The sequence below is a fragment of the Impatiens glandulifera genome, chromosome 1 (genome assembly GCF_907164915.1).
Source record: "Impatiens glandulifera chromosome 1, dImpGla2.1, whole genome shotgun sequence".
Taxonomy (NCBI): Eukaryota; Viridiplantae; Streptophyta; class Magnoliopsida; order Ericales; family Balsaminaceae; genus Impatiens; species Impatiens glandulifera.
Genome location: NC_061862.1, coordinates 145,890,379 through 145,951,505, shown reverse-complemented (window position 1 = coordinate 145,951,505; position 61,127 = coordinate 145,890,379). Strand labels below are relative to the sequence as shown.

At 29.9% G+C, this 61,127-nt stretch overlaps 5 protein-coding genes and 1 non-coding gene across 6 annotated transcripts; 1 reads left to right on the top strand and 5 right to left on the bottom strand.

Moving 5' to 3' along the window:
- The first annotated feature begins 10,083 nt into the window (after window positions 1-10,083).
- On the top strand, window positions 10,084-11,514 carry LOC124920034 (protein BRASSINAZOLE-RESISTANT 1-like). The gene is made up of 2 exons (XM_047460422.1): window positions 10,084-10,443; window positions 10,626-11,514. The coding sequence occupies exons 1-2, from the start codon at window positions 10,174-10,176 to the stop codon at window positions 11,328-11,330; spliced, it is 975 nt and encodes a 324-aa protein (XP_047316378.1). The 5' UTR covers window positions 10,084-10,173; the 3' UTR covers window positions 11,331-11,514.
- Window positions 11,515-13,580: 2,066 nt separating this feature from the next.
- On the bottom strand, window positions 13,581-17,512 carry LOC124920033 (protein DA1-like). Its single transcript, XM_047460421.1, has 11 exons — window positions 17,300-17,512; window positions 17,130-17,214; window positions 16,870-17,005; window positions 16,263-16,383; window positions 16,085-16,168; window positions 15,180-15,299; window positions 14,672-14,884; window positions 14,521-14,583; window positions 14,327-14,445; window positions 14,189-14,247; window positions 13,581-14,121 (listed from the first exon to the last, which is right to left on the bottom strand). The coding sequence occupies exons 1-11, from the start codon at window positions 17,414-17,416 to the stop codon at window positions 13,829-13,831; spliced, it is 1,410 nt and encodes a 469-aa protein (XP_047316377.1). The 5' UTR covers window positions 17,417-17,512; the 3' UTR covers window positions 13,581-13,828.
- An 11,011-nt stretch (window positions 17,513-28,523) lies between these two features.
- On the bottom strand, window positions 28,524-29,661 carry LOC124911486 (60S acidic ribosomal protein P2B-like). Its single transcript, XM_047451985.1, has 4 exons — window positions 29,575-29,661; window positions 29,379-29,475; window positions 28,824-29,047; window positions 28,524-28,732 (listed from the first exon to the last, which is right to left on the bottom strand). The coding sequence occupies exons 2-4, from the start codon at window positions 29,464-29,466 to the stop codon at window positions 28,706-28,708; spliced, it is 339 nt and encodes a 112-aa protein (XP_047307941.1). The 5' UTR covers window positions 29,467-29,475; window positions 29,575-29,661; the 3' UTR covers window positions 28,524-28,705.
- LOC124923249 lies at window positions 29,131-29,216 on the bottom strand. Its single transcript, XR_007098249.1, has one exon. It is a non-coding gene; the product is annotated as a small nucleolar RNA SNOR75 (small nucleolar RNA).
- Window positions 29,662-30,631: 970 nt separating the features above from the next.
- On the bottom strand, window positions 30,632-32,390 carry LOC124911470. The gene is made up of 5 exons (XM_047451960.1): window positions 32,221-32,390; window positions 32,086-32,140; window positions 31,575-31,946; window positions 31,148-31,488; window positions 30,632-31,070 (listed from the first exon to the last, which is right to left on the bottom strand). Exons 1-5 carry the CDS (start codon window positions 32,317-32,319, stop codon window positions 30,852-30,854), a joined length of 1,086 nt encoding a protein of 361 aa, XP_047307916.1. The 5' UTR covers window positions 32,320-32,390; the 3' UTR covers window positions 30,632-30,851.
- Window positions 32,391-36,832: 4,442 nt separating this feature from the next.
- On the bottom strand, window positions 36,833-38,005 carry LOC124909629 (uncharacterized mitochondrial protein AtMg00810-like). The gene has a single exon (XM_047450294.1). It carries the CDS (start codon window positions 38,003-38,005, stop codon window positions 36,833-36,835), a length of 1,173 nt encoding a protein of 390 aa, XP_047306250.1.
- Between the last annotated feature and the right edge of the window lie 23,122 nt (window positions 38,006-61,127).

Here is a 61,127-nt window from a genome sequence, read left to right as displayed (position 1 = left end):
AGCATGTGGCCGAAAAAATCAAGGGATTTGATCGCGTGTGGAGGAAGCTAGAGCTTTTGGAAGATCGCACGTCGGCGAGGTCGCGTTTCTGGCAAGGTCTTCGTCCCAACAAAGAAAACGGCTAGAACGACGTCGTTTCGGCTAACGACGCTTTGCATTTCGTTGGCGGTCAGCGGTTTGACTGACGGGGTTAGTTAGTCACGTTAGTTGATCCAATGTAGGCGCGCGCGCGTGGCTCCGCTACATCTGACTACGTGGGAGCGTCTAGGGTGTTGGATGAGATCTGGGCACTCATCTGATGTTCCAGAATCCTACTACAAAGATTAAAAATAATTCCAACTATACAAGATTATTAGATTTTATTTTTATTTAAAATATTATTAAAAATCGAATTTTAATCAATTTCTTCACCAAAAATTTCAAATTTTTTTTTTCTAGAATCATAATTTATTTATTTTTTGGTATTTTTGGGAATTTTAGGGTATTTTATTTAATTGTTTTAAGTCATCAATTAAACAAAAATCATGATTAAATCACAATTAAATATTTTTAACATCTTCGTTGGTCTAATTTAGTTAAAATAAATATAATAATTTATCCTCAAGTTATTTTTGGAATTTTGAATAAGTTCCTAACTTAAGGTTTAATTACCACAATAATTAACCCTTAATTAAGTTTTAATTTCTTATTTAAGTTATTTTGAATTTAAAAATTCAAAATATTATTTTAGTATTATTAAAAATAATTATATTATTTGAAAATAGGGTAAGTCAAATTTTCATGTTTACACCACTCACAAACCAAAACAAGAAGCAAATATAAATGGTATAAGCTTCCAAAACCAAATTGGGTGGTTTTTTTATTGCGTACAGTCTAATAAACGGATCAAAGATCCATCCCCACAATGAATATGGACTACTTGTGAAAACTTTTTCACATAGAATAAATCTCACTCGAAATGCTACACCCCGCTCGATAATTAGACATTTTGTTGAACCAACCAAACTGATCTTGACCGTATTTATATAAGATCATTGATGCCCAAAGACTAAACTCGATAAAAGAGCCTTATTAAAGGAAACAAAATCTCAAATATTCAGACCTCATTGATCTTTAAAATATTTAGCATTATCCCAACTAATAAGATGACAAAACAATGAGTTAAGAGATCCCCATATAAATACACATGATTCTTTCCATTTTCACCGCCACACACTTGGGATAATGAATAAATACATCATATATGTGGACATAGATGACAACACAATCTTAGTGAGGATTAGTCGATCCCCTTTCCAAATTATTTTGTTTTTTCTATTTAGACAGTTTACATTCTATTTTAGTGATAATCGAATCCCAAGAGACTTTGGATAGTATTTTAGCACCCATTCACATACCAAAATAGGTTTACAGAAGAACACAAATTCTAAACCCCAAAACATTTGTCAATCTCATCATTTTTCTATTCGAAACAAAATCTGAGAAAAAGATGTTTTACTTATTAAGATTAACTCGAATACCTAAATAGACAATAAATAACCATAAAATATCCTAAATATGTTTAAATTTATATATGTAGTCTGAACAATGTAGAGCATGTCATCAACGAAAAACAATGTGATATGGAATTATATATTCTTGTCACACTACTCACTCAACAGATGAGTCCCCATTTTTTGTGAAGACCATTATTTTTTAGAGGACTTGCATAACAATGACAAATAAGAAAAGAGTGAATGAATCACCTTGTTTGATCTCTCGGGAGTTCTCGAAAAATTCTAGAGAACTCTAATTTACAATGATAAAAAACTTAATCGCCGAAAGACAAAATCTAATATAGTCAATCTATTTCACACGCATTCACATTATCTTCATTACATCAAATAAAAACTCACAACTTACGTGATCATAAGATATTTGGATGTCTTACTTGACAAAAGTACATTTGTCGCCTTTTAAATTAACTAAGTTTATGCACTCATTGACTATTAATACCGTATCATAGATTTGATGGATTTTTTTGAACGTCATTGATTACTATATATGATTGTCTCTAACACCTATCGTAACTTGTTGACCAAACATTTTGAGACAACCTTATAGAAAGACAAAACGAGACTAGTAGACATAATTTCTTCACGTCAATAGTCTTGAAGCTTTACGAATGAGACATATCAAGGTAGAGTTTCAGCTCTTGTAAAATGATGATAAATGATAAAAATTTCTTCCATAATTCCAGTCTTAAGAAAAGGACACGTCTTTTAAAAAATCAAAGTAAATTCATTGCATCCTAACGCTTTATCACTTTCGCACCCTTTAATGGTCTCTTCAACCTCCTCCATCAAAAATCATGTCTCCAACATATTTTTTTGCACTGTACTAATTGAATCAAAAGTGATACCATTTAATTTATGTATGATCTTATATGGTTCCCAAAACAAACAACTTGATAATACTCATAGAGATTTTTGATTCACTATCATTAACTTTCCCCTCTATCGAGATCAAATTAATCACATTATTTTTTTCTTGTACGTTAGAGATCCTATAGAAAAATTCGTACTCTTAACCATGTAGCTCTACTATACCGACGTGTTCTAGTTTGTTCCTCATTACACATAGCGAACAACTTACTAACAATGTGAATCTGAAAAATTACCTCATCCATAGAGAGTTTGTGAATCTTCTCATCCCTGTAATAACATTAATTCCATTACTTAAGTCATTGATTTTAGCACAAAATATAGTACGTGTTGGGTGTTGCAACAGCAAAACTATGGATCTTCTTCAAAATCAAACTTGTAACAAATCAGTTTCCAAATTGTCTATGACAACAAACAGATTACAAAGACTGAAATAACACAAACTAATAAACGACAACACAATATACGTGGTACGGTCAAAATCGACCTACGTCCACGAGAGGGATAAGTTTAACTAAATTAAAGAAATGTCAATAGTAGAAACTTACATGTCCTGCTCTAAAATGAAAGAAGTGATTACACTAGGATTGATTGGACTACTCCAAAATTAAAAGCCCCCCAATCTTTCTCTCTGGATTAGCCAAAGAACAAGAAGAAAAAGGAAACCATAAAATCCTAGATTTGTAATTCACTCTCTCTCAACCTTATTGTGTTATGAGAAAAATACCCCCAAAAAAATATTTATACTCTAACCCGTTTTCATAACAGAATACTCTGACCCGTTTACTCGGAATTTAAAACCCGCCCGCAATGGCAAGGAACACCTCAACAATTTTCCCCCTTCTGAGCCATGGGAGAATGTTGCTATAAACATTCATTATCGTGACGCTCCTACAAGAACTATTCCGGCTTTGGCACAACATATCTCATGTTTGCCTCTTGGAAGCCCTTTCTCATCATATTTGACCCATTTTCATATGTATGCACTTTCTCCAAGTATAACTCCTTCTTCTCGAGCACTTCACGAATCTAATGGTACCTTCTTTGAATGTGTTTTGAACGTGAATGAAAACTTGGATTCTTGTTCACATGTATAGCACTTTGTGAGTCACTAAACAGCACAAACTTGCCTTGTGTAATGCCTATTTCTTTCAACAATTCTTTCATCCATCTCATTTCCTTACAACATTCAGTAATGGCAATATATTCAGCTTCTATAGTAGACAAAGCAACACATTTCTGTAGACAGGACTGTCATGATACAGCTCCTCCTCCAAAGGTAAATAAATACCCTGAAGTTGATCTCATAGTGTCAATATCACCACTCATATCTGAATCAGAAAACCCTTCAACATGTGCCTTTTTAGTACCATAACACAAAGCGTATTTGGAGGTCCCTCAAATATATCTTATTAGCCACTTTCTAGTGTGTCTTACCAGGATTTGAAAGGAAACGACTAAGTACTCCAACCGCATGAGCTATATCCGGTCTTGTACAGGCCATTGCATACATCAGACTGCCTATTGCTGGAGCATATGGAACACTGCACATTTCTTGTCTTTCCTCTTCATCCTTGGGAGACATTGTCTTGTTTATTTTCAAGTGTGTAGCTAATGGACAAGCAACTGACCTTGCCTTGTCCATACAGAATCGTTTTAAAATCTTCTCAATATATCTATCTTGAGAGAACCATAGCCTTTTCTTCACCCGATCACGAATGACCTGCATTCCAAGAATTTGTCTTGTTTGACCCAAGTCTTTCATCTCAAAAGACTTAGTCAAATCCTTTTTCAACTTGGAAATCTTGAGCTTGTCTCTCTCAACAATCAGCATGTCATCAACATATTGGAGAAGTATAATAAAATCATTATAAGCAAACTTTTGCACAAAGACACGGTGATCTGTAGACGTCTTCATGTACCCATGGATGATCATGAACGACTCAAACTTAAGATATCACTGCCTTGGTGTTTGCTTCAAACCGTACAGACTTTTGACAAATTTGCACACCTTTCTTTCCTCACCTTTCTTATTGTAACCTTCAGGTTGCTCCATATAAACATCTTCATCCAAATAACCATGGAGAAATACAGTCTTGACATCAAGCTGTTCAACCTCAATATCCATACAAGCAGCTAGACTTAACACCACCCGGATAAAAGTCATCTTCACTACCGGTGAGAAAATCTCATCATAATCGATTCCATGCCTCTGGCCAAAACCTTTGACAACCAGCCTAGCCTTGTATCATGTCTTGCTATCATCACCTTCTTGCTTGATCTTGTACACCCATTTATTTTGTAATACTTTTCTGTTCTCTAGTCTTTCAACTAGATCATATGTGTCATTTTTCAGCAATGACTTCATCTCTTCATCCATGGCAGCTAGCCATTCTTTCTTATGAGCATCCTCAAAAGCCTCCTTATAGCATATAGGCTCCCCACAATCAGTTAGAAGGACATACTCTGTAGCAGGACATCCTCAAAAACCTCTTAAGTATCTCTGTTTGTTGATTCTGTTGATTCCATCTTCTTGTTGAACTTCAAAATCAGCCTCAACATTATCACCAAGATTAGTTTAAGTATCAGTATCATTTCCATGGCCTACATCTTGACCTTGAGGAACATCATCATCACTATCTGAGTCTGAAGCTACATGTGGCCTTGTCTCTTCAACATCATGAGACAACTCAAGACTAGAAAGGTCACGTATGTATGCATCAAGCTTTTCACCATCTTCAAAATTCTCAATAGTCTGATCTTAAAGAAATACCACATCTCGGCTTCTTAAAACCTTCTTATCAATTGGGTCATAACACTTGTATCCTCACTTTTCATCACCATACCCCAAAAATATGCATTGTCTGGTTTTTGCATCTAGCTTAGACCTCTCATCTTTTGGAACATGCACAAAATCTCTACAACCAAAAACACGTAAATAGTCATAATTAACATTTTTACCTGACCAGACGCTTTCTGCACACTTATTATTCAATGGCTTGGAGGGAGAACGATTGATCACATACACTGCAGTGCTCATGGCTTCAGCCCAGAAATGCTTAGCCAACTTGGCATGAGAGAGCATACTCCTCATCCGTTCTAACATTGTTCTGTTCATCCTCTCTGCCACACCATTTTGTTGTGGAGTCTTGGGTACAGTCTGTTTATGTTGAATACCTTTCTCTTTGCAATAATCATCAAATGAGCCTATGTACTCTCCCCCGTTATCTGACCGCACCCTCATCAGTTTTCTTCTTGTCTCTCTTTCAACCAGCTTGTGAAAGACCTCAAACTTTTCTGCAACCTCATCCTTGGACTTTATAGCATATGCCCAAACCTTCCTAGATGCATCATCTATGAAGGTTACAAAATAGGAAGCACCACCTATGGATTTAATCTTCATAGGACCACAAACATCTGTATGGACCAGTTCAAGGACATTCTTTTTCAGTTCCACTTTCGACTTACAGAAGGAGACTCTGTTCTGCTTACCCTTCAAGCAATGCTCACAATTTTCAAGATGAACATCCTTGAGATTCAACAACTCATTCCTCTTGATCAAAACATTCAGCCCCTTTTCACTAATGTGACCTAGTCTCTTGTGCCACAACTTAGAGGATGACTCCATCACAATAGAATATGCTGCATCATAGACAATTTTCAAATTTGTCTTGTATAAGGAATAACATTTCTTACCTCGTGCAACAATCAATGAACCCTTGCTTAGCTTCCATGCTCCACCACTGAAAACATTATGGTAGCCTTCATCATCGAGCTTACTTGCTGAAATCAAATTCTTTCTCAAATTAGGAAGATGTCTTACATCTCTCAATGTCAGGAAACAACCCATTTTTGTCTCGATTCTAACATCACCAAGACCAACTATCTTGGACACACCACTGTTACCCATGCGAACCTCACCATAATCACCAGCTTTGTAGAACTGGAAGTAACCTTTGTGTGGAGTAATATGGAATGAGGCACATGTGTCAACAATCCATGATGTTTCATTTGAAGATGTGCTAAGACAAGAGTCTTGACAGTTATAAGCATATGTTAGTTCACCATCTGAAGCTTAAGCAGATGTATCTACACTCCGTTCTTTCTTTTCTCTAGGCTTCACTGTACCCTTCGCTTTATCATTTTTAAATTTCCAGCACTCGTTTTTCCAGTGACCCATTTTACCACAGTAATGGCAAGCACCATCCTTCTTTGGAGCTCTAGACTTGCTTCTAGACTTTCCCCTGCTCGAACCACTTCTATTATCCTTTGATCTTCCTCTATCAGCCACCAACATATCAGACTTAGAGGGTTTATCCCCCTTTCGATTCTCCTCATCAAGTAAGGAACTGGTGACAAATGTCATGTTAACTTTACCATTTGGTGTTGAGTTGTTGAGAGTGATAATAAGTGTCTCCCAACTTGCAGGAAAAGATCCAAGGACTAAAAGTGCTTGCACCTCATCATCAAAGTTTATCTTCATACTACTCAACTGATTCAAAATATTTTGAAATTCATTCAAGTGCTCAGCAATTGATTTATTATCAATGTACTTCAGATTCACCAGCATTCGTACCAGTGTTGCTTTATTCCATGCTGACCTCCCAGCATAGAGAGCTTCAAGTTTGCTCCACACACTATACGACGTAGTCTCGTTCTCAACATGGTGCACAACATTTACACCAACCCAAGAACGAATAAAGCTGCAGGCCTTTCTATCTGTCTTTTTCCAATCATCCTCTTTTGTAGTCTCAGGTCTAACACCCTCATTTTCAATTGCTTCATTCAAATCATCTAAAACTAACAGATCACTAATCATCAGTTTCCATTTCCTGTAGTTTGTACCATTCAGACTCACCATATCAGGTCTAGATTTCCCCATTAATACTGCCTTAACAACTGACAAAAATCCCAGCAAAGAAACCAGTTGATCTTCTCTTTGAATTTCGCCATGTAACTAGTAGAGCACTATGCCCTGCTCTAATGTTAAAACAGATAACCAATCAATACTACTTTGATACCATTGTTGGGTTTTGCAACAGCAAAATTATGGATCTTCTTCGAAATCAAACATGTAACAAATCAGTTTCCAAATCGTCTATGAAGACAAATAGATTACAAAGACTGAAATAACACAAACTAATAAACGACAACACAATATACGTGGTTCGGTCAAAATCGACATACGTCCACGGGAGGGATAAGTTTCACTAAATCAAATAAATGTCAATAGTAGAAACTTACATGCCCTGCTCTCAAATGAAAGAAGTGATTACACTAGGAATGATTAGACTACTCCACAATCAAAAGCTCCCCCAATCTTTCTCTCTGGATCAGCCAAAGAACAAGAAGAAAAAGGAAACCAGAAAACCCTAGATCTGTAATTCACTCTCTCTCAACCTTACTGTGTTATGAGAAAAATACCCAAAAAAAAAGTATTTATACTCTAATCCGTTTTCATAACAGAAAACCTTGACCCGTTTACCCAGAATTTAAAACCCGCCCGCAATGGCAATGAACACCTCAATAGTACGATCCTATACGATTCAGCTTTTGAGAAACTTACGCAGATCCTTAAGTTCATAAAGAGGTTACTCGATAGAGAATCAACCGATGTCTAGCTCACCCACAATAATTACACACACGGTATAAAGTCTTTAATGATCAACCATTTATTTTCAAATCTAAATGGTCAACATGTTCTCACCATCACTTGACGTTTCTATCATGACCGGTTAGTGATCTAAACAATTCAATGGAAGAATCTTTAGAAATATATTAGAAACCCTCAAAAAAATTGATTAAACTAATTAGAAATATATCGATACGGGAATGAACGTGACCCAATTTATCATACATCTCTTAAAGGTAAATTGATACCTTCCAAAGACAAGTCGATAAGTTGAAGGTCTTCAATTGTCTTTGAGAACTCGTGCATTAGACTATTAAACATATTGACCCATTTTCTTTCAGGCGTGGATCTAACTTTGTTCATGTCGCCTGTAAAAATAATTGATAACTCATCAAGACTAGTCACGTTCTTCCTCTCATTAAAGAACTATGGCCTTGTTTGGATCTAGGTTATTTAAAAAAATAATGATTTGTGAATTTTGAGGAGGTGTAATTTTTTTGGTAAAAAACTTAAAGGATATTAATATATAATAAAAAAATAAAAAAATAATAATTTAAAATAAAGGATATTTTAGTATTTTGTCTAATGAATTGAGTGATATTATAAAGGAGAGGGGAGTGAAATAATATTTTTTTGGATTTTGATTATTGAAATAACTCAAACCCAATAAGGCCTGTGTTTTAAATTGTAATAGAAGCGGCCCATTAATCGCAGATTACCTAATGGAAATTATTTTCCCAATTTCTTAATTGAACATTAACCGAGTATCTACCCAAACTAACAATTATTTTCTCATTCATGTCTTCATTCCATGTCACAAGAATTTCACCTAAAGCTCCTATATAATTAAGAGTTTCCTAATCACATAACTGTCAATTACATAGATATTTTATGATCAACTAATTCATCTTCCGAATTTTAGTCTCACTAAAACAATATATGACATAACAAATGGTTTCCATTAGTGTCTTAATGACGCATCTCCTCACATCATTATTTATCTCATAGACAATCCAAGCAATAATCTTTCTAATCATTGATAAAATCTAGTCGAAATAGCCTTTCTCAGTTTCGAGTCACGATTTCCTTCTTGCATATAACTTTGTGGTAGATCATTTAGTTCCTTCAACTGATAGCGTTTGTAACTTTTGATGAAGAAGAACTTGTATGGAAGTATATAGTAGGGGTGGAATCTAGTGCACATTGAACCACACTTTAGTCTTTAATTCAAAGACCTCCATCATGAGAGATTTGTTTTTATTCATCGTCATATTAGATGTCAAGAATTTTATTTTGATGTTCTCATTGACATTATAATCTAGAGTTCAGAAATCACTAATTCCTCATCAGATATATCGTGAATGAAAACTAGTCATACAAGAACATTAATTTAAGGATAAAGTATTCTAATACGGTTTAACTTAGATTATATATTTTATGGGTAAATAAAATTTATTTTTTACCTCGTTAATTGTTTCTTCTTCTGTCAACAGATCTAAAATAGGACTAAAATAGGACGGGAGTTGATGAAATCAGTTCTTTACTTACTCTCCATTTTTTAACATTCGAGGTCATGTCCCATTCCGAGATGTAAAGACGAATATTCAATCTCAGCTTCATGAAAATCTCTTAACTCATTTAATCTCATTTTTAGTGTACTAAATCTCCTTCACTACCATACCATAATAGTGTAATTTCTATATTATGATATTTTTCAAATAATAATGAGTTAATTTGATATGAATTATATTAAATTCTTGAAAGCAATTAATTTAATTCTAACAACTTATATCCATCATTTAATGAAATTAACACCATTAATCCACATAATAAATGTCATTTAACATAGAAACATTTACCCAAACAATTAATTTCTCACTTTGTAAACAAATATTAAAATAGTAAAAAAAAACACTAAAAACAAGATGAATTTAATAACAAAAAAACAAGAGTAAGTAAATCACCATTTGAGCAATCCCCGATAAAGAGAGAGTTCTTGAGAACGACTGAAGAGAGCTCTGTACTTTCTCTCCCGGTCCCATCGAAGAAGAAAGCTATAGAGAGAGTTTGAGTGTTTATGCATCAGTGAGAGAAAGAGAAAGAGAGAGATTAGAGAGGATGTGGGAAGGAGGATCTTCGGCTGTTTCACCAGCCGGAGACGATGCAGCAGCAGCGGCCGGAGGTAGGAGAAAACCGTCGTGGAGGGAGAGAGAGAACAATAAGCGGAGAGAAAGGAGGAGGAGAGCAGTAGCCGCCAAGATATTCACCGGTCTTAGAGCTCAGGGAAATTACGATCTCCCAAAACACTGCGATAACAATGAAGTCTTGAAAGCTCTTTGTGTTGAAGCTGGTTGGATTGTTGAACCAGATGGTACAACTTATCGCAAGGTTTTGTTTCTTCTTTAGCTAATTTCTTCTGTTCTTAACTACATTTGAACTTGAATCTATGAATTGACCTAGATCTGTAGATTTAGACAGTCAATTGTTGTTTACTTGCATCATTTTCTTCAGATTTCGTTTCTAAGTTAGAGTTATTGTTGTTTTTTTCCATTGATCTTTGTTCTTTACAGGGATGTAAGCCGAACCCATGTGAGATCGGAGGAACTTCAACCAATATTACTCCATCTTCTTCTCAAAACCCTAGTCCTAAATCTTCATACTTTCCAAGCCCAATCCCATCTTACCAACCAAGTCCATCATCCTCTTCATTCCACATTGATCCCTATCAATCTTCTAACATGTTTGCATTTCTGCGTAATTCCATTCCTTCATCTCTTCCTCCACTTCGAATCTCAAACAGTGCTCCTGTTACTCCACCTGTTTCATCTCCAACTTCAATGGCTAAGCAGAAAGTTAACTGGGAAGTAACTGCTAATAACCATCCTTCTGTGGCCTCACTCAATTACCCATTTTTTGCTGCTTCAGCCCCTGCTAGTCCAATCAGACGCAAGAGAATGGCTCCAGCTACTATACCCGAATGCGATGAATCAGATACTTCTACAGCTGATTCTAGTCAATGGATGAACTTTCAGACATTTGCACCTGTAATGGTCCCAAATTCACCAACTTTTAATCTTGTAAGACCTGTTGTTGTTGTTGGTCAGCAAAGTTCTGCAGATGCAGGGTTGATGGATCAAAAGGGTAAGAGCAAGGAGATTGAGTTTGAAAGAATTCAAGTGAAGCCTTGGGAAGGCGAGAAAATTCATGAGATGGGAATCGACGATCTTGAACTCACTCTTGGAAGTGGGAAGACACGAGGTTCGCCCGCCTACTAGTTGTCCCTGAATTGTTTGTTTTGCAAGTAGAAATGGCAAAACAATTGGTTTGGAAAATTGACTGCTTTGTTGAATTGCAAATCTTTAGAACAGTTTGATTATTTATTATGTGTAAGCTAAATTTATTTGATGTTTGGATTTGGGTAATTAATTGAAAGAGTCTTTTTTTTTCCCTTGGGTTGGAGATATTTTTTCCTCCTGACCCCATTTGTGTTGAAAAAAAACTAGTTTTCTGATTCATTGTGTCTTTTTCAAATTGAAAAATTGTGTGTTTTGTTGATGAACTTGCACTAAATTATCAATTGGTTTATAAAATGTAGATTAAAGGAGGGATGATAAAATTTGAACTATTTTTATTGATTGTTTAATAATTTCACTACCATTATTATTTTAATTTAGTTACTATTATATATTATTATAACAATTAATTAATAATTATATTTTAAATAATTAATAAGATTTTAGTTTAACATATATAAATGAATTATACTGTATATTTTTTGTGTGCATTTATTTTAGTTAGTTTAAATGTTATTTATTATTTGTATAAAAATAAAATGTATAAATAAATACTATTATATATTATATAATTAGATTATAGGAATAATAATTTTATAATTTGTTTGCTAAAATAATTTCTTTGTGATTTTTGTTTGAAAAAATTTTGAGAGTAAAAGATTTTATCTAAATTCTTAGTTTTTTGATTTAGCGTAGAATTCATATGGATCATATGAATGCAAAAATGTTGTATTATGGTAAATCGTATTTTTTTCGAAAATATTGAAACGATTACTCACTTATTTTTGCATTATCGAGAAATAGTTAGTTTTTATGGAGTGCTATTTATATTCACTAGATGAAATTCGAGTTTTTAGGTAATTGCTAAGAAATTTGGATTGATGCAACAGACCTACATATTTAGTTACAATCCTAATTATTTTCAGGTAGACTACTTGGTTAAAGATAAATTATCAAACTTTTAATAATCATAATCGTCTAATTCGTATCATTCATAATATTATTATTGCATTTTCTGAGATTCGTTTCGAATAGTCGGTGGAGTCAGTTCGTTCGATAGTCTTTTAGGTAACGTGACTGTATTATATTTCTTCTTCTTTTATTTTTTATTTTTTTTATGTCATTATTTGTCGATATGCTTAAACAATTTAATCATTTAAAAATATGAATTATATTATATTCAAGTTATATAATAATAATAATAATAATAATAATAATAATAATAATAATAATAATAATAATAATAATAATAAGACTCTCTACCTCACCCACTCAAATATTTATGTAAATCACGTAGGAAATTTGACGAAATTATCTTAGGGCGAGTGATCAGCGCATAATTTTAAATGCGCTGGTGACCACTTCATATTTTTTTGACGAAATTGTCCCTGTTACGAGACGCAACTGGATGCCCTGTGAAAAGTCCACAATCGCGAGACGTAACTGACATTCGCGAGAAGCAATCGGCATTCGCGAGACACAACTGGAAATCGCGAGACGCAAATTTTTTAAAAAATATATATATTTGCGTCTCGCGATTGTCAACTTTTCACAAGGCATGGTTGCGTCTCGCAACGAGGACAATTTCATTAAAAAAAATATAAAGTGGTCACCCGCGCATTTAAAATTATGCGTTTGGTCATACGCTCATTTTAATCACTTTGTAAGGTCATCTCGTCAAATTTTCCAAATACAGACTATGATTTGAATATTTCTTCAGACTATTTAAAAAAGATATTAATAAAGAATATTATTAGAAATAAAATTTAAGAGACATTGAAAAGTCTCAAATTCTATTTAGGACCATGTTAAAGTGAAGCTAATTGTTCTATGGAGTTAGTGAATAAATTCCTAATTTTACAAAGTTATAAAATAAATATTATGGTTACAAAATTATAAAATATTATTAGCTTTTCTATTGTCATTTCCCCTTATATCTTTTATCAAAAGAGCCAAAATACTATGGACAAAGTCAAAAATAATAAATGATTGGTGGACCTTATGAAATATAATAACATGTGATACTTTCATTCTTCAACCAGTTACCAATTATTATCATTATGCATTAATTCATCCCTTAAATATTTTGTCAAACTTATATTTCCAAACATAATTATATAATTTTAACGTTTTAGATGTGAATCGAATTTAGTAGTTCAAATCGCAAACACATGCTTGATAGCGTAGATAAATTTTTTGATTTAAATTTTATTTATTAGAGAATACTCAGAATAGAGACAGAAAGAAGGGCAAAAATTAAAATAGAAACATGGTTTTATTTTATTATTAAGTTCTTCAAAGTGTATGTATAATGGAACTATCTAAAAGGGATTCTAGACAAAACAAAAACCCTCCCCTTCCTAATTTCTACCAAACTGGCCAAGGATTCTAAAAATGAATCAGCCATAATAAATCAATCAATCAATCAATCCTTCCTCTTCTATTTTACAAAAGAATGAACCACAAAATCAAAATAATTTTCAATAAGGGAAGTTTCCTGTCATCCAAATATGATCAAGTGTAGTTCTAAGCCCATATTTCATAACTGCCTGATTTCCTGCTCTGAATCCATTTCCATATACCAAAGATGTGTCCACTTCGATCTGATGCTTGAAAAACTCACCAAGCTTCTTCTCAAACGGAGATCTCCCTCTCTGGTTCGATGACGTGGATGCCACGTCACTTGATAGCGATTTTAGCTGAGATTGCAACCAAAAGTGAGCTAGCACTTGACAGATACCTTCTTCTACATCTTGGCTTAGAGTTCGGTAACCTTTACAGAAAACCCAACAATTTGTCAGCATTTCAAATATACATATAAAACAAAGCCCAATTCTTACCTTTAAGTCGTAGCCATGCATGCATCATTTCATGAGCCAAGATTGACCCAGTCAGTAACCTATATGAGAAACGAAGAGAAATTTATATAAAATTGACATCTTTGGTTCAAAAGATGAAAAAAAGTGAGTTAAAACTACCTTGGAAGACCATACAAGACTAGAATTGCTGTAACATCACATCGTCGTGTGAGTTTAAAAGGCTCTGTTATCATGCCCATGACTTTATTTCCTGTCCCAATCTTGGGTCTTTTCCGAATCTAGATAAATACAAAATGAGTTAAATACAAAAGGATTCAAAATGAAGACTGAAAATTAAAAAGAAGGAAACTTACAGTGCTAACAGTCTGTTCTTCAGAAAGGCATAAACCTCTAGTCTCGGGCATGTGATGATGGCCCTGAAGTTAAAGATAACATGGAGGTACTGTAAATTTCCCTTAAATATCATTTTAATCTCGAAAAAACATAAAGTGATATGAGTTTTACATGTTTTTCTCCATCCATGGCTTCGTTTAGTGCTTGTCTTTCAACTAAAAGCAAAGGAACCTGCTGCTCCACTTTCATATCCAAGCTTTCATAAAAATTTTGTATGTCAAGGTAAAGAGGTTGACATTGATTTGTGTCCATGATAACTGAATCTAAACACTCCAGACAGAGCTTTCGTCCATCATTTAGAGCAACGTAAGTAGTATCCCTTGGCTGCATATGTTGAGAAAGAAAACTTACATGAATATAATCATTTTCCAAAGGAAATCCCCAAGTCGAGGCTTGATTGATATGGAATTATTTGGAAATTACTAGATTATTTGGATCAAATGACCAAAATACACTTAACATTTGATATTTTAAGAACGATTTGTACAAAAGAAATGATGGGTGATGGGATATGTGAACAGAGGTCGAAGCAAATGAGATCGCAATCAAAAGGAACCAAATTGATGAGTTTATCAAAAGAATCACACATTTATCAAATATTAGTTTCAAACTGACCGACCTCCATTCGCTCACAACTACAGCACCTAGGTGTTCCATCGTGCTCATGGGTGGGACAGTATTTCTGGACCCAGAATGGATGAGCCCTATATTCTATAAGACCTGCAGCATTTGTGGAAATCTGGCAAAAGAAAAAAAAACAGTTCAATATAATCTCTCAACAATGAAGAGATTAGGAAAGTCAAGTAAATATTTGCTATCAATGACACTCGAGTGTTCAAGACTTGGGATATGCAGTGTTTGTTTGTACTGGCCGTCCTCGTGACAACTCTATTATTATAAACTTTTAACATTTAAAGAAAGAAGTGATTATCCCCGATATTAGTGCAACTATTCATTTCAATTTCACTTTGCTCAGAATCATTCATGAAACTTGATTATTGGTGACAGAATACATGAATTCAGTAGTACTTGAAGTTTTGGGCCTTGTTTGATCTGGGTATCCAATATTCCAATATCAATACCATCACTAATCACTTTTTCTATCAAATCATCCACTAAAATACCCATAATTTGTTTTATAACATTTTAAATACTAAAGATATTTTTGACATTTTACACAAATAACACACTTTTCCATCAAACAATTTGTTACCCCATATCAATCAAGCCTTTGAAATTCAAGGAAATCAAATTACTCAGGAATTTGAATTGGATATAGTTCAAATCCTATTATTGAAAAGAAAAAGACAATTACTAGATTTGTAATACCAGTGAGTGAAAAAATAGAATTGGGATGGAAGAAAATGTATAGGTTTGAATTCCAATTTCAACATACTCCCAAACAAACAATGAAATTAAGATTGGAACGCCTCAAACCAAACACGACCTTAATGATTCAACACAATGATCATTTTTTTTATTTATAAAAACCATCTTAATGACTTGAATATAAATAATACTTACAAATTGTTTACAAACATCACATTTTGGGTGGTGTTTATCCTTGTAGCAAGATTTATGGTATGGATAGCTTCCTGAAATAGAAAACTACATAAGAAGGGGGAAAAAATCAGATATTTACACCCTCAAGTTAAAAGGTTTAAACCTAGATTAGTAATCAAGGATCACAAAATTTGTGTACCTCATAATCTGAAATTGGGTGTTTACAAGCATGACATCTAAAGCATTCTGGATGCCAAACTCCACCAATGCAGTTCAAGAATCTTCCATATCCTATCTCTCTGTTGCAACCAGCACAAACCCTAGCAAATAAGAAAACATAAAATTATGATTATTTACTGCATAAAAAGAAGGAACATAATTACAGAAATATCATTACATTGTCAGTATTATTAGAAGTCATATTTGCGTCATCTCGATTAATACAAACTTTTAACATTTCAAACTATATATATCGAACCAACCACCATAATCTAGGTATTATTACCCATTGTGGAACTATACATGTAACCCATCATTTAATTTGTTTAATTATAAATGTCTTTATTAACAGAGTTGTTGCAAATGCGATTAACTTAACATGGAAACATTAGACTTCAGTCCCTTTAATATTCAATGTTTATGGGATTCATCTAAATGGATTATACTTTATTCCTCCAATGAACTCTAAATAATATTTTTCTAAAGGAACAATTTCAATAAAACTACCATAGAACACAAAGGAAACCCTGAATAAAAGATAAAACTGCAAATATATGCGAAGAAATTAGATTACTGAAGAATCTCACCTGAGCCCTACTGAGTAAGGAAGAGGCATAGGTTGATAAATATGTCCATTTCCATATCGAGGAGGAGACTCAATATTTAAACTTGCTTGTATAGCTTTCGCAAGCTGTTCGTCTTCCTTCAGTTGATACTCATTATCTGGTCAATCATTTGTGATAAATGGAGCAAATTAATAATATTATACATAGAAGATCTATATAACCTCAAGATATTCATATAGCATAAGTTATAATATGAATTCATCATCGGTTGTGTTGCTTACCAATCTTAGGTTTTCTCTTTTGATCATCTTCAGAAAGTGACAATGCAATAGCCTTATCTATATCTTCAATCTCTGTCCAAGCCCCCTGCAATGAAATTTATTCTCATTTAGGTCTCTAGGACAAAGATTCTACCAAAAACTACCAATACAAACTTGTTGAAGACTTCTACCCCTGAACTCGATGTCCCTATTCCAACTGTGTCTTCTACATATCTCTCATTCCAATCATATTGTCCCTCTGAAGTCTTATGGCTAGAGCCCTTAAAAATTTTGCTAAGCCAACCCATTACACAAGTTAAGCTATTAATTTGCACCTGCTAACACTCAATAAAAACTTATCAGAAAATTGAAAGTATCAAATTGATCGATCAAATTAAGCATCCTACATTGATTTATAACAGTTGAATTCAACATTCAGCATTAGAACATTACAGAATTCTTCAGCATACAACAAGGGCGGAAAACTATCATTAGAAAGAATCATTGTTATGAGAGAATAGAACTAACCTTCTTGAGGAGGAATGAAAAACACAGATCAGACGAAACCCAAATCAAGTAAAGACAAGATCATGAGCTGGAAGAGTTCTTCGTTTGGATCAGCAGCAGGAGATGGATTTTCTTCAACCGAAGTCTTCGTTCCCAATTAAAAGGTTGAGAAATTAATAAAAAAAAAGGAAGGAGATGGGAGAAAGAAAACGTGTATATCTATGAAGACAGTTGAAGTATGAACAAAATAAATAAAAGGAAGATATGATTCAAAGTCAAAGAAGGAAAGCGTTGAAATTCTGAGGGTTTTGGAGATTAACCCAGCCAGAAGGAATTGACGAAGAAACTATCAACAATTCCACTTGGGTTGTCCTCCAAAAACAAAATTACGCAAAAATAAATCAGCTTTTGAATGCTGCGTGCCTGGAAATTGCAGGTTTACATGTCATCTTGTGGACTCCACTTTTCAGGATTAGGCGGCATAACCCAAATCCTTGTTTGGATTGCATTGAATTGGGTTGTATTTGTGTGATTGATATATGAAATAATGTTTGATTAAGAACTTGATTGAGAAAGTGATTTTTTGGGTTTTGATTGGGTTTTTCTAAAAGAAAAATATTTGTTTGATTAAAAGTAAAAAAAAAAATTGATTTTTATTTATTTTGATTAAATTATTTTTTATTTCTTTAGATTTTTATTTAATAATTAGTTTATATTAAAAAAAATAAGGAACAATTTTAATATTTTAAAAAGATTTGATTAAATTAATAATGTGATAGTTGAGTTTTAAGATAAAAACTAGGTTGTATCTCAATAACTAATTGATCCAATAATGTAAAAGAAATGCAATGAATAAGGTTGGTCTAAGAACACTTTTTAAGTTGTTGAATTAATTATTATCTTTCTAAAATAAAAAATAACATATAGTAGGAAAAAATTAAAAATATATATCAAATAAACTTTAGTATTTTTTCAGTTCGAAATATTAAAACAATTTCAAACAAATTAAGAAGTATAAATTAAGAAAATACTTCGTTCCTTTATAGTTAATTACATCACTTAATTTATTAACCAAAATGTTAAAATAATTATAACATTTAATTCATTAATTAAAATATTAAAATACTCTATATTTTAAATTTTTATTTTTATTTTATTTATATATATATTAATCTTTTTTAAATTTTTTACTAAAAAAATATTACCTTCTCCAAATTATTATACATCATACATTTTTTTCTCTTTTAATTTTTTAAATAATCTAATACCAAACAAGCCCTAAATCAATACAATTATTCTTAACAAATTATTCAACTTTTTTTTTATTCTTTAATCTATTTTAAAAATTAAGAGAGCTAAATTATGTTTGATCCATATAATTTATTTATCTACCATTATACCTAAACAATATTAAATATTACTATCTGTTAGGTCCAAATTCATTTGCTAACTGATTTGTGATGTCTAATAAAGTAGAGTTTACTTTGATATTTAAATTTGGTTTTTGTTTAATATTAACAGTAAATTGCAATCAGAATTGAATTAAATAAAGATATTATTTTTATTTTTATTTTTATTTTTACTTTTTTAATAAATGAAATTAGCATGACTAATTCCAACCATTATGATTATATATATCTATATATTAAGTTTAATATATTTGACTTTTAATAATGTAGTAGTAAGTTTAGACTTGGTTGGATTTATTAGACTAAATTTAAGAATCTTTTTTATATATACCTTTTAATTCTCTAAGAAAATTTGACTAATAATTATATTAAATCTGTATAAATATTTTTAAAACTGTCCAAACAAAATCACCTTTTTTAAGTCTAATTCATTTACTTTTTATATCACATCAAATATTACTTTCACTTTAATAATTTTATAATTATAACACAAGAATTAAGAGAGAGTAAGTAATTCAATGGTTGTATGAACACAAGAATTAATGCATGTATGTATACATCCTCCCTATATATATATATATATATATATATATATATATATATATATATATATATATATATATATATATATATATATATATATATATATATATATATATATCAAGAATGGGAAATTGTATGTTTCATTTATTGTTCCGTAAATAAATATATGAGAAGATTAACTTGTGTAAAAAAATGTTTTTTAAATTGAAAAGTTAAAATAATATGTGTTGGTGCAGAAAATATTATAACTAGAAAAATATGATTTTATTGATAGAATTCTTAAATAGTTACGGCTCACTTAATTTTGATATATGAAAAACTAATGAGAGACTCTCAATTTAAAGGATAAGATGGAAGGATCTAGAACTCAAATTAAATACAATTTATGACACTAAACAATGCATCTCTTGAGCTTCATCTTCCTTGAAGCTTCATCTTCAACAATTGAGCTTCACCATCACATTAAATGTTTTCCAAGATTATTAATTATTTATTATTTTTAACACCCCTCTTAATTAGTAATCTTGAGTTTCTTCTTGAATTTGTCGAACTTGTCAATCGTGACGGCTTTGGTCATGATATCTGCTGGCTGATCCTCTGTCTTGATAAACTTCATGGAAATTACTTCTTAAGTAACCAAATCTCGAATAAAATGATGTCGTAGTTCAATATGTTTGGACCGAGCATGAAAAACAGGATTCTTTGTCATTGCAATAGCTGACATATTATCACAATGAATAATTGTCGGCTCACATTGCTCAAACTTCATATCCTTTAAAATTCTTTGAAGCCAAACAGCTTCACAAGTTGCATCAGTACATGCTATATACTTTGCTTCGGCTGATGACAATGCCACAGATTTCTGCTTTCTTGAGCTCTATGATATTACATTTGATCCAAGACAAAAGATATAACCGGAGGTACTTTTCGATCATCAATCGAGCCTGCCCAATCACTATCTGTATAACCAACCAGCTTACATTCACTTTCCTTTTTGAATTCAATGCCTTGAGTTTTTGTGCCTTTAAGATATCTAAGGATTCTTTTTGCGGCGTCATCGTTAACTTGAAATTTTTCATTCAACGCCATAGGAGTGGAGAGGGGCTTGCATTGACTCATATTGAATTTCTTGAGCAGATCTTCAATATATTTTTCTTGAGATAGAAAGATTCTTTCTGGGCTTTGCTTAACTTGTATACCAAGAAAATATTTCATGAGTCTCAAGTCTGTCATCTCAAAATCTTTCATCATTTGATTCTTGAAATCTGCCATCATAGCTTTGTTTGTTCCAAAATAGATGAGATCATCTACATATAAACATACAATCAAGAAATCTTTATCAATAGTCTTCACATAGAGAGATGATTCACTTGTACTTCGATTAAAGCCTTTCTTGATGAAATAGCTATTGATTTTGCTGTTCCAGGCTCGGGGTGCCTGCTTTAACCCATACAATGCCTTTTTTAGTCGATAAACTTTTTTCTCCTTTTCTTTGATCTCAAAACCTTCGGGCTGCTCAACATACACCTCTTCTTGAATTTCTCCATTTAAAAAAGCTGATTTTACATCAAGTTGAAATATATTTACCTCCAACTGAGCTGCAATGGCTACACAAGTACGGATTGTCTCCATTCTTGCAACAGGAGCATAAGTTTCTAAGAAGTCAACTCCCGGTTGTTGAGAATAACCCTTTACGACAAGTCGAGCTTTATGTTTTTGAATCAAACCATCCTCACTGTACTTTACTTTGTAGACCCATTTTAAACCAATAGTTTTCTTTCCATCTGGCAAGTCCACGAGTTCCCATGTTGAATTTTTCTCAATTGTAGATAACTCGTCCTTCATTGCTTTTTGCCAATATTCTTTTTGAGAAGCTTCTTGGAATGATTGTGGCTCACAAGAAAATAATCCAAACTCAATTCCATCATAAATGTCTTGAACCATTCGGGTCTTTCTTGGAGGACTATCTGAATCAGGTTCTGAGTCTTGTACAGAATGTTGAGATGAGCTAGTTTGGGATGTACTAGCTTGGGATGTACTAGCTTCGGATGCAATTGGATCAATAAATGGTTGTGATCCCAAGTCTTCAACTTCTTTCCCCTTCCAATTCCATGTAGCTTTTTCATCGAAAACAACATCTCGAGATACAATAATTTTTTTGGTCAATGGATTCATCAATCGACATCCCTTGGATTCATCACTGTAGCCAATGAACACAAGTTTTTTCCCTTTCTCTTCAAACTTCTCCCGACTTTGAGATGAGATTAGAGCATAAGCAATACTCCCAAATATTTTAAAATGATCAATGATGGGATTTTTATCATACCAAGCTTCAAATGGAGTCTTATTTCTGACCGCTTTGGTTGGTGATCGATTGAGAATATATATACCTGTGTGAACAGCTTCGGCCCAATATAGATTTGGAATTCCCTTTCCTTTCAGCATGCTTCTCGTCATCTCTACAATCGTACAGTTTTTTCGTTCAGCTACGCCATTTTGTTGTGGAGATCTACTGACGGTTAATTGTCTTTTGATACCATTTTCTTTGCAATATTCCGTAAAGGAATTTGAGAGATATTCTCCTCCACGATCAGTTCTCAAGCACTTCATTATATGACCACTTTCCTTTTCAACTAGAGACTTGAATCGTAAGAAAATAGAAAATGCTTCGGACTTTTGATTAATGAAATAAATCCACATCATTCTTGTATAGTCATCAACAAAGAGAATGAAATACCTCTTATCTCCAGGAGTAGGAGTTTGCATCGGGCCACATATATCAGAATGGACAAGTTCAAGTGGTGCTTTTGCTCGCCATGTAGTTTTGGGAAATGGGAGCTTGTGCATCTTTCTATAAATACAACCTTCACATATATCATTCATCACTTGAATAGAAGGAAGTCCAACCACCATGTTTTTCTTTTTTAGTAGTTGAAGTCCCCGTTGATTTAGATGACCATATCGAAGATGCCAAAGTTTAGACAAATCTTCATTTTCCACTTTTAAAGCACAATCATTTTTCAATGGAAACGTGAGAGAAAAAGTTTTATCTTTCATTTCGACAGTTGCCACAACCACATTCTTCTTTTTGTCAAATATTTTGCATCTTCCATCATCAAAATATACTGATAAGTCCTTCTTGATAAGTTGTCCAATACTAAGAAGATTATATGAAATATTAGGGACATAAAGAACATCCGTGATAAGCTTTTTATTACCTCCCGAAGTTGGAACATCAATGGTTCCTTTTCCTTTCGCATCTTGATAAGAACCATCTCCAAGAACAACGGTTGAAGTAATGTCTGAGTTGAACTCCACAAACATATCTTTATTGCTGGTCATATGGTTGCTAGCACCGCTATCAAGATACCATCGACTTTTTGACTTCTCTTCACCATTTAGAGAAACAAACATAACGTCATAATCTTCTTTCACAAATTTTGCATCATCTTCTTTCATCTCCTGATTTTGAAATCGACAATCCCTTTAAGAATGATTATGGATTTTGCATCTTTTGCATTTGAAATAACAATCTTTTGACTCATGATTTGATTTCTTGCAAATGATATAGGAATAATAATCACTCGATTGTTGTGGTGCTTTGCCTTTTCAACCGAATGTCTTCTCATTTTTCTTACCAAATTTGTTGTGATGACTTCTTGAAAATGCTTCTGGTACTTGCTTGGATTTGAAGGCTTGATCAGTTGATGGAGTACAAGAGCGATTAATTCTTTGCTCATGTGCTAGAAGAGATCCAGTCAACTCATATATTGTCATCTTGGACAAATCTTTTGATTATTCAATTGCAGCAGCAACATGATCGAACTTTTGAGGAAGGCTTCGAAGAACCTTTTCAACAACCTTTTTGTCTTTGATTTCATCTCCGCTGCTTTTTATTTGATTGACAATAATAGAAACACGAGAAGAAAAATCTTGTACCTTTTCTCGATCTTCCATCTTTAGATTGTCAAAATCTTTCCATAAGGCTTGGAGTTTTAATGCTATCGTTTTCTCCGTACCTTGAAATTCCTGTTTCAATATCACTCAAGCATCTTGAGCCTTTTTTACTCCAAAAATACGAGGGAATATGGTTTTCCCAACTCCTTGTTGAATATAGCGCAAAGCTAATGCATCTCGTTTTTTGAGATCCTTTTCAAATTTCGCGTATCCTTCGTCGTCTTCATCGGGCACATCGAGTTCTTCTTCATCTATCATATCCCAAAGACCTAGGGATATGAAAAATGTTTCCATTTGGCTGCTCTAAATTCATAGAATTCGCCTTCAAAGATAGGAACTTGACTTGGAGAGTATGAGAATAGAGTAGATGCCATTTCAAGATTGAAACGTAACCTTGCTCTGATACCAAATTTGTTGGTGCGGAAAATATTATAACTAGAAAAATATGATTTTATTGATAGAATTCTTAAATAGTTATAGCTCACTTAATTTTGATATATGAAAAACTAATGGGAGACTCTCAATTTAAAGGATAAGATGGAAGGATCTAGAACTCAAATTAAATACAATTTATGACACTAAACAATGCATCTCTTGAGCTTCATCTTCCTTCACGCTTCATCTTCAACAATTGAGCTTCACCATCACAATAAATATTTTCCAAGATTATTAATTATTTATTATTTTTAACAATATGACCTTATAAACAATATGGTCACGTCCTTTTAAAAAAACATGAACTTGTTTTTAAAAAAAGACTAAGTTTTTGTAAGTGAAAAATGCACTGAAATTGGAAGAAAAAAAAACTAATTTTTTAACTGAAAAAAGGCGCTTTAACATTAATTTTTTTTAAAAATACTAAGGCAAACATTGAGTTCATAGGCGCCGAATATTAATTCTTTTTCAAAATAATTTCTCTCTTTAGACTTATTGCACAGTAGAAGACAACAACATAGACCCCGTCGCAAGGTCAAGGAGGCAATTAATACGCAGCAAAACCCATTTCGACGAAGCATTTTCGTCGAGGACATCGTCTCCATAATCTCCACTAATTCTTCGGTACGACGATCAACATATGACAAATGGTTCCCGCCGGAGCGACTATAACTGAATTGTCGGCCATAAAGACTTAGATCCATATGTGAATCATTTATTGCTCATATTCTCGCTATGATGCTATATATTGTTGTGTATAGCTAGTGGGTTCAAGTGCAAAAGAACATCATGTTCGTTATATTCAACTCTAAACATTGTCACTCAAAGTATTACCATACACATTCCTCCATTGCCCAAGTACATAATTTCTCTTAAAAAAGAGAAATTGTCAATAGAATTAGTGATCCGAACAAGCAGTAATATACAAAATGTTTGCTATAATTATGTAGATGGCCCAATCAAATACAGATAATTCTAACCATTAGAAAGTCACCGGATAGAGAAAATAATTTTTTGAAAATATCTTTTTTCGAAAAAGAAGATAATAGGAAAAGCGATTTTTTTTATTTTTTTTTTACTTTTATTTCTTGTCCTACCCACCTTTCAAACAATTTTTCCCAAACTACCACCTTTTCATTCATATTCCCAAACTACCCACCTTTCTCTCTCTAAATCATTAATCAACCCATTAATTAACTCACTCTCTATTTAACCCACTAATTAACTCCCTCTCTCTCTCTCAACCCATTAATTAACTACTCTCTCTTTCAACTATTAATTAATATCCTCACTTTTAAACTATTAATTAATTCAATTAAAATATATTATATAAATATTAAAATAAAATAATATATAAATATAATATATATAGTTACAAATTAAATACACTAAATTAAATAACTATTATAAATTAAAATAAAATAGAATACATTAACTTGAAATAAAATATATTACATAAACATTAAAATAAAATACATTACATCACAATAAAATACATAACATAAACATTACAATAAAATAAAATACATAATAAATATTAATCACGTTCAATATACAATAAAATGCATATTTTATCTTTATAATTCAATTTTTTTATATTTGAAACTGCGACGTTTAATGACCTTCAAAATGGTCAAACTTATTGTCAAAGGTCAAGAGAATTATTTGAAACTGTTGAGAAAAAAACATCATCACACAAGGTTATTCCATACAATGAACAAAGATAAGTCTTCGAAATCGTTACTGCACAATACAGAACCATAAATGGATATTGGAAGGGTGGTAACAAACATAATGTGGATTTATATAGAGGTTTTGCTCTTGTGGAAAATGGAGTAGATATCATAAAATTGAATTATAAAGATAAAATATGCATTCTATTGATTAATATTTATTATGTATTTTATTTTATTGTAATGTTTATGTTTTGTATTTTATTATGATGTAATGTATTTTATTTTAATGTTTATGTAATATATTTTATTTCAAGTTTCCGTTTATGTAATGTATTCTATTTTATTTTAATTTATAATAGCTATTTAAATTATTTAATTTAGTGTATTTAATTTGAACTATATATATTATATTTATAGATTTAAATAAAAATAAAACATATGTGTTATTTTATTTTAATATTTATATAATATATTTTAATTGAATTAATTAATAGTTTAAAAGTGAGATATTAATTAATAGTTGAAAGAGAGAGAGGAGTTAATTAATGGGTTGAGAGAGAGAGAGAGAGTTAATTAGTGGATTAAAATAGAGAGTGAGTTAATTAATGGGTTAATTAATATTGTAGAAAGAGAAGGTGGGTAGTTTGGGAATGAGAATGAAAAGGTGGGTAGTTTGGGAAAATTTGTTTGAAAGGTGGGTAGAACCGGAAAGGGTTCTGGAAACGGGTACCCTACATGCCGGTTAGTGAAGTATCCATTCCCGAACTTAATTTTCAAATTACTACACAACCCCAAACCTGAAAGGTATCTCTATTTAAATCCCCATCCCCGATTCGTCGGATATCCGATCCCGACGGATTCCCCATTATCCGATATTAAATATTAAAAAATTATATTTTAATTAACTAAAATTATATAAATTAAATATAATATGTTATTACAAAATATAATTAATCTAAAACTATTAATAAATATTATATCCTTAAACAAAAAACAAGAAATCATCCGTATTATAAAATATAAATTCATCCATACTACAAAATATAAATTCATCTATGCATACTACAATACAAATAAGAAGGTTGAAAAAGATAAAAGTTGAAGACTTGAACTCTTGAAGTAAGGTTAAATAGAGAACTGGAGATACAATGAGAAAGAAACATTTATTACAAATGAATTGAAATGATGCTAAGCTTGATGTGGGTAGGAAATTATGTTAAGAGTAATGATAAAATAATTAATATATTTATTTAATGATAGTTAGTAGTTACGACTTATGACGTAGAATTTGATAAGTCACTTAAATTTTATTAATATATATTAATATTTAATATATTCGGGTATTGGGTATCAGGTTTGGGTTTTCAACACTCCCCATCCCCGATCGGGTATCATTTTTTACTCCTCGACCCCGATTTAAAATATCTGAACTCGATCATCAGGTACCCACGGGTATCGAGTATACGGGTACTCATTGTCAATCATAGGCAGACCATGTAGAATTCATGATTTTGCTTACATTAAAATGTTGTTTCCCGTATCATTTCTCAATTTATTAATTATTCAAATAATCCAAAATACTTTTAAAACTTGTTTGGATTAAGATTTTTTAATAATCAAAGTTATTTAAAAAATAATAATTTGTGATAATTTTGAAGAGATATAGATTTTTAACTAAAAAAACATAATATATAATAATAAAATAAAAATTAAAAATTTAAAATAAAAAATATTTAGTATTTTAATCTATTAATGTAATGATTTCGTACTTAAGAAAAAGAGTCAAAATGATGTTTAATTATGTTTGATCAATGAAAATACCTATTTTCATTGATGAGTTCAAAACTAATTTAAATAAGATTATGATAAGCGAAAACCCTAGAGAAAAGTTATGATAGTTAATTAGAGATAATGTTATAACAAAAGTGAAATTAGAGGTCATTGTCTTGAGCCAACAACTTAGAAATTGAAATGTTCAAGTTTTATCTTAAAAATAACACAACACTATTCAATCCTAATTTTTTAACAAATTTGAAGATGAAATTCTTGTAAAAATCTTGTCCCTAGTTAGGACCAAATTTTCAAATTTCCAATAAAACCTTATTTTTTTTTCTATGTTAATGACAAGAAGCTCTAGATGACATGACAATGGATATATTTATTTTTTAAAAAAAATGAAATAACGGATTAAATATGTAATTCGCAAACACACTTAACAAGTTGCGAAACTTACTACCTGACAGGCTCAAACTCAGGACCTTAGAATAAGTATTCATCTAGACTAGAAGGATGAATAGATCCATTACATTTTAGATCTATCCCTATATCTTTCTACCTTAGTCTTCCATCAGCTTTTACAAATAAAAAACCATAACATAAAATATAAAAACACAACAATTACTCTATTTTTGATATATTTTAAAATAAAATAAATAATTATATTATGGTGATTTAAAAATATAATATACAATCGAAAAATCATCTAAAATCATTACAAAAATAATTGTTTTTTTTAAAAAAGAAAGAAAATTAAATTAAAACCTACAGAAACAATCTATAAAATTCAATTAAAGAGTTTAACTTAATAAAACCTAAGAACTAACTTAAAAAAACCTACAGAAACAGTCTTATAAAAATCAATGTGCCAATATTTTCAAGTAACCTGCTCTTAAATAGAACTTCTATAAATTTTTATTTATATTATATATTCAATCAATTAATTTACTAAAATATCAAAACACCCTTTAATTAATTTCTTTAAATAACTCATATAAACCTTTTTTTAAGCCAAAGATCAACCTGCCTAAATTAACCTAACAAAATTAAGTCAATCATCAACCTAGCTAAATCAGACAATTCTACACATTCAAAAGAACAACAAAATAATCTCAAATAAAACAAAGAAACTATCCTCCAATCCAATAAAAAGTAACAAAATCTTGAAATTCATAATAAATAAAAGTACAAACACTAAGGTTCTTCCAAAGCAAAAAAAGATAAAAATATTAAGTAATGAAAAACAAACATCAAAATGTAGTTTCTCACATCCTTCATTCATTCAAAGCATTATCTAGTCAAAAAGACTGAATCCCATATCCTGTAAAACAAAAACAAAAATAAAACAAAAGATTAAATATAAATATAAATTTCAATAAAAAAACATAAATTTGTAAAAAAACAAAACTTACATCATCAGATTCTTCCTTCTCCACAACCTTCTCTTCTTTCTGCTCTGCAGCCGGAGCAGCGGCGGCGCCACCAGAAGCGGCAGCGGAAACCGCCACAGCACCACCACCACCGGATGGAACAGAAGACAATTTCTCCCTACCAGCAGCGATCAATTCGGTTATGTCCTTACCCTTGACAGAACCCAAAAGCAATTCAATCTTCTCTTCATCAGCATCAACTCCAACTGTAAATCCAAAAGATGAAAACTTTCAGATTCAGAAACAAGATAATCTCAATCTATACTGATGGAAGGAAAAATTATTGGGTTTCTTTCAGACAAATGCCTCGATTGTCGTCAAGGTTTTATGAATGGAAATGAATCGGACTCGTCATCATTTTGATCATCATTAAGAAACCCACCTCTAATAACTCATAAAAATGAATATATCAATCTAGATCTATATCAGTAAACGCCTAAAATACTTTATTTAGGTCAAATCATCAACAGAAAATCAATAAAGCTCACAGATTTAACGATTTTCATGAACTAATATATCAAATTGATGTCAAATTACCTGATGCGAGAACGGCCTTGATATCCTCAGCGGTTGGACTGGTCTTTCCTCCCAAAACCAACAACAAATATGCGGCAACAATCTTCATTTTGCTTAGCTACAGAAAGAAAGTACGATTAAACAATAAGAAAATTGATTTCTGAACTAGGAATGAATCTGGATAGAAATATAGAGAAAGAGAGAGATAGAAATGTACTTGGAAGATTAGGATCTAGCTGAAAATCAACGTACAGACGCTCTTCACTCCTGATTTTAGAGAGGCGGAATGGAAGGACGATCATATATATATGCGCATCTCTAGGGTTTGCCATATGGGCTTCTTTGGGCTGATAACTCATTACCTGTCAACAAAAAACAGATAGTTCAGTCCAGGCCCATGAAATTTGATCATTTGTGTCTTTTCTCTATTCTTGATTAAAAAATATTTCCATCCTCTCTTTTTTATTTTTTAGTTCTTAATAATAAACTAATTATGAATTAAAACCAATATGTAAATCAATCCTAAGTAATAATAAAAATAAAAAAATTTAAACCTATTTCAAATTGTTTATATCAGTCAAAAAATTGCACTCCCAAAATGCAGCTTGAGAGTGTAAAAAATCACTTACAACCTATATCCAGCTTAAGGGTACAAAATTAGGGATGGAGAACCGATATAATCTGTTATACCAATTACGGTTGCAAAGGAACCGAGTTGGCTCATGGACTTTTCTTCTATAAGAGGGTACGAAATTATGGCCGAAGAATTGATCTAATCTGTTATACCGATTAGGGTTGCAAAGGAACCGAGCTAGCACATGTGCTTTTCATCCATAAGAGGGTATAAAATTGGGGTGGAGAACCGATCTAATTCGTTATACCGACTAGGGTTGCAAATGACGAGCTGGCTCGCAGACTTTTCTTCTATATATTTGTTTTGAGTTAAAAATTATCCAAAACTCGTGATTAAATGGTTGACAAGCGCTCATGAATCCAAATTATTTGGCCGAACTCGTGATTAAATGGTTGACAAGCGCTCATCAACTTTTATTTAATATTTATATAATTTAATCTAAATATGTTCACATTAGAGTTTGAAAATTTGTAATCAAGTCAAATTTGAACTATCAAACTCGATAATTGAAATATTATTTTTTTTTAGAAATATTTTGATATATCAGATATAAGGTCTTTTTAATTTTCTCAATTTGAGTATCTTCCAAGCTGTCATGATAATTCACATAATTTTTCTTAATTTAACATTTAAATATTCTATCTTTATAATCATAATTAATAAAAAAAAACATTAAGGTCACACTCCTACTAATTGCTCCCATATCCTTCCAACACATATTTCTCTACTCAAATCTTCACAAGGCCAGCAAACATTAAGAAATGAAGGTAAAAAGGGAATGTAAAAAATAGCAGCAACATACTACAAAAAAAAACATTTTTAGGGCCATCATAATAACACAAGAGTCTCTGGCCACATAATTAGTAATTTTCTGCAACAGGTCTTGAAGGGAAAAGCCTCATAAGAAACGTGAGGAAAGACCAAAGGCAAAAAATGCCCAAGATTTGGAAAGTAACCACCAACGATATCAAAGCCCCATTCCTCTCCAGCACCTCGGGTGTAACCTTAGTATCCTTCATCATAAACATCAATGTCTCCACAAAATGAGCAGCCTTTGATAGCTGATACAATCGATAGACCTGTCAAAAAGATTAAAAAAAGTTAATTTGGGTTATTCTAAACAAAATTGCATTAAACTAGGAATGTAATCAAGTACCTCAAAAATGATTGTAATTAAAGGCCAGCAAGAAGACTCTTGTTTTGTTAGAAATTCTTCGAATAAATATTGAACCAAACATCCAGCAAGAAAAGGTCCACAAGCAATCAAGGCAGATAAACCGAGAACTGGCCAGGTTACATACATGACTAACAATGGAGCTAAAACCTTGACCCCCATTATAAAGAAAACAGATGACATGTATCCTTTGAGACCTGTGATCAGTCCCCATCTCTTGGGGCTGAATTGAAGATAAGGCTTCTGTATTGTGTGGGTTGTGAACAGATATATCGCAAGCCCCATATAAAATGCAACCTCAGTCGAGATTGAAGTCACAAGTTCTACATTATTGTACATATGCTTTATTGAAACATTGTAAAGAAAAAATGGAATTACATAAAATGGTTATATACTTATTAGAACTTACCTGCCAGAATCTCATCCTTGAAGAATGAATCTATTACAGAGCCGACGAAAACTTGTGGAAGTACAAGCGATGAGATGAACGCAATAGGTGCCATAATCCAAAGTAAGGAGGTAGCATTAATATCCTTAAAAGGTGAAGAAACAAGTTTTGATTCCTCTACCATTTGATGAGTCAATCCATGAAATGAAACAGATCCTGATTTCCCACGAAATGGTTCTGCTCCACCAATCATACTAATATTCAAATTATCAGAGTTTTCTCCAGAAGAACTCTTCTCATTCTCATTTGACTTAACACACACAATTACTCCTCTGTTCCATCTATGGTATGAATTGAACTTACTAATGCTCTTGAAATTGTTTGTTAAATTAGCTGAAAAAAACCATTTCAATCAGAACCCAAAACCAATCGAAATAAGTTTAGACCAAATAAGTGTTGAATCTCATAACCTATAATGAAAGTTGAAAATGAAATCATGTATTACAACTTAAAGGGTAAACTACACACCCACCTTGTAAGCTTCCATGATTTCTTGCTAGGTCTTTTCTGCTCGAGTTTGCCGCAACCTGGAAATGAAATTACGCTAAAAAACACATAGAAAACGAAGATGGAAGAAGAAAAAGAACAAGAAATGAAAAGGGCTTACAGTTCTATGGTGAATGAAGGAATTATTTGAAGTTAATCTGGATGTTCTTGGGAGTTTTAGAACAGAACAATGAGATGTGAATGTGAACTCCATTATCATCGTCTCTCGTGAATAGAACAACTCTCCTTAAACCCTAAACCTTTTGGTTCTGAAAAAAAAAATCCCATTTAATCTGCTTGTAAGAACACTGGATTATTAGGAACACGTGGATGGCTGAGATTTATGTATTTGTATTATTTTAGAAATGGCAAATTATTTGATCGGTCCTTTAATTATTTCGATTCTTCATTTTTAGTTCTTAAATTATTTTTAAAACAAATTACTTTTTCAACTTTTAAAAAGGTCACACACCCCCTTGCCCTTGCCGTCAACATTTTGTTTAAACATAACGAGGTTTAAGCTTAAAATGCATATATATAATTATTAAATCGATTATATATATAATATTATATATATTGTTTATTATTATTATTTTTTATATTTATATAATTAATAAAATTTTTATATAATATAAATAAAATATATATATACTATTTATTTTTATCTATATATATTTATGTTTATATAAAATAAAGTTTAAAATAATTTATATAATTTTTTAATTTTTTTTATAGATATAGATATAAATATAAATATAAATAAATATAAATAATATATATATATATTATATATAAATATGAAAGAGATTTAATAATTATATTATTATATAAAAATGAATGATAATATATATATATATATATATATATATATATATATTTTTAAACTTAAGCCGTTATATTTAATCAAAAAGTTGACGGACCATTAGTGACATTCTAAAAGTTGAAAGGGCAATTTGTTTTGAAAATTAATTTAAGGGTTAAAAGTGAGCGATTAGAGTAATTAGATGGCCACCCAGATAATTTATCATTTTATAAATATTTACATAATAAAACATCATAAAAAACATACTTTTTCAAAATAACATCATCAAATTAAAATTATATACGTATATAATAATAATGTCCGAATTATCGAGTCAAGAGTGGTGATTAATTATATATATATATATATATATATTTATATATATATTGAGTCAGATTATGGGTTGAAAAAAAAAATTCAAAGTATTATACGAATATTTCGAATTTGCAACCTAACAAAAACAAGTACAATAATTTAACCAACTAAGCTAATAAGACTTTATATTTTAAATTCTATATAAAATTTAATGAACGTGCTACATTCTTAGCCATATATATATATATAATGCTTGATTTCAAAATGTCCGGATTGTCGGGTCGAGAGTTGTGGTTCATTTAGATATATATGTGAGAATTGATATTTGAGTCGGATTATGGATTGATCCGCCCATAAATTTTAAATAATTAAATTAAGAACAAAATTATATTAAATAAAATATATATAAGTTTCAAACTTATAACATAACAAAATAAGTACACTCTTTAACCAAATAAGTTAATACAACTTTATATTTTAAATTCAACACAAAATTTGATAAACGTATTACATTACTAAAAATATAAGTTCAATATTTTAACAAACTAAGCTAATAATGATTTATATTTAAATTTAATATATAAGTTTGATAAATTGAACTTAAGCTAATAATAATTTATATTTAAATTTAATTTAAAGTTTGATGGAAGTCATCGGTTCGAACTTAATTATCCTTAAACCCAATGTTTCTATTTTGACTTGCTTCACCTAAATGGATAAGAGGCTCGTAGGATTGACGTGAGAGGGACAATGATGACTATATTTCTAGGAGTAAACTCCGGACAAATATAAAGCGCATGAATACAAGTCATGCCTTGAAATGAAAGACAATTTCGAATCCGATTTATTTATTTGAACAAGGAAGCTATTTTGTATTAAATTCTTATAAATTTTGTAAGACTATTGATTCGTGATATATTTAAATAAAAAAACAAATATTTTTTTTTATTATTTTTCTCTCTTTTATGAGTTTATATACAATATATATATATATATATATATATACAAAATTATAAATTAAATTCAATAATCACAAGTGGTGAAAATGTTCACATTTCAAACTTGAGACAAATGTTCGAGTCCTAACTGATACGGATTTTAGAAGATGTATTATAAAGATTAAAATGATAATGGTATAAGTGGGTGCTATGATGGATTAAGGGAATTATCGGATTTTAGAGGAATAATATAAAGATTAAAATGTATATGTGAGTGTGATGATGGATTAAGAAAATGGTCAGATTTTAAAAGGGTATTATAAATATTAAAATGTGAATGATGGTTCAAATTGGATCAAAATGACCAAAGTGAGTGTAGTGTGAGTGACAATGACGAATCGGATGGAGCAAAATGCTCAATGTGTGAGTAGAAGATGGTCGATAATACGACGAGTCGTAAATGAATTTGTTTGATTATTTCTCTCATATTTATGAGTTTATACACAAAATATATATGCATATACAAAATTATAAATTAAATTCAACAATCACAAGTTGTGCAGTGGTTAAAATGTTTAAATTTTGAATTTGAGACCAGAGTTCGAGTCCCAACTAATACGTGAGTGCGGTAATAGATTAATGGAATGGTCAGATTTTAAATGTGAATGATAGTTTGAATTGGATCAAAATGTCCAAAATGAGGGTGTAATGTGATCGATAATGATGATGTAATGTGATCGATAATGATGAGTTGGTTAGTGCATAATGTTCAAAGTGAGGATATGTGTTGGTCGATAATGACGAGTCATATGGAGCAAAATGCAAAAAGTGAGGGTAGAATATGGTCGATAATATGACGAGTCGCAGATGCAACTAAATATTCAAAGTGAAGATATGAGATGATCGATATGACTTGTAGGTTGTGCTTAATGTTCAAAGTAAGAGTAAGTGATGATCAATAATGTCAAGTGAGGGTAGAATATGGTCGATAATATGACGAGTCGCAGATGCAACTAAATATTCAAAGTGAAGATATGAGATGATCGATATGACTTGTAGGTTGTGCTTAATGTTCAAAGTAAGAGTAAGTGATGATCAATAATGTCAAGTGAGGGTAGAATATGGTCGATAATATGACGAGTCGCAGATGCAACTAAATATTCAAAGTGAAGATATGAGATGATCGATATGACTTGTAGGTTGTGCTTAATGTTCAAAGTAAGAGTAAGTGATGATCAATAATGTCAAGTCAATTAGACATAATTTCCTTTTAGATAATGTCGAGTCACTTGAGTAAATTTAACTTTTTAAATATAGCAATACAAGATTTTATTAATTATATATTCATTAAGATATTAAGCAATTTTAAGATAAAATAATTGTAATATTTTTTTTTTGTTAAGTTATTGTATTATAATTCTTAAAATATTTTAAATTAATTAATATCAAATAATATTGGTAAAAATTTGAATAGATGATAACATTTATTATATTATAATATAAAAATAATAATCTTATAAATAATTAAATTTATATTGTATTTAATAAAATTAATATAATTTTTATATGTTCTCTACCTACCTATTATATATATATATAGTTAAATTTTTTTTATTCATTTTATTAATTTATTTGACCATATAATATTTATTAATTTAATTAAATATTTATTAAATAATTTTTTAAATATATGTTTTTTTATCATTAATTTTAAATTAAAAATATAACTTTTCAAATTATATAATAAATTAATCTTTGCAACGTAGGAACATGCTAATTTGGTTAATAGTTGCAAATTTAAGGTGGAAAATATTACCATTTAAAAGTTTATTTAAAAAAAAAAACTCATTTAGTATAATCTTGATCTAAAAATGTGAAATATAAGAAAATAGAACACTGGATTATTAGTAACACGGCTGAGAATTTATCTCTTTTACACTGATTCTGTTAGGTGTATTTGTGTTTATTTTTTATAAATTTTACATAATAAATCTTACCAAAAAAATCCTACTTTTTCAAAATAACATCAATCAAATTAAAAAAATATTAATTTTTTAAAAGGAATTCCACTTTATTCTGTTAAAGTTAAAAATTTAAGGTGAAAAATATATTAACTTTAAAGGTTTATTATAATAAAAAAAACTCATTTTGTATAAATTATAAAAGTTGGTCTAATAATATGAAATATAAAAAAAAATACTCATTTAATCCCTTATATAATATACAATTAAGTAATTGATTTTTTCTTCTCTTTTAAACAGTTTTTTTCTTCATCTTCAAAGAATTGATTCAGTTTATTGCGTTTTCTAATCTTAGTTTCCTTAAATTTTATTTATTTATTTTAATATTAATATTATATATAATGTTATATATATATATATAATATTTATGCTAATTATTTATTTAAAATAATAATTATTACACTTTTTAAATATTATTTATAAATTATAAATAATAAATTATTATTTATATATTTGAAAGAATAGGGAGAATCTTGTTTAATCTTCTTGCCCTTTACATGAGGGAAATCTCCAATATATATACATTACAAAAGATTAATAAGGAAACTAATAATATAATAACGATATTATTTTATATGTCTAATATAAAATTATTTTCATAATCTATTCACATATATTATTGTATATTCCTAATATAAAGATTATTCTCATAATCTATCACACCTCCGCAGTCGAAACAGGAGCTTTGCAAACGCTGAGACTGGCCCGAAAATCATCAAATAAAATCTTAGGCAGACCTTTAGTAAAAATATCTGCAATCTGGTATCGGGATGGCACATGCAAGACACGAACTTCACCCCGTTGGACTTTCTCACGAACGAAGTGAATGTCCATTTCAATATGTTTAGTGCGCTGATGTTGTACCGGATTACTAGAGAGGTAAATAGCACTAACATTATCACAATAAACTAAGGTTGCCTGTGTAACCGAACATCTGAGTTCTAATAATAAGTTTCGGACCCAACATGATTCCGAGACGACATTTGCAACCCCTCTATACTCTGCTTCAGTACTAGACTTTGACAAAGTAGGTTGCCTTTTAGAAGACCAAGAAATCAAATTATCTCCAAGAAAGACACAATAACCTGATGTAGATCGACGAGTATCAGGACACCCGCCCCAATCAGCATCCGTATAAGAAATAAGGGAAGTAATAGATGATTTGTATAACTGCAAACCATAATCAGCAGTGCCTTGAATATAACGGATGATTCGTTTTAAGGCATTCATGTGAGCAACTTGAGGAGCATGCATAAACAAGCAAACTTGTTGTACAGCATAAGAAATGTCCGGACGAGTGAATGTCAAGTACTGTAACGCCCCACATAAAGAACGATAAGAGGTAGGATCTCCATAAGAAATGTCGGATTGAGTGCTCATCTTTCCTTTAGAATCAACAGGAGTGGAAGCTGGATTACAATCTGTCATACCTGCTTTCTTAATAATGTCATGAGCATATTTCGTTTGAGACAAGAACAAACAATTCTTGTGTCGGGTAACAACAATGCCTAAGAAATAACTCAAAGGACCCAAATCTTTCATTGCAAATTCAGTGCTAAGTTGAGAAATGACATATTTCCGAAGGGACTCTGAAGAAGTAGTGAGCACAATGTCATCAACATAAAGAAGAATATAAACAGTGTCATGATCATGGCGATAAATGAATAAAGAAGTATCCAATTTGCTGTGATTAAAGCCAATTGATGCAGCAAAATCAGCAAAACGTTGATACCAAGCGCGGGGTGCCTGTTTCAAACCATAGAGAGACTTTCTCAAAAGACATACATGATTAGGACGAGCCGGATCTTTAAACCCCAAAGGTTGATACATGTATACTGTTTCATTCAAGAAGCGGAAGCTGGGTTTAGAAAAGAAAGAAAAGAGAACCTAGGGCTCTGATACCATGAAAGAATAGGGAGAATCTTGTTTAATCTTCTTGCCCTTTACATGAGGGAAATCTCCAATATATATACATTACAAAAGATTAATAAGGAAACTAATAATATAATAACGATATTATTTTATATGTCTAATATAAAATTATTTTCATAATCTATTCACATATATTATTGTATATTCCTAATATAAAGATTATTCTCATAATCTATCAATATTATTTTAAAAATAGTATAATTTAAATTATCAACGATTTTGTTTTACCAAAATATTATATATATATATATATATATATATATATATATATATATATATATATATATATATATATATATTAAACTTATTGGATTCAATTCATATTTAAAAACTAAAATGTATATTATTTATTTTACATAATTTATTAGTTAAAATTAATATATTATTTTATTACTTAATAAAAATAGGGAAGAATGTCAATTTTTTTTTACAAAGTTGTAGAGATGTGTCTAATTTATCTATAAAGTCGCAAATTCTATTTTTGTATATAAAGTTAAATTTTTTTAATAAAAATAAATAAGATAACGAAAATCATCTAACGAGATTAGATTGGTATATATATGATACCACGTATATATTTTATATATTTTTTAAGCTATTTTTCTTTTTCATTTGAAACCAATCTAGACTTAATAAATAAATAAAATTACTTTGTCTTTTTTTACCAACTTAACTTACCTCCATTCCTCACTTCACCCAACCTCCTCACCCGCAACCGCTATTGCCGCCCTCTTCACCAGCAGCGTCGTCGTCGCCCTCTTCACCAACTACCGTAACCAATGAATATCATTAAACATGTAAATATAATTCAATATCAAATAAAAAAATCAATAAAAACATACTCTCTTTTGATTCAGATCAATTACATCAAAAAAAAGTTAAAATTAAGAAACAAAAATGGTTTAAATCTTTATGTTATTTGTACACATCTATTATACTAAACTACATTTTTGTTTACAACCCTATTGATGTCGTCACAAGAAACAACATTCTTCCCTTTATTAATAAGTCCTACACTCATTTCGTCCTCTTTTCACATATCGAGTATGTTTGATGAATTCAAAATTGTTGGAATTCATATAGGCAAAACGAAGGAAGATACTCCTTTTGTAACTATACTAAATCGTCACGACCAAACCCTAATTTAATGTCCGTGAGGTGACTTTGATGCCCCAAAAAATCTACGACGACGACTATAGATAAAGAGGGCGCTGACGACAACTGCTAGTGAAGGGTTGGCGACAAAAGGCTACTGGTTAAGTAAAAAAAAGACTAAGTAATTTTATTTATTTATTTACTAAGTCTAAGTTTGTTTGAAATGAAAAAGAAAAATAACTTTAAAAAAATATAAAATATATATAAATGAATGTCAAAGTGGATACAAATTTGACCGACTATATGACTTCCTTTATCTTATTTAATTTTGTTTACACTTTTGATAACTTTATATTCAAAAATGGAAATTTGAGATTTTATAAACAAATTTGATATTTCGCTTAAAATTTATTAAGTAAATTGATATTCTTTTCAATAAAAATGTATACCTAATTATAAATTATATTAAATAACTCTAGAGTTATTTAAATTATACAAAGAGATATGGAGATGATAAGTAAAACCTACTTATAAACCACCGAATTTGTCAAAATCATCTAAATTAACTTATGAAATCGTAAACCGAATTCAACAGTGTCAATTTGTGGTTTGATGGTGGTCAAACCGTGCAATCATTGTTAAATAATGAGATATTGAACGAAGAAATTAATGTATAAATGATTAATTAACATATAAATATAATTATGCTAAAAAATACTACACTTAAATTTAAAATCCAAAATTATTATTTATGTTCTTTTTCATATATTACGTTATTTATTATTATATTTATTTTGGAATTCATATTTTTATTAAATAATAAAAAAATTATATATTTTATTATTAAACTATCACACAAAAAATTATGAAATGTAAAATTTATAAATATCTAATAATATTACTTTTAAATAAATAATAAAATATTATTTATTTCAAATATATTATTTATTTCTTTTATCTCTTACACAAAATTTCTATAAAATATTAAATTTATAAATATCTATTGACATTACAAATAAATAAAAAAATATTTGTTTATTAAAAATAAATTATTTATTTTTAAATATTTATCTAAAACAATATAATAAATATTATATATATATATATATATTAAACAATTAAAATATTATCATATATAATATTATCATATATTTTACAATTTTTTTTTTAATTTGTGAAATAGATATAGAAATAAACAAAATGTTGTGATTCAAAAAATATTAAAATTAATTTAATGAATTTCTTAGAAATAAAACAGACGACCATGAGATTCAAAACAAGATGTCTTTAGATTAAATTAGAAAACTTACTATGAAATTCTCCAAAAAGGAATTAGATCATTAAATTTATAAATTAAATTAAAAGTTGATTTAGTTTTGACACGCTTCCAGTTTTTGTTCTATAAATAATTTGAAATAGTTGAATTTATGGATATGAAATAGTTAGTTTTAGTTTTGGTTTGAATTTGATTTGGGTTTAAATTCCCCTTACACTTTTAATTAAGGTACAATTAACCAATATGTTGTTTTATTGAGTGAATGTCAAGAATAAATTAATTTTATATCATTTTGTTGCATTACGAATCACCGTGGTCATTTTTGCTACAAAGATAAAATTGTTTAAACATGTTGATCACAGACAAAAATTCAAATCGAAACATAAAAATATTATTTCTTTAGACCTCAAAAGGAACGTTAAGATTTTATAGTATGACATTCGGTGTTCAAGTTGTATTAGTGTTTTTTAGGAGAAAAAAAAATTCAGAGTTTGATTTTCAATTTAATCTTCTCTTATATTGGAATAGTGAGCCTAATACATGCAAATCTTCCTTCAGCTAAGAAATATCATGTTTGCTTTCGTTGATATATATATATATATATATATATTCTCTTATATTGGATTTTATTCTTTATCAGGAAGTATGTAAAGAGAATCATGCAAAATCAAACTTTTATATATATATATATATATATGTTTTGAATACTTTTGATCTATTACTAAGAAATAAGTTTCTACAATCAGATTACTTAAATAACTTTTTTCAATTATGATACTTAATTAAAAGAAATAAATTATATTTCAGCTTTAAAATTGTGTGACATTTGTTTGTTATTGTATTAAAGTATTTTTTGTGTGAAAATAATATGTGCAAATTAAATAAAAATCTTTTCACAACAAAAGCATAACCATAAAAATTAAAGTTGAAAAAAAACCACTTAACCAAACTAATAAACTGTATTACTAATATTGTTAAATATGGTCTAGAACTCTAATTACTTTAAACAATTCAACATGACAATCTAAATACTAAATATTTATTATTTTTAAAATTGTTTTTAATATAAGAACAAACACATCTTAATAAAAATAACTTATATTTTTTATTATGCAATGGTTATTCGTATGGTTTTACAATTATTTAAATAAATTAATCAAGTTTATAAATTATCAATGTATATTTTTTATTTAAAAAATCAATACATATATAAAATCTTAAATATATAAGATTTAATATATATTTTTATTATAAAATTACAACTTTTTGAATTTTCATTAAAACATAAAATTAATAAATATCTTCAATTAAAACTTATCTTATATTCTGATATTAGTTTTTCAGATTAATATTAGTAATTAACATCCCAAATCCCTAATATTATTGTGTTTTAATTTATTTTTAAAACATAAGTTAATGATTTAATAATATATTTTTTATATAATTTTTATATATTTTTTCTTATTAATTCTATTTATTATAATACCTATTAATATTTAATACTTAAATGTTTTATAAGTTAAGTTTTAATAATTAATAATTAAAAAAATATTATTTAAAAAAAATATAATTTTAGTTTTGTTTTTAAATATAAAAATTTAAAAAGTAATAATAATATAATAAAAATTAAAAATAATTTAGTAAAACTTTTATAAAAAAATATTTATAAATTAAAATAAAAAATAATTAATTTATAAAATTTGTATAAAACGAAATTTATAATTCTTTATATATATATATATATATATATTAATTTAAAAAATAAAATATATTTTTTAAAATTTTTTAATTTCATATATAATTATATATATTAATATATTTGTTTTAGAAAATTGATAATAAATGATATTAAAATAATTTATTTTTAATTTTAATAAATCAACATATAATTAAAAATAACCAATTGTTATTTCAAAATTGAAATATTTTAATAATTGAAATTAAAATTATTTAAATGCCTCAATAAAAATTTTAATTTTTATTAAAAATATATTATATATAGATTTTAATAAAATGTAAGTTAATTAAAATTATTAAAAAAAAATAAAAAAATTTATTATATTTTTTATATAGAAGCATTAATTATTTTTGTTGAGTTCTTATTTTTATTAATTATATTATATACAGTTTTAATCAAAATTAAATATTTTTATATATTATATAATAATTATATTTTTATTATTAATAAAATTTTAATTTATTTAAATTAAATATTGTATACCTAATATTTAATGATAAATTATCATTAATATATTATTTATTTACTTATATTATAATATTTATATATATAATTTTTATAATGAAATATTATTTGCTTAAAAATGTTTTTTTACAAAAAATTATAAAAATATTTACAAAACATTTAATACATATAGATTTTATAAAAATTAATTACAAAATATTTAATACATAAAGATTTTATAAAAATTAATTGGTATATTTAAGTAAAAATATTAATATTTTAGCTTTTAATCAAAAATATTTCATAATAATAATTAATCATTTTTTAAATTTAAATTATAATAAAAAATTATTAATATTATGCTATAAACAAATTTATAAATAAACTAAAATTTTCAATAAAAAAACAAACTTTTAATCCAATTTTTTTTTTATTGTAAACAAAACATTTCATTAATATTTATAATTATAATATTACATATAAATATATATATTTATATATATATATATATATATAAAATAATACTAAATAATATATATATATATAATTTAATAATTTCAAATTTCATTTTAATTTTTATATATTTTCCATAAAATAAATAAATCTGTAATCTATAAAATCAAGGTTTATATTTTTTATAAATCATATATATATATATATATATATATATATATATATTTAATTAATTTTATAAATATAAAATATATAATTTACATTAAATATTCTAAAATAAATAATAAAAATAAATATTATAAACTAAAATAAAATATTATACATTAAAATAAAATTTATTATAAATATTAAAATAATACATATATTTTATTTTTACTTAATTATATATATATAATATATAAAATTAAGATTAAAATTAAAAATTAAATAATTATAATATAATAAAATAAAATATATTATATTATATAAATATTAAAATACAATATATTACATAAATATTAAAATAACATATTTATTTTATTTTTACTTAATTTTATAAATATAATATATATAAATAAAATTTAATATTCTTAATTAAACCATTTATATAAATATTATAAATTATAATAAAATATTATATACTAAAATAAAATATAATTTGTTTTAAGTTTTTATTTTTAGAATAGATAACCATATAATATATAATTGCTGAATTTTTATATTAAAGATTGCTAGTTAAGTCCTCATTTTTTAATTCAAAAAAATAATTTTTTTAAACATTTTTTTAATTAAAAAACTTTTCATTAATATATATATATATATAATAATAATATTAAATAATAAATACATATATAAATTTAATAATTACTTTTAATAAAAAAACAGATTATTAATGTATTTTGAAAAAAAAATATAAAAAGTTTATTAATATGTAATAATTTTTTTAAACATTTTTTTAATTAAAAAACTTTTCATTAATATATATATATATATATATAATAATAATATTAAATAATAAATACATATCTAAATTTAATAATTACTTTTAATAAAAAAAAACAGATTATTAATGTATTTTGAATAAAAAATATAAAAAGTTTATTAATATGTAAGTTTATTATGTTAATTTGTTTATGATATTTCACATCAACAAAATACAAATTATATATATTATTATCAAATTATTAACTTTTAAATATGTTTTTAAATATATTTTTATATAATCTAAAAATATATTATCACCAAAATATAGTCAAAATTTATAATAATTTTATAAAATTTATAAATAATTTAAAAACAAATATTAACATGTTTATAATAATTTTTTTATATTTACATAAGTAATATATTAATAAGTAAATTTTATATTTGTATATCTAATATAATTATATATATATTTTAAATAATAATAATAAAATTTAGTAAATTAAAATTTATAAATTTTAAGATTTATATCTGAAAATTTAATCTAAATATATAAAAATTATATTTACATATTTGAAATTAATATAATTTTAAAAGTAAATATTATCTAAAATCTATAATTTAATTTCTATTAACTTTTAGAAAATATATTAATTTTATTAATAAAATTTAATTTCTAAAATATTATATTATAAGTTATTAAGTTAAATATTATAAACTAGTAATTATTTTTAATATATAATTATCATTTTTTAAAATTATATAAAATAATTAAAATTATAAAAATATATTGATAAGAATTAATAATTATTAATAAGTTTAATAAATTAAAATTAATAAATTAAAATTAATAAAATCTTAATATTTATTATAATTTTAAATATAAATTTTTATTATTTTAATAAATATATTACAATTATAATATAAAATAAATTTAAAATATATATAATTTAAATATGTTTTTAAAAATTTCAGTTTTTTTATAAAATTTATTATTATTTTAAAATTTAAAATGATGTAATGTTTTACTATATTTTAAAAAAAATTTTAATAAATATTTAAATAAATTCTATAATAATATAAATAAAAAATGTTTATGTAAATCTTTTATAATATTTTTTATAAATAAAAATAAAAATATTTAGTTTAAAAGTTTGAAATTTATGTCTTTTATATATATTAATTTAAAAAATATTTATTTTTTTAATTATATAATATAATTTATATTTTATATTAATATAATATTTTTAATAATTAATAATTTTTGTATATTATAAATTCATAAATATTTTTTAAACTTATTTAGTCTGCATGTTTGGGACATGCTCCTTATATAATTTTAAATACTTTTAATAATTAATTTAAAAAAAATATATAATAAATTAAATTTAAACTTAATAGTCAATTAAAAATAATCAATTGTTAATTTTAAAATTTAAATATTTTGTAAATAAAATTTAAAATTATTTTAATGTTTGAATAAAAACTTTATTTTTTATTAAAAATATATTATATATAGATTTTTATAAAATATAAGTTAATTAAGATTATTAAAATTATTAAACAATTCAAAAAAAATTATTATATTTTTTATATTCAAACAATAATATTTTTAGTTCATTTTTTATTTGAAATTTGTATGATAGAAAATTATAATTAAAAAAATAAAAAAATATTATTATTAATTATATGATATAAATTTTAATCAAAATTAGTTTTTTATAATGATTATTATTGTATTATTAATAAAATATTCATTATTTACTATTGTAAAACCAATATTTAATATATGATAATAATTTTATTATTTATTATAGAAATAATATTTTTATTTAATAATAAATTATTTATTTATTAAGATAATATCAATTTATTTATATTTTAAATAAAATTTTTTCTTTAACTAGATAGTCCAACAAAAATTATTTAGGATGGTAGCCCAAATATGTAGGTATGTCATCTTAGCGGTATCAATCAAAATTTTTTAGTAACTACCCAAAGACTAGCCAACATGTCAATGCAAAAGTAAGTGAGTGGTCAATTTAACCATTTTGTGACACATACGACTATCAATAATTCAATATTTTTTTCCTTCACATGTCACTATGTAAACACTACAATTTTACTTACCAAACGGAGCATCCCACGCAAGGGCGATTCCATGAATTTTTTTTTCACTGGGCTGAATAAATATTATAGGTATTACGTTAATACGAGTAATAAATGAAAATATTAATCAAATCGTTTCACGAATACCTTACTAATTAAAATAAAATAAATATACGAAATCTAATCAAATATAAGAATACTCAATTTAAAAAAAATTATAAATTTAAAACTATATAGTTAAAGAAAAATTATGTTTAAAAATGTGAAAATTTAAATTAATTAAGTTTTAAATAAATAAAAACTAAATATATATATATATATATATAAAGAAAAAAATATAAAAATTGAATTAGTATAACTTAATTATGTGAGAATATAGAAAAACGAATAAAAATATAAAAATAATAACAAAAATACAAAATCATCACAAAAATAGATTAATAAGTTAATATATATATTACAGAAGAATATAATTAAAATTATATAATATTAATATATATAATTCGTTTTGGAAAAATAAATAATATATTAATTTATATAAAACTTTAAAATATTTTAAAATTAAAAAATATAAAAAACCATTTTACCTTTATATAAATTATTATTTAATCTTTTATCTTAGTAATTTGAATTATTAATTATATTAAAATAATAATTATCTTATAAATGTAATTTTAAAAGGATTAATAAGACTATTATATAATTTAAATTATTTTATATATAATTCTTTATACTTAGGTTATATAAATAAATTTTATACAAACACTGATCACCTGACCTCTAGGATAATAATTAACTCCAAAAGCCAAGTGAATTAATCATATTTGTTAAATATAAACATATATATATAATCTATTTTAAAACTCTACTCTGGGCTAGAGCCCACCGGAGCCCGCTTAGTGGCTCCGCCATTGATCCCACGTTTGATTTTTCTCCGTAATATGACCGAAGAAGCCCCAACATCTGAAACGATCTCTATGACCGAATTGAGAGAAATAAAGACAACTTTGCAACATGTGATGGAACAACTCGTGTTGATCGCAAATTCTTTAGCTAATCAACAAATACCATTTACATCCTAAAATATGCATTCTTCCTCTCGATTTCCTAACCAGCATATCCCAGTCATGTTCACTCTCATCAATCCTTGTCCTACTAGTCCTTGAACTAAAGAAGAAGTCTCTCTATGAAGACTTTAAAGAAGATTTCAACCAAACTACACAAGCACAACATTGGAGATATGAAGAAGTACTCAACCCCCTAGGACTATAGGAAAGACCAATTACAACGGCTGAACAACCACCGCTAACAGAATAAGAACCAAATGACTCAAGTCCAAGCAATGCATGTAGAGATTCAAGCCCAACTAAATAAATTGGCTAAGGGAAAAAGCAACGAGGACCGCTATGACTAGAAAGATTCCATGAAAACTACTGAACGAGTAGTCATTCCATTAGGCGTTAAGTTGCCAACCGTATCCAAGTATATCGAAAAAAGTGATTCGTCAGACATTTTTCAAAATGTACACTTCTGTAATGACTCCATTGCAGCTTGGAGAACCGACAATTCTCTATTTATTTCCCAATACCTCGATGACGCTGCTCTACGCTGATATCACCATCAAAATGTAGTGTATCTATAGTTCATCAAGTAACTGGCTGCAACGTTCATAGAACACTTCTCTATGCACCTCAATTTGGAAAGGTAGAGAAGAGGTTAAAGACTATCAAACAAGGAGAAAATAAGAAATTCTTCGTGTTCATCGAAAGACGGAAAGCTGTCACCGAGGAAATTTATTCCCTCATGAGCAAACAACGATAGACAAGATCTTGGAAAGCGTTAACGGACGATATTCTATTGGATTCGCCGTCAAAACCTTCCAAAATATGAAAAATTTGTTGAAGACTAACAATAACCTCGATGATGCCATCGATAAAGAAATGAGAGAGGAAAAACAATCAAACATTCCCCACCTCCAAGTTGTTTCCCAAGAAAGGAAAAGACAGAAGTGCACCAGGTAACAACTGCTTGGCGGGAACGTCCTCCTTAGAAGGAGAGCCCAAATAGGCCTCCGTTGGCTAAGATGGGCGCATCAACTCCTACAAAACCCACACCTCCAAAGACACCTAGACCACCTATAGTCTTTGATGACTTAAGAATGCCTTTGAGTGAGGTTATGAAGATTCTCCAGGAAAAGAATCTTATCAAACACCTCGCCCCAAGAATGGACAGACCATTCTTGGGAAATATGAGAACGCGTAGTGTGACTATCATCAAGCAAAAATACATGCTATTGATATTTGTAGCGCCCTTAAACATCTGTTCCAAGACTTGATCGATCTGAACGTGATCGCCAAATCTGAAATAGTCAAGAATCCACTATCATATCACTAAGTCAGTATGATCACAACCGACGAAGTGATCATTGATGCTGACACATTACTGGATTTTATCCACGACATCGAGCTAAAAATCAACATGATTGATCCCTGGCCTAAAAAGAAGTACAAAGTCCATACTGGCAAAACTTCTGAATGGTGGAAGTCGAAAACGACCACCCATACTCACGTCCCCATAGATATCGCGGCAACACATGGTGGAACGAATTTTCAACCTAGTTTCATGAAGACCACAATGACTAATGTGCCATCTACTTCCCAATCACCACTATGTAAAAGAAATAAAGATGATCCCAGAGCTCTTAACTTAGGAGATAGTCTCCTAAGTCAACTTAGAAGGACAAATTCTTACATTTCTATTTGGGAAAGCCTAATGTACTCCATCAAGCACAGGAAAGCCATCCTCAACGAGTTAAGCAAGGAAAATTTCTCTTCCAACACTACCCTAAAGGAATTAGTAGGAATCATTTCCGCTAGTTCCCAGCATAATATGATCGGCTTTGAAGACATGAGCTTCTATCAGCCAAATTATATCATGTTAAAGTCCTCTACATTTCTGTGCAAATGGAGGGAATGACCGTCCTGATGGTTTTAATAGACAATGGATCCGCTCTCAACATATATCCCTAGAGGACTTATGAGAAAATATGCGTATCTAGAGACAAGATCCTACCATCTGACTAGTGTGTCAGAGGTTTCGACAATTCTCTCAGTGAAATAATGGCTTGCCTCAAATGCACAATCCAAGTGATTGTTATACCCTTTCAAGTTTATTTTTGCGTCATCAACATGCAACATTCCTATAATCTTAACTTAGGAAGACCATGGCTGCACTAAGCCAAGATTTAGCCTCTACAATGCATCAAAAGCTTAGGTTCACAGACAACGACTAGGTTATCATGATCAATGGCGAGATTGACACTGTAACAATTACTGAGTCTACCAATATTGATGCCCCAAAGGTTGAAATAAGTGGGTTCAAGATATGTTCGATCTTCCTAGAAGATAAGGACTCTTATAATGATCATGACTTTAGTACGTTTAGCCTCCCCTCTATTAGAGTGATGTCTTAAATGGGATATTTCCCTAGTATGGGTTTAGGCCTGAATGCCAATGGCATGCCATCATTTCCTCAACTATGTTACAACATGGATAACTACAGTTTAGGATATGTCCCTACTGGATTTGAAGAAATCCGCAAGAAAAGGATATCCAAATAACGCATATATGTTCTATCAACCTTGAATGGACTGTTCCGTGAGGGACAAAGTACCATATGCTTTGACTTCCCTGAACCCTTTACCAATCCAGATTTATAGAGACGTTTTCCAAGTCTCGAAATATTTTCAAATTGTCCTCATAATCATAACCTTTTTTTTTGATTAGGAAAAGAACGGACTATTGGCGCGACGCCCTAAAAAACTTGGCTCGAAATCCCATGACATCTTATTCAGCTCAAGAAGTTAGCTTTTCTAGTGGAACCCATGCTCCATCATCCGTCGATATTTTGATCGACGATGATAGAACACTTTCTTCTCTCGTATGTAGAGAGATGTCAAATATTGTACATTGTAAAAATCCGAGAACAATGATCTTATTAGATAATCTTTTCTTACATGTAATAAATCCCTCGATGTATCATCAAAAGTTGATTTCGAATAAATGACTAGAAATGATCTTTCATTTTACTCTAATATAAACTTTGAAACTAAACACTTCTTAGAAATCAATGACGAGATTGTCTCTTTAGCGGAGAAGACAATCAAAATCAATCCAACACGACCGACGATCCTTTATTCATATTGATCGGCCAAAGTTTAAACCCTCAAGGACATTTGGAGTTAATTGAGCTATTGAAAGCCAACAAAGATGTCTTCGCCTGGTCATACAAGGAAATTCCATGCATCGATCCAAAGATCACACATCACTATATTCCCCTTTATCCAGATGTTAAGCCAATAAAGAAAAAGCTCAGACGGACGAAGGAGGAAGTTGTGATCAAAATGAAAGAAGAATACCAAAATCAACTCAAAGTTGGATTTCTCGAGGTAGTGGACTATCCCAGTTGGATAACCAACGTAGTTCCCCGTTCTAAAGAAAGATGGGAAAATACGTGTGTGTAGATTATCGAGATATCAATAAGGCCAGCCTTAAAGATCACTTTCTGCTACCATATATCTACATATTGGTTGACCACGTTGTTAGTCATAAACTTTTATCAATCATGAACAGATTTTCATGATTCAACCAAATTATTATGGCCCCTCAAGACAAGAAAAAGACAATGTTCATAACAGAAGTATGAATATAATGTGTCATGCGTTTCAGAGTTAAGAACACGGGAGTCACTTATCAAAGGGAAGTCACTGTGATCCTTCATGACATGATCCATAAGGAAGTGGAAGACTATGTCGACGACATGATTGTCAAATCTAAGGATCGAGAATGACACATTCAAAACCTCGAGAAATTCCTATAGAGAATTAGGAAATATCAACTAAGCCTTAATCCGAAAAAATGTATCTTCAGAGTCACAGTTGGTAAAATACTAGGCTTCTTAATTACTCAAAAAAAATCGAAGCCGATCCCTCCAAGATAGAAGCAATCACGAGTATGTCGGTAATTTGAAATGAAAGAGAGGCCTGAGGATTTCTTGGAAAATCCAATACATTAGCCGATTCATCAGTAAACTTACTATGACATGCGATCCGCTGTTTAAGATTCTGAAGAAAGACAAAAAATACACATGGGACGAAAGCTGTCAACAATCATTTGATAGAATAAATAATTATTTAAAATTCTCTCCCATAATGATGACGCTCAGACTCAACATTCCTCTCATTTTATACATTATTATAACAAACACAGCCATGAGAAGCCTGTTGATTCAAGAAAACGAGGATAAACTCAAAATGATTGTCTACTATATCAGTAAAAGGATGATTGGATGTGAATTCAATTATACTCTAGCCGAGAATATCTATTGGGTATTAACATGGGTCATAAAGAGGTTGAGATACTACATGCAAGCCCATCCCATCAAGTTGGTATCTAGTTTGGATCCAATCTACTTCTTATTTCAACGAACTCTTCTTTCACTTAGGGTAGCCAAATGGATGATGATGATGATATCCAAATATAACATATCCTATACGGTATAAAAGTCTATCAAATAAAGCATTGTTGTGGACTTCCTAGCTGACCAACCAATCATTGTTGAGTTAGAACACGAACTCAAATTCCCCGACGAATGAATTATGAGTATTAAATCAGAAACATAGAAATTAATGTTCGACGGGGCTTCCGGAAAGTAGGGTTACAAAATTGAGATTTTGTTAGTTGACCCAAAAGGGACGAACAATCTAATATCTATAAAGCTCGAATATCCCATCACCAATAATGAGGCTGAATTCGAGACATGCCTCTCGGGTCTTAAACTGTCATATAAAAAAGGGGCGACCAAGCTAGAAGTTGTTAGTGACTATAACCTGGTTATATCCCAAACCAATGACACGCGGCAAGTGAAAGGGGAAAATTTGAAACCCTACACGCCCACTTAACTAAACTTATGAACAAATTTGTTCAAGTATCATTTGTTCATGCTCCAAGAAGCCAAAACCGTTTCGCGGATGCCTTGGCTAGTTTGGCAACCATGACTCAAAATCCCAATGGAATTAAAGTCAAACCCTTAAAAATCTGACAAAAGCAACGATCTGGTTTTGAAAAGGGAGTAGTTACTTTATGTGAGAATGTTTCTAAACCCTGGTATGATACTCTCAAAAAAGTCATAGAGTAGGGAGAGTATCCTTCATACTTCCGAGCAAAGGAACGACAAATGTTGCCCTAATATTCCACCAATTATGCTTGGATTGCCAAAAAACTGTACCGACAATATTTTGACGATTAAAACATGATCTGCATAAATAATCTTGAATCTAAGAGAATTATGGAAGAAGTACATACAGGGACATGCGACCCACACATGAATGTAATGACTTTTGCAAAGAAAATACTATATTTATGAAATTACTGGCAAAACCTCGAACATGAATGTGTGAGATATGTAAGAAACTTTTATTTGTACCAAGTTTATGCTAACCTAAAGCATACTCCGACCTCGCTCCTCTATAATATGACATCTCCTTGGTCATTTTCTACATGGGGCATCAATGTCATCGGGAAAATTTATCCCATGCTTCAAATGGACACGAGTTCATACTTGTAGCCATAAATTACTTCATCAAATAGGTTGAAGCGGCCTCCTACAAAGTCTTAAAATCATCTCAAGTGGCAAAGTTCATCAGAACTAGCATCATCACTAGATATGGAGTCCCTTAAGCTATGATTTCAGACAAGGGTTGACACTTCCAAGGAAAAGTGTTACAATTGCTCGACAAGTTCAAGATCGATCATCATAAATCATCGCCTTATAGACCCAAAATCAATAGTGTGGTTGAAACAACAAACAAAAACGTGTTTAGAATCAACAAAAAGATCACTAACACGTATAAGGACTGACATAAGAAACTACTATATGCCTTATAGGGATATCGTACGACCTCTCAAACTTTGACGAATGAAACTCACTACTTCCTATTTTTCGGCATGGACGATGTAAAACCTATCGAAATAGAGATTCTAACTCTAAGAAAATTCTTAGAGAGCTACGTTATTGAAGAAGACCGACTCAAATCTCGATATAATTAACTAGCGTTAATGGAGGACAAGAGGTTAAACACTTTATGTAAAACCCAAGCCTACCAAAAATGGATGTCAAATACTTTCAATAGAAAGGTAAAACCTAGAAACCTCAAAGAAGGTGATTTAGTTCTTAAATGAATCCGGGAACTCCTAGACCCTAAGGGTAAATTTCGACCCCAATGGGAAGAACCCTTCCTAATTAAGAAAATCATCTCTAGAGGATACGCCCACCTATCTACTATAGAAGGCAAATATTTCATTGCACTAAGAAATCTCTATACGCTTAAAAGATATTTTGTATAATGTCAATCTACGCACATAACGATTTTAAGCTCAACTTTGAAAGAAGCTTATTTAAACAGAATCCAAGCCCAAGTTTTGTAAAAGTTACACCATGAACAGAGGACTCATGTCCGAACTACGATAAACCTAATTCTTCTCATGCAGAAAATAAAGGAGAGAAGATACGTAGGAAACCTACATGTTTGCGGGCCCAGTCTTACATAAATAAATAATCCCAATCCCTCTTCAAGAGAAAAATAAAATCTTTTGAGAAATGAAGAAAACTTTGATCTCATCCTAAAGCCGATGTGGCGGATTTTAGGAAACAAGTAGGGGCAAAGCTAAGATAATGGCATCCATCCGAGTAATATTCTCAAAAATAAAATCGAGGATTTCACAATGAATCCGATTTAAGAGATATTGGTCATAAGCTCTTTTTTGTTTGTAGACAATTATCCATAGAGTAACCTTCTATAGAAGGTTTTTGAAGAAAAAGAGTTGGAATAAATCCTATAAAAACTAGGCCTGGAGCCACAAATTGAGAAAGGATACATCATCGATACTTTTTTTTAAAGAAAGAGAGGTTTGAAACACGATGCTTTGAGATGAAAAAACCAAAAAAGTAGAAATTCCAAAAAAGAGAATCGGAATAAACCCCAAAAAACTCTAAAAAAATTGAAAAATGTTTTTATGTTGGTTGAGGTATTAAAATCTCCATTCGTGCTGACTGAGACTATAGTCTTGATTGCTACAACAATAGCAAAATGTATCGATTCTACCAGATATATCCGGAAACCCAAAAAATGGCTAAAGTGGTTGATGTATTGAAATCACCATCCGTTGTTCACTCAGACTATAGTCTCTATTGCTATGGCAAAGACAAAAATGTACCGATTCTACTAGATATACCCACAAGTCAAAAAGAGAAAAATGACAAATGAAAACCTAAAGTAGAAAGTTGATAAACCTCTCTAAAATATATTTTACGATGAGTGGACTTTCAAGAAATGTGGTTTAGAGTCAAGCAACCAAAAATAGTTGCAGTCTTATCAAAACATCAAAGTTTTGACTATCTTTTTCGAGGGTTATGATTCTGGATAATCACTTATATACGAGATCAAATTTATATATAATATCTCGAAAAATAAATCTTATTCCTTGATTAAAGACAAATCATCACAAAATACAAAATAGACGTTCAAAGTCTAGCCCCGAACATATTTCGAATCCAAAAACGTCACGATTCATTTAGAATGAGAAAGGTTCATTCCAATCTCGAAAAAAGAGAACGAGGATAGGAACCGGGGAAAAAATATTCATTTATCCAAAATCATGAGTCGTATGTTCATAAATAAAGTTTGAAACCGCTGACTAACGAATTTCAACTAGTTGCGAAGTACACTTCGAAAGAAAAGGGGAAAAATGATTCCGTTGAAATATTTCCTTAAAAGGTCAAAAGAGTCACAACCAATACTACAAAAGCAAATAATCAAATCGAGTCTCCCAAAAACTCTATCTATTGATAGGTACGTGAAATTATTTGTACACTATTCCCTTCAAAACCATATTTGTTAATAAGTATCCAAACTCTATCTATAGATATGTATTAAACCTTATTGGTTGACAAGTACCTGAGATCGTTCATACACGATCCATAAAAAATACTATATGTTGATATGCACGAGAAATCGTTTATATTTTGTTGACAATCACATAGATCATTTATAAATAATCCGTAAAAAATCTTGTTAGGATTGGACACAACAACAGAATAGGGAGTTGAATGTTGTTGTGTTAATCTTGACTTTTAATTCAGTTTTAATCCTGTGAGGGTCTTAAAACATGTTTATATTCTACACAAATTGTTGCAAGTTCTTGAACAGTTTCAAGTGCGGAATGCTTGCTAGATTTGAAGCTTTGAATGAAAGACGTTAAAATACGAAAAGTAAATAACACAAGAGTTTTATGGATGTTCGGAGATAAAACTCCTACGTCACCTCTTTTTCTATTTCCAGAAAGATTCCACTAAAAGAATTTAGTTTATATAGAGCCTATACAAACCTAGTCAGAACTCAGGACTTAATAGATACCTATTCTGAACTTCTAGCGCACAATCTGTTAAATAGACAACTTTATGTTTAACTTACAACAAGAATATGCTCTCAGCTTATACAATGAATGCTTTTACCGTAAGAGAGAGAATAAGAACTTAGAGCTTAGTCGAACTGGTATATATCGCTATGAGAACTAGTGAGATCACCGTTGTACTTAGAAGCTCTTTTATAATGAAGCATAGAAACGGTCGACTCTGACTTTTAGTTTGTGAAAAGATCTGAAAGGATTTGATGTACCTCAAATCAAGATATTCGGGGATTCACTGTACAGGAGCTACATTGATCCACTGCTACATTGATCCACTGCTACATTGATCCACTGGTCATAAGTTCAAGGATTTAACGTTGTATTTTGATTGTCCTTTATTGAGGTGTAAGCAATGGTCGAATTTGATTTATATATTACGTGTCGACTTTTTGTTGGTTGAAAGCTCGGTGGTAGTTGTAATAAGATGATTGGGACGTCTGCTTATAACGAATGTTGCTGTCCATTGTGCTAGTTAGCTGTGCATATAAGCAGAGCACTTCTTTAGACGACTGCTGAAGAAAAAACTGCATGTCTGAAGCAAGGCGTCTGCTCGCGCTTCTTCAGACTACACGTCTGAAGTAAGGCGTATGAACGCGCTTCTTCAGACTGCACGTCTGAAGCAAGGCGTTTGCTTACACTTCACAACTTGAGGCATCTGCATGACTTGAAGCGTCTACTCACGCTTCACAACTCTAGACGTCTACTGAAGCTTCTTCTTTAGACAACCCGTCTGTTCGCTTCCTCAATTATTGCGCATAAACAATTTCACAACTTAGTTTTATTCATTTAAAACAGTCTCTTCAGCTTTGCCCGTGCATAACTAAATTTTACTTAATGTTTCGTACATCATCAAAACAATGTATAAACTTATATTCTAAATTCATTTTAATCAATTTAACTAGATTTAACAATTTCCCCATTTTTTTGATAATGTTAAAACTTAGTTAGAAGATCATGTAAGTTAACAATAATTCAATTCTATTTCTGACAAGGTTAATTCAAGGAAGATGAGATTATATATATATATATAAGCAAAAATTCCCATGAACAAAAAGATGAGGGTGTTTTTGGGTCTTTCTTAGTCTCCTCTTTCCTTTGACTGTCCTTTCTACCCGATCTTCCCCCTCGATAGTTTGCCGGTTCTTTTCCCCTTTTTAACAACATCAGGAAGATCAATATGTTTCTGCACTCTGTCCAGCAGACTCATTAACAAACTTTTGTAGTTTCAGGACTTTCAATCCTTAGCTCTCTTCTCCTCTATGGTGATTGATCTGCCAACTATTGAACGGAGGTTGCACGATTTTTGTCTTTTCTTTTGTTATTCTCAAGAAGTTGTTATAGACCCTTTGACCGTCCATAACTTTGTTGATGTTGATGCGGACACCACTTCCCACATTAACCTAGAGATGTACGAACATCATGCTGAGTTGAACCGCATAACCGGTTTGCTTCTTCGGAGATGAAAACAACTCCACTAGTTTATTAAAAAAAACTTTTGACCAGTTGATGGCTATTCCCTTGGTTATAGCCACCATCATTTCAAAACATTCTTTGGAGTATATATTATTAGATATTTTGCCTAGAGGGATTTAGAGATGATGTCATTGAGAAGACAAAACTCAGGTTTTAAGAACATCTTCGTCCTGTGAGTCTCAATGGGAGAGGAGACATTTGAGAAGATTCTCTTCATCTCAAAAAGGGTATCAGCCAGAGAGGTGTGGAACTTTGTTAACCCCTCCGTCGAAAGCTCGAAAAACTGAGCGAAAAGTTCTTCAAAAATGGAGATGTCCACTCCTGTTATCATCGCCCGGATATCGTCGCCGACTATCCTCACGGTTGCAAAGAATTCACAAACATCCAGTTCGTGAATGTTGAATGGTCTGCCTAAAAACTTCCTCAGGTTAGAGGCTTCAAGAGATTTGAACATTTCAACCATTTATGGAAGCGCCAAAGAGAGGACAAACTCAAAGTCTACTTGATGACCTGAACCTCATCGTCACTATCAGATTGAAGATTAACAACTTCCAATTTGTTAGCCACTTCGATGATTTCTTTCGAATTAATTTCAACAGATTCGTCAAAAACTATATGAGAAGACTCTTCAACAGTTAATGTTTGTTTATTATAAACTCCATAACCTTTACTTACTGAAGAATATCCTAGCATTATACCAGGATTTGCCTTAGCATTAAAGGCGGCCAGATAAGTTTTGCCATTGTTATGAATAAAATATTTACATCCAAAAATTCTAAAATATAATATTTTAGGAACTTTTCCATAGAGAATCTTGTAGGTTGTTTTTATTAAAATGTTTGTTCATCATTGATCTATTTTGAGTACAATAAGTTGTATTGATAACTTCTGCCCATAACTTTTGAGACACAACTGAATCTTCTATCATTGACTTAACAGTTTCCTTTAGTGTTCTGTTTCTTCTTTCAGCTACTCTATTTTGTTGTGGAGTTCTGACATTAAAAAACTTGTGTCTGATATCGGATTCCTCAAGAAAGGAAGATAGAGTTCTATTTGTAAATTATGTACCTCTATCACTTCTAATATTTATCACATTTAAAGATTTTTCATTTTGTAATCTTTTAATGATTTTTATCAAGTTCTCAGCAGTTTTATCCTTGGATACTAAGAAAATAACCCAAATAAATCTAGAAAAGTCATCAATAATGACAAGGGTAAATCTCATTCGCCCTAAACTGGTTATCGGAATTGGACCAAACAAATCCATGTACAGTAATTCCAGACACATGTCGGATTAAGTGTTCCCTTTATTTTTAAAAGTTGACTTGACCTGTTTGTCCATCTAGCAAGCAGGACAGACCTTGTCTTTTGAAAACTTCAATTTAGGCATACCTTTTACAAGGTCCTTTGAACATATATTGTTAATAGTTTTAAAGTTTAAATGATTTAATCTTTTATGCCAAAGCCAGTTCTGATCATTTTTAGCTATCATGCAAATTGGATTAGACATTTTAGGCTTCCATTTCATTTTATATGAGTTTCTTACTCTACTTCCTGTTAGTAGTTGAGTACCCTATTGATCCTTAACTATGCATGCATGTTTTTGAAAATCTAAAGTGTAACCATTATCACACATTTGACTAATACTAATCAAATTATAACACAAAATTTTAACTAATAACACGTTATTAATAGTAAAGTTACTGTGGATAATCTTACCCTTACCCATAGTTTTACCTTTGTTGTTATCACAAAATGTGATTTTTGGTCATGTACACTTTGTTAGGTCAGTCAGTAGCCTACTATTGTCTGTCATATGTCTAGAATAACTACTGTCTAGATACCAAACATACTTCTCAAGGCAGCTGACCTGTTGTTCCTACATATACATATATTTACAACTTTGGTACCTAGCTTCATTTGGCTCCATGGTTAATTAGTCCCTAGCTTCATTTGGTTCCATGGTTAATTAGTCCATTGGGGATCCATATTTGAGTTGTTTTGATGAATCTCCCATTTTGTGTTGTCAATAAAGCAAAAAGATTCGCCCTCATGGAAACGTGAAGAAGAATTCCAAGCATGGAGCAGAACTGAAATATCTGCAGGAACTGGATTTTACCGTTTTTTGAACTCACTAGAATTGAAAGCATTGTAATCAGATAATTCATTTACATTTTTAGCTTTTTAGCTTTTATTCAGAATGTTACGACTTCAAAATCATTCTAGGCCTGTCTAGAATGATCTCTTAAACTCGTGGTTTTTCCCCGTTTTTGGGAATTTTTAATTAAATGACGCTAAGTCGTTTTTTCCAAAAAAAAGTAAAAAATTTAGACTTGACAGATGTCTTCGTGCCAGCTGATGGTCCCTTAGCCTTTGGTTTATATAGAGCTTATACAAACCCAGTCAGAAACCCAAGACTTAACAGATGCCTATTCTGAACTTCTAACGCTCACTTTGTTAAATAGACAACTTTCTATTTAACTTACAATAAGAATATGCTCTCAGCTTATACGATGAATGGTTTTGCAATAAGAGAGAGAATAAGAACTTAGAACTTAGTCGAACTGGTATATATCGCTATGAGAACTAGTGAGATAGATAACCATTGTACTCAGAAGATCTTTTATAATGAAGCATATCAACGGTCGACTCTGACTTTTGGTTTGTGAAAATATCTGGAAGGATTTGTTGTACCTCAAATCCAGATATTCGGGGATTCATTGTACCGGAGCTACAACGATCCGCTGCTCATAAGTTCAGGGATTTGACATTGTACTTTGATTGTCCTTTGTTGAGGTGTAGGCAACGGTCGAATCTGATTTATATATTACGTGTCGACTTTCTGTAGTTGTAATAAGATGACTGGGACGTTTTCTTATAACGAACGTTGTTGTCCACTGTGCTGGTGAGCCGTGCAGATAAGAAGAGCACTTCTTCAGACGGCTGCTGAAGGCAAGGCGTTTACTCGCGCTTCTTCAAACTGCACGTCTGAAGCAAGGCGCCTGCTTACGCTTCACAACTTGAGGCATCTGCATGACTTGAAGCGTCTGCTCACGCTTAACAACTCTAGACGTCTGTTGAAGCTTCTTCAGACAACTCGTCTGTTTGCTTCCTCAGTTATATCTGCACATAGACAATTTCACAACTTAGTTTTATTCATTTAAAATGGTCTCTTCAACTTTGTCTGTGCATAATTAAGTTTTACTTAATGTTTCGTGCATCATCAAAACAATGTATAAACTTATATTCTAAGTTCATTTTAATCAATTTAACAAATCTTTTCTGTCGGCAATAACTCGAAGTAATTCATACATGACTTACCAAAAACCTTGTCCGTTGAGAAGGTGCGAGACGTCGTTGGTATGCGATTTCTCTAAACTCTATCTATTGATAGGTCGAGACATTGTTTGTATGCAATTCTGCCAAAACCTATATCTCGATAGGTATCCAAACTATGTCTCTCAAATAGGTACCAAAACCCTATCTCTCGATAGGTATTCAAACCCTATTTGAAAATGAAATCATGTATTACAACTTAAAGGGTAAACTACACACCCACCTTGTAAGCTTCCATGATTTCTTGCTAGGACTTTTCTGCTCGAGTTTGCCGCAACCTTGAAATGAAATTACGCTAAAAATACATAGAAAACGAATATGGAAGGAGAAAAAGAACAAGTAATGAAAAGTGCTTACAGTTCTATGGTGAATGAAGGAATTATTTGTAGTTAATCTGGATGTTCTTGGGAGTTTTAGAACAGAACAATGAGATATGAATGTCAACTCCATTATCATCGTCTCTTGAAAAGAATAGCTCTCCTTGAACCCTAAATCTTTTGGTTCTGAAAAAAAAATTTAATCTGCTTGTAAGAACAATGAATTATTAGTAGCACGTGGATGGCTGAGATTTATCTTTTTTCAAAATAACATCAATTAAATTAAAAAAAAAACTTATAATTTTTTAAAAGGAAGTTAAAGTTGCAAATTTAAGGTTAAATTTTTATTAAC

Coding starts and splice junctions, on each gene's coding strand:
- LOC124920034 (XM_047460422.1), top strand. CDS start 10,174: ATGTGGGAAGGAGGATCTTCGGCTGTTTCACCAGCCGGAGACGATGCA. Junction 10,444..10,625: donor ATGGTACAACTTATCGCAAG/GTTTTGTTTCTT, acceptor TGTTCTTTACAG/GGATGTAAGCCGAACCCATG.
- LOC124920033 (XM_047460421.1), bottom strand. CDS start 17,416: ATGGGTTGGCTTAGCAAAATTTTTAAGGGCTCTAGCCATAAGACTTCA. Junction 14,885..15,179: donor GTAGTTGTGAGCGAATGGAG/GTCGGTCAGTTT, acceptor CAACATATGCAG/CCAAGGGATACTACTTACGT. Junction 14,446..14,520: donor AAGAACAGACTGTTAGCACT/GTAAGTTTCCTT, acceptor GTATTTATCTAG/ATTCGGAAAAGACCCAAGAT.
- LOC124911486 (XM_047451985.1), bottom strand. CDS start 29,466: ATGAAGATTGTTGCCGCATATTTGTTGTTGGTTTTGGGAGGAAAGACC. Junction 29,048..29,378: donor CAAGGCCGTTCTCGCATCAG/GTAATTTGACAT, acceptor TTGGATTTACAG/TTGGAGTTGATGCTGATGAA. Junction 28,733..28,823: donor AGAAGGAAGAATCTGATGAT/GTAAGTTTTGTT, acceptor TTTGTTTTACAG/GATATGGGATTCAGTCTTTT.
- LOC124911470 (XM_047451960.1), bottom strand. CDS start 32,319: ATGATAATGGAGTTCACATTCACATCTCATTGTTCTGTTCTAAAACTC. Junction 31,489..31,574: donor CAAGGATGAGATTCTGGCAG/GTAAGTTCTAAT, acceptor ACAATAATGTAG/AACTTGTGACTTCAATCTCG. Junction 31,071..31,147: donor TAATTACAATCATTTTTGAG/GTACTTGATTAC, acceptor TCTTTTTGACAG/GTCTATCGATTGTATCAGCT.
- LOC124909629 (XM_047450294.1), bottom strand. CDS start 38,005: ATGTATCAACCTTTGGGGTTTAAAGATCCGGCTCGTCCTAATCATGTA.